A 60,948-nucleotide genomic window follows, 5' to 3' on the forward strand; every position below is an offset into this window, starting at 1 on the left:
TGCAGATTTGAGGTTACTATCAGATCAGCCATGACCTTATTAAACGGCAGAGGAGGTTTGATGGGCCAAATAACCTGCTCCTGCTCCTTGCTCATATGTTCGCAGTGGAAGTAATGCGGAGAAACAAATTACGGAGAGGTGCAAGAATTATAGAGTAATCATAATGGGGGACTTCAGTTATCCAAATATAGACTGGGATAGGAATAGCACTAAGGGGACAGGAAGGGTGAGAGTTCCTGGAATGTGTTCAAGGTAATTTTCTGCAGCAGTATGTTTCCAGGCCTACGAGAGGGAAGGTACTGATGGACCTGGTTCTGGGGAATGAGTTGGCCCAAGTGGATCAAATATCAGTGGGACAGTGACAACTGTATCATAAGGTTTAGGTCAGCCATGGAAAAAGACAAAGAACAATCCAGAGCAGGGATAATTAATTGGGGGAAAGCGAACTTCGATGGGATGAAAAATGCACCTGAGTCGAGTGAGTTGGAATCAAACGTTGACAGAAAAGACAGTGGCTGAGCAATGGGCCACCTTCAAAGAAAAAGTATTGCAATCAACATCAAGGTATTTCCCTTGAAGGGGAAAGGTAGGACAAATAAATCCAGAGCGCCCTGGATGATGAGAGTGACGGAGTGAAGATGAAAAGGAAGAAGTAGCAGTACGATAGATATCAGGTAGAAAATACAATGGAGAATCACGCTGACTACAGAAGTACTGGTGGGGAAGTGAAAAAACTAATAGAAAAGCAAGGAGAGAGCATGAAAAGAAACTGGCAACTAATATAAGAGGAAATCCCAAGGTCTTCAATAAGCAGGTAAATAATAAAAGGGTGGTAAAAGTAAAAGTAGGGTCAGTTAGGGATAAAAAAGGGGATTTGCACATGGAGGCAGGTGAAGTAGCGAAGGTATTAAATTAGTAATTTGCATCTTTGTTTATAAAGGAAGAAGATGCTCCCCAGGACAAGGTGAGAGAGGAGGTTACTGGTACACTAGGAGAATTTACAATTGAGAAGGAAGAGTTGTTAGAAAGGCTATCTTTACTTAAAATAGATAAGATACCAGGACCGGATGAGATCCATCCAAGGGTACTGAGAGAAGTGAGAATGGAAATCGTAGAGGCACTAATGATAATCTTCCAGTCTTCCTTAGACGCAGGGGAGGACACAGAGGACAAGAGAACTGCAAATGTTACATCCTTATTCAAAATGGGGTGCAAGGATAAAGCCGACAACTACAGACTAGTCAGTTTGACCTCAGTGGCAGGGAAACTTCTGGAAACTATATTTTGGGACAAAATCAATGGTCACTTAGACAAATGCAGGATAATTAAGGAAAGCCAGCATGGATTCATTAAGTGAAATTCATGTTTAATTAACTTGCTGAAGTTATTTGAAGAGGTAATAGAGAAGGGCAATGCTGCTGATGTGCCAAATATGGATTTTCAAAAGGCATTTGATGCAATGCCACACAACAGACTTGTGGGCAAAATTCTAGTTCTTGGAATAAAAGGGAGAGTAGGCAATTGGATAAGAAACTGGCTGAGTGGCAGGAAACAAAGAGTATTGATTAATGGTTGTTTTTCAGATTGGAGGAAGGATTGTAGTAAAGTTCCCCAGGGCTCAGTGTTGAGACCCTTGCTCTTCCTGATATTTATTTATGACCTTGACTGTGGTGTTCAGGGCAAAATTTCAAAAATTGCAGATGATATGAAGATTGAAAACATTGTCAACTGAGATGAGGATAGTCTTGAACTTCAAAAGGACTTAGACATATTGGTGGATTTGGCAGACAAGTGGCAGATGAAGTTCAATGCACAGAAGTGTGAGGTGATTCATTTTGGCATGAAGAATATTGAGAGACAGTATAAAATAAAGGGAGTGCCTCTAAAGGAGGTGCAGGAACAGAGGGAACTCAGTGTATATGTACACAGGTCATTGAAGATGGCAGGGCATGTTGAGAGAGCAATTAATAAAGCATAAAGAATCTCAAGTATTATTAATGGGGGCAATGAGTACAAGAGTAAGGAGGTCATGTTGAACTTGTATAAGACAGGCCTCATCTGGAATACTGCATCCAGTTCTGGGAGCCAGACTTGAGGAAGGGTGTGAAAGCATTGGAGAGAGTACAGAGGAGGTTCACAAGAATGATTCCAGGGATGATGAACTGTAACTATGAGCATAGATTGGATAGGTTGGGGTCTGGTTACCTTGGAGAGAAGGCTGAGAAGAGATTGATAGAGGTATTCAAGATCCTGAGGGATATGGACAAGGTAGATAGTGAGAAACTGTTTCCACTCAAGGAAGCATCAAGAACTGGAGGACACAGATTTAGAATAATTGGCAAAAGTGATGTGAGGAATTTTTTTTTCACCCAGAGGGTGGTTGGATTCTGGAACGAACTTCCTGAGAGGTTGGTGGAGGCAGGTTCGATCAAGGTATTCAAAAAGGATTTGGATTTCTACCTGAAAAGAAAGAATGTGCAAGGTTTTAGGAATGAGGCAGGGGAGTGGGACTAGGTAGAATGATCTTTCAGAGAGCCAGTGCAGACTCGATTGGCTGAATGGCCTCCTTCTGCACTATAACAATTATGATTCTGTGGTGATGTACTGTTATGTCACTGGACTAGTAATCTAGAGGTACACGCTCTGGGGACAAGGGTTCAAATCCCACCATGACAGCTGGTGGAATTTAAATTCAATTAATAAATCTGGAATATAAAGCTAGCCTCAGTGATGGTTATTATGAAGCTATCATCGATCGTTATGAAAACCCACCTGGTTCCTTTCCCTGAAGGATATTAGAACAATCTGTTCATTATCTGAAAACTCAACTGGCCTAGCCAAATAAATACTGTGACTACAAGAGCAGCTCAGAGGCTGGGAATTCTGTGGCCAGTAACTCATGTCCTGACTCTGCAAGGCCTATCCACCACCTACAAGGCAGGATTGTGATAGAATATTCTTCACTTGCCTGAATGAGTGCAGCTCCAGCAACGCTCAAGAAGCTCAACACCAACCAGGACAAAGAAGCCCACTTAAATGGCACCTTATTCATCACCCTAAACAACTCCCTCCACCACCAATGCACAGAGAGAGCAGTGTGTACCCTCTACAAAATGCACTGCAGCAACTAACCAAGGCTCCTCCAACAGCACCTTCCAAGCCTGCGACCTCTAACACTTAGAAGGACCTGGTCAGCAGACTCATGGGAAAACCACCACCTCCAACTTCCCCACAAAGCAACACGCCACCCTGACTTGGAAATATATCACCGTTCCTTCACTGTCACTGGGTTAAAATCCTGGAACTCCTTTCCTACCAGCATGTGGGTGTACCTATACCACATGGACTGCAGCGGTTCAAGAAGGTGGCTCACCACCATCTTCTCAAGGGCAATTAGGATTGGGCAATAAGCCAGCCAGCCACTCCTGCATTCCATAAACGAATAATTTTTTTAAAAACTACCTCCAAACGATCAGATTAAATTATATATTCACCATTTTCTGTGATGGAAAATTGAACTCAGAATGAGTACAATAACTTACTAATTATGGTTCTGGATTAGCATTATGCTGTTGTGCCCATTCTGCTGTGCCTGCCAACTATTACCATCAGCCTCAGTTCTGACTCTATATTATGTGCCTCATCACTTCTCTCTGTTTTTACACCCATTCAAAGTCTTGACTATTAACCCTTCATCTTATCTGACTAATTTGCACCATTTGCATAAAGCACTATAACTCATTCTTCTTCCTTCAGTCTAATTTAATGGCCGTACAAAGATCTGACCACATTTGCATATTCTATTTATCAATGGCTCTATTTTCAATGACTCTACTATGTTGTTAGGCATCTCTTTAATATCCCCTATTCATTGTTATTCTGTCCATTATTGGACTGTCTTAGTAAATAACCACTCTGTTCTATTTTCATGTTGTCATGGCTCACTTACAGTGTGACTTTTTTCTTTGTTATTTTGACTTTTTACAATGACATTCAATCAAATTTTTATTTATTTGTTCATGGGACGTGGACGTTGATGGCTAGACCAGCACTTATTGCGCATCGCTTGTTGCCCTTGAGAAGGTGGTGGTGAAGTAACCGTGTCTCATTATCTTAGTAAATGTATCAATTTTCTATTCCTGAATTAAACTTGTAAGTCAGTCATAAAAACAAAAAAACTGCGGATGCTGGAAATCCAAAACAAAAACAGAATTACCTGGAAGTTCTGTCGAAGGGTCATGAGGACTCGAAACGTCAACTCTTTTCTTCTCCGCCGATGCTGCCAGACCTGCTGAGTTTTTCCAGGTAATCCTGTTTTTGTTTTGTAAGTCAGTCATACTGGGCGGAATTTAATCCAGCTGACGGGCGCCTTGCCCATTGGTTGGAGAGCCGGTGAGCCAGAAATCCCACCCACCCCCACCACCCAAAAGCTGCCAGCCAATCAGAGGCTGGCAGATCTCCATTGCAGGCAGTGCCACCAGGAGCGATGGTAGCTGCCAGTAATGCACCCGCCTGAGACTCAGGATCAAGGAGGGACCGAGGCTACAGGTAAGTGAGAGCAAGATGGGGGTCGCAAGATGGTCATTGCGGGAGGGCGGGTTGGAGGCAGTTGGGAGGTAAGGGCAGGGGGTAGCTTCCAGTGTCCGCTTAAAGGCCTAAATTGGCGGTGGGTGGGAAGGCCATCCATGAGCCTTCCTGCCCTGGACTTAATCTGGCAGAGGTCCTAAGGTGGTGGGGTCCCCACATCACACCCTCCCATCTGATTAAATACCCCCTCACCTCCAAACTCACCACCTGGCCCTAAATTCCACCCACTGTCTTTCCTGCTTCAATACTTTGCTGGGAATCTCTAGTGCTACGCATTCAATAAAAACCTTTCTATAAGTTCTCCAATCTCTAATCAAACATTATTAATGTCATTCCTGCATCCCACAGCTCTACACTCACAATCCAATGTAATGGGTATGTTCAACCTTTCTTCATAGGATAATCCCCTCATACCTGGAATGAGTCCAGTGAACCTTCTCTGAACTGCTTCTAATGTAATATTTTCAAATAACCAAAACTGTACGCAGTTCTCCAGATGTGGTCTCACTAAGATACTGTATAGCTGCAGTAAAACGTCCCTACTTTTATATTCTACTCCTCTTGCAATAAACAATATCCCATTTGGTTTCCTAATCACTTGCTGCAGCTGCATGCTAACATTTTGTGAATCATAAAGGTGGAGGCTCAGGCAGCTGAATGAACGGCTATTAATGGTGGAGCGATTAAAATCAGGGCTGCAGAGGAGGCCAAAGTTGGAGGAAGCACAGATCATTGAGGGTTGTGGGGCTGGAGCAGGTTTCTGAGGTAGGGAAGGACGGGGCTATGGAAGGCCAAGAAAAGCAGCAAACTTATACCAGATAGTTAAGGTAAGTTTCCAACTCATTAAAACATCATTGTGTACATTAGGCACAAAAGGTTTAGGGAATTGCGATGGGTGAAGTCTTCCCCGGTTTAACCTCACTTATAATGATGCCATAAAAATCCATTCAAAGAAACAGAAAATACAGAGCAGGGGCTGGATTTTCCCAGCTCGCTAGAGATGGCTGGGAGGCAGGGAAAATGGTGGCAGAAGACAATGGGAGCGTTAGAGGGAGGGAAGCCCAAAATCTTCCTGTCGCCACGGCATCTTAACAGTGGTGGAAACCTCGGCAACATGACTGTTCACCAGGCGACCAATTGAGACAACAAAGTACCCAATTAAATGCCAACTTGCCAATCAAGAGGGACTGCCACCATGTGAGAATACTTTCCAGGTAACCCTGGCAACCCCCCAGTGAGTTGCCATGGGCTGGGGAGGTCTTCATTTACGGTCACTCGTTGGCTCGGAGGGGTGACTAGGGCAATGGCCCTGCTGTGGCTATGGTGTCAGCACTGGAAGGTGCCCTCACCAACTCACCAGCCCCTCTGATTACTGGGGCTGCCTGCCCGGCCTAGGCACAAACATAAACAGGCTTGACTTCTCTTCACGGGCATTGAGACACCATTTCCTTCGTCCTGCAGTTCTGGCACTGGCCTCCTCTAACAGTGGCAGCGCAAGAGCTGCTGAGCTGCAGGCCCACTGATTGGGCAGACAGCTCTTGGAGGTGGACCACTTTCCTCAATTGGACAGCCGTCACTGTGGTGGCCTCTTAATTGGCTGGCACCGGTAAAATGCCATCCCAGGGTCCACACTGAATATAGAAAGTTCAGAGGGGAAGTAAAGAAAGAAAATGAGCAAAGCAAAGAGAAAGTATGAGAAGAGACTGGCAGCTAACATAGGATTACGTAGGATATATGGCACAGAAAAAGGCCATTCAACCCAACCAGTCCAAGGCAGTGATAATGCTCCATTCAAACTTCCTCCCACCCTTCCTCATCGAAACCTAATCTCTTCTCCTTCATATGCTTGTCTAGCTTCCCTTTCAGTGCATCGATCTTACTTACTTTGAGCATAACCATTGGTAGCGAGTTCCACATTTTTACTACCCTTTGGGTAAAGTGGTTTCTTCTTAATTCCTTATTGGATTTCTTATATTGATGGCCTCTAATTATTCTGTTCCCCACAAGGGGAAACATTCTCTTTCTATATCCACGCTAACAAAACCTTTCAGAATTTTAAAGACCTCTATTATTTCACTAGTTGGCATACTTTTTTGAAGAGAAAATAGACCTAGACTATCAATCCTTTCCTGACGTGTATATGTTCACATTTCTGGTATCATCCTTGCAAATCTTCTTTGCACCTTCTCCGGTGCTTCTATATCCTTTTTATAATATGATGACCAGAATTCTAAATGTGGTCCAACTAAGGTTCAACACAGGTTTAACATAACCTCCCTGCTTTTCAATTCTATTCCTCTAGAAAAGTGTTGCTTTTAATGATTGTTGTACTTGTACTCCGAGATCCCTTTGTTCCTCAACCCCCATAGACTTGCACCTTCTGAGTAATAAGTGACCTCCCTATTTTTCCTATCAAAATGTACTAGCTCACATTTACCTCTGTTGAACTTCATAAAATGAGCAAAGCAAAGAGAGAGTATGAGAAGAGACTGACAGCTAACATAGGATTATGTAGGATATGCGGCACAGAAGCAGGCCATTCAGCCCAACCAGTTCTACAGGCATATAAGTAGTAAAAGGGATGTAAGAGGAAGAGTGGGGCCAATTATAGACCGAAAAGGCGATGTATGCATGTAGACAGGGGGGTTGACTGAGGTATTAAATGAGTATCTGTCTTCACATCTGTCTTTACCAAGGAAGAAGGTGCTACCATAGTCATAGTGAAGAAGGAGCTAAGTAAGATAGTGAATGGGCTAAAATTTGATATTGGAGGAGGTACTAGAAAGGCTGCCTGTACTTAAAGTTGATAAGTCACCAGGACCAGATAGGGTGCATCCGATGATTCTGAGGGGAATTGCAGGGGCACTGATCATAATCTACCAACCCTGCTTAGATAAAGAGATGGTGCCAGAGGACCTTGTTCAAAAAAAGGGTGTAAGGTTAACACTAACAACCACAGGCCAGTCACTTTAACCTCTTTGGTGGGGAAGGTTTTAGAAATGATAATTCAGGACAAAAATAATAGTTCCTTCGACAAGGTCAGATTAATTAAAGAAAGCCAGCAAGGATTTGTTCAAAGAAAATTGTATTTTAGTAACTTGATTGAGTTTTTTTGATGGAGTAACAGAAAGAGTTGACGAAGGTAATACAATTGATGCTGTGTACATGAACTTACAAACGGTGCAAAGTTGAGGCCTATGGAATAAGAGGGACAATGGCAGCATGAATATGAAGTTGACTGAGTGACAAGAAACAGAGAGTAGTGTAAACAGTTGTTTTTTGGACTGAACGAAGGTATACAGCGGTGCTCCCCAGAGGTCAGGATTAGGACCCCTGCTCTTCTTGATACATGACTTAGACTTGGGTGTGTGGTCCACAATTTCAAAATATCCAGGTGACACAAAATTTGAAATATTGTGAATTGTGAGGGGGTATAGTAATAAACTTCAAGAGGACATAGCCAAGCTGGCAGAATGGGCGGACATGTGGCAGATGAATTTAATGCAGGGAATGTGAAGTGATTCAATTTGGCAGGAAGAATACAGAGAGGCAATATAAAATAAAGGGTGCAATTCTAAAGGGGTTGCAGGAGCAGAGAGACCCGGGGGTGGTACATGTGCGCAAATCATTGAAGGTGGGCAGAGCAGGACATGAAAGTGTTTAATAAAGTATATGGGATCCAGGGCTTTATAAATAGGGGCATAGAGTGCAAAAGCATGGAAGCTGTGTTAAACCCATATAAAAAACTGTTTCAGCCTCTGCTGGAGTATTGCGTTCAGTTCTAGACACCACATTCTCAAAAAGAACAGGAGAGAATTCAGAAAATATTTACTAGAATGATTCCAAGGATGAGGAACAAAGACAAAAATTGCTGGAAAAACTCAGCAGGTCTCACAGCATCTGTGGAGAGGAAGACAGAGCTAACATTTTTTTTAATTTTTTTTCCTTTTTTCTAATAATTATTATATTTTTTACATATATATTCTTTTCCCACCTATTTCTACTATTATTTTTTAAATTAATTTCCATCCATTGTTTTATCTCCACCTTTTAGCCTATTTTGATCCCTTCACCCCACCCCACCCTCACTAGGGCCATCTGTCACTTGCTCATCCTGCTTTCCACCCTTAATGTCACCATTAACACATCCTTTAGCTAATATCACTGCTGTCAACACCCCTTTGACCTTTTGTTTATGACATCTTTGGCAATCTCTCCTTTGCCTCCACCTATCACTGGCCCTCTTCCTACTCCACCTGTCCCCGCACCCCCCCCCCCCCCGCCCTTAAACAGCTTATATCTCACCACATTGTTAATCCTCTTTAGTTCTGATGAAGAGTCATATGAACTTATAACGTTAACTCTGTCTTCCTCTCCACAGATGCTGTCAGACCTACTGAGTTTTTCCAGTATTTTGCTTTTATCCAAAGATGTGGAACTTTGGTTATGAGGATAGGTTTGAGAAGCTGGGGCTGTTCTTCTTAAAGAGAAGGTTGAAAGGAGATTTGATAGACATATTCAAAATCATCAGGGGTCTGGATAGGCTAGATAGGGAGAAACCATTCCCATTGGTGGAAGGATTGAGAACTAGTGGACACAGATGTCAGGTGATTGGCAAAAGCACCAAAGGCAACATGAGAAAACACTTTACACAGCGAGTGGCTAGGATCTGAATGCACTGTTGGAGAGTGTGGTGGGGGTAGGGTCAACATGCCTTTCAAAAGGGTACTGGATGAGCATCAGAAGATAAGAAATGTGCAGGGCCATGGATAAAGAGCAGTGGGAGCAGCTGAGTTGTGTTTGCAGAGAGCTGGTATGGACTCAATGGGCTGAAGGGCCTCATTTTGTGCTGTAACTATTCAATGATTACAGATGAACAGTGGCATTGAGAGGTAATATTCTAAATTCAGGGCTCTCTGTTCTGAAGCAATGCCTCGTCCTGGTTGTATAACGTCTATAGTGTTTACTGTACGATTACTCACCAGACCTCATAAATCTTTTACTGCAAATGTTATAGAACTATAATCAGTAAACACAATCTAACTTTTACAACAAAATCATACGACTGTTAAAATTTAGTATTTGATTTAAAGAGCCATTTTATATTGTTCTAATGTTCCCTTGCCAAAATTGAGGATATCTGATGCTTAGGTGTGTAATTTTAAAAAAAAAAAGACTTGCATTTATATATCACCTTTCTTGACCTCAGGATGTCTCAAAGTGTTTTACAGCCAACAAAGTGCTTTTTGAAGTGCAGTCCCTGCTGTAATGTAAGAAACATCGCAGCCAATTTGCGCACAGCAAGCTCCCACAAACAGCAATGTGATAATGACCAGATAATCTGTTTATAGTGATGTTGGCTGAGGGATAGATATTAGCCAGGACACTGGGGAGAACTCCCCTGCTCGTCTTCCAGATAGTGACTGGGATCTCTTGCATGCAGCCCAGAGAGAGGACTTGATTTCACCTCCCAGGCAAAAGATGGCATCTCCCTCGGTACTGCACTGGAGTGAGAAATGATTCCCCATCTTCCAGCTGGAGGGAGGGCGACCAAATGGAGGAGTAGCGATCACCTAAAGCTGAGAACAATATGCTGGAGAGTTCACAAGGGGCATGTGTTCCTATCGCAGTGAGAGAGAGGGGGGGCTTCAGGATTGACTTGTAGTTAATGGCTCGTGTGAAACCAACTGGTGGGAATCTGCCGACATCCAGCTTCACTGCGTGCCTCAGTCTTACATGTTGCTGCATTACTAATCGCGTTATATCATAGATTTTACAAAGCTGAGCTCCCTTCTGTCTTATCCAGGCCGATACAGTGCGAAGGCAGTGCCACACAGCACACATACACACCATCACAGCACACACTACACACAGGGGCAGCTCCGAGGCTGTCCTTTGGAATATCGATGGTGTGGTTTGTTTGCTTCTTGAAAAGTTAATTGGGTCCGTTCATGGCTTCTCCCTCGACTGTGATGAATGAGATTGTTCCCATTCCCCATGTAGGCAGACACCTGCCTCCCAGGCAAGGCAACCCGGCTTGGTCAACCTCAGAGCCTGCAATGAATTATTGACGCGCGAAAATGAACAACCGGTCCGTTGGCAACAGAGCACTGCGGCTTAATGCAGATCGTTAACGTGGCTTTTGGGCACTTAATCATCATGGACACAACCTTACCCGCCGTACACGGGGCTCGGGTTCATCTTGTACCAATGTTAACGCGAAGTTTGAATGTGCCTCGGTCCCTGGTTCCCGACACCAACTCTCCCCCGCCACCACCCCCCCCCCCCCCCCCCCCCACCTACCCCGGCACATTCGCCCGAAACAGACCCACAGCCACTTCCCAGAGAGAAAAAAAAATCGTGTTTAACTGCAAGATTCCACCATTCTTAGGATTGATTCAGGCTGTCAGAGTCCGGAGAGATTTATCAAGGTTTACCTGAACGACGCCCAAAATGGTGTGAGACCGAAAAGAGAGCGAAACGCTTCTGCTTAAGGCGTTGGAATGGGTAAATATTAAAAAAAGACCATTGACACATTAAAAAAAATTGCCCGGGGAGGAAAGTTTCTGTTCAATTCAGACCATTTTCATCCCCTCCCTCCTCGTTTTAAACTTTGCATGCATCTGGTGAATTTCAAGTGCTTTGGGAGAGGTTTATTTGGAAAAGGAGAGTAGTAAATACGTCCTGGTCAGTGGAAAATCTACAACAGGCAAACCAAGCAGAACACTTTATTCCCTCCCCCTCCCCGCCCCCCCCCCCCCCCCCCCCCAAGAAGTATTGTGACTTGAGATAAACAAGGGTTGTTTCTGGATTTTAAGAAAAGCTCTAGATAGCTTGCTCTGGGGCAGTTTCTGTAAGAGCTAGAGTTATATACACAGGCACCCCAACACTACCGCCCAGCTTTATCCCCTCTTACCTGATAGGCATCTAGTTGTTCATCAGTAAATATCGTCTGCTTATTACCCATCTTAAACCACTGATATTCCTCTTGTGTAGATGCATCACATTGGCAGTCCCGGGCGTCCCTTCTACCGTATGCATTTAGGGCAGTTACACGGCGTGATCCCACACATGAGATTCCCAAGCTCGCATTGAATTTCAAAAGCAGCAACAGACATCAGTCGTATGGGTATTTTTTTTTTTAATTTTCTCTCTCTCTCTCTGTAAAGGTTCTGCCGCTGCGACCAGCAAGGAGGGAAGGGTTACATTTTCCCCCACTTTTGGTCCGAACTCCCTTGCATTTTTCTTAATTTCCCCACCCCTGTTTCAGCACCGTTCCGGCAGAGACAGCTCCCTGGGATCCGCTCGGAGCTTCGCTTCCAATTGGCTCAGGGTTCCCTGGAGGGGGCCATAGGGGGCGCTTTCTGAGATGTGTCGGAAAGTGGTTTAAACTTCCAAGACACTGCCTGTTATAATTTGCAGACAGTGTAGACTGCAGCATTCAAAGCTGTGCTCCCATTGCTATCCCTATTGTCTCTCGACCCCCACCGCCCCGTTTTTCGTGTAAGGGACTGAAGGCACTGCTGAGGGAGTGCTGCACAGTTGGAGTCCTTTGAATGAGGCATTAAACTGTATGAGCGTCATTTGAAGAAGAGCACAGCATTTTCTCTCTTTGGAGTTCTAGCGTGTACCATCTACAAGATGCACTGCAGCAACTCACCAAGGTCCTTAGACAGCACCTTCCAAACCCACGATCACTACCACCTAGAAGGACAAGGGCAGCAGATAGATGGGAACACCACCACCTTGAAGTTCCCCTCCAAGACACACACCATCCTGACTTGGAAATATATCGCTGTTCCTTCACTGTCGCTGGGTCAAAATCCTGGAACTTCCTCCCTAACAGCACTATGAGTGTACTTACACACATGGACTGCAGCAGTTCAAGGAGAAAGCTCATCACCACCTTCTCAAGGGCAATTAGGGATGGACAATAAATGCTGGCCTAGCCAGCTATGCTTATATTCCATAGAAGAATATATACTAAAAAGTCCTAGACAATATTTGCTCCTCAACCAACATCACTAAAACAGATGATCTGTTCATTGTCATATTGCTGTTTGTGGGATCTTGCTATGTACAAATTGGCTGTGGGTTATTGCCTGCATTACTACAGTGTCTACACTTCATTAAAGTGTTTCATTAGCTGTGAATCACTTTGGAACATCCTGAGGACTTGATATATGCCATATAAATGCATATCTCTATTTTTATTTGCAGTCCTCCTTTATTGTGTTCACTGGGAGTTTCGATATTCAATTGGAAAACTGAGCAAGTTTTAAAAAAAACACTGTGAAATAGGAACACCGTAAAATCTACTTATCATTTACTAATATGAAACAGCTGTATGTGGAGAACCTTAGATCAACATCAACATTTTGTAACATTCCTCAAATGAAACTTAGCAACAATGTGCATTTATATAGCACCTTAAATGGTAAAGCATTCCAAAAATCTGCAAAGTCTGACACTGATCCACATAAAGAGATATTAAGGCAGGTGATTAAAGATTGACTCCTTCCTTCTGGCAACTATTTTAGATTAAAAAGTCTGTTCACAACCTTAGCATCATATTTGATCCTGAGATGAGCTCACGATCACACCGTCACTAAGACTGCCTATTTCCACCACCGTAACTTTGCCTGACTTAGCCCCGTCTCAGCTCATCTGCTGCTGAAACCCTCATTCATGCTTCTATTACCTCCAGACTTAACTATTCCAACACACTCCTCATTAGACTCTTATCTTCTACCCTCCGTAAACTGGAAGTCATCCAAAACTCTGCTGCCCAGGTCTCCTGATCCAGCAATGCCTCAATTTTACAATTCTCATCCTTGAATTTACGATCTGCTGTCCAGCCCTTCACTATCTCTGTATTCTCCTGCAGCCCCAACTCCTCTGAGATCTCTGCTCTTGTCTAATTATGGCTTCTTGTTCATCACATTTTAATCACTCTGCCATTAGTGCCTTCAGTTGCCTATGTCCCAAACTCTGGAATTCCCTCCCTACATCTCTCTGCCTCTCTACCATGCTTTCCTGCTTAAAGACACTCATTAAAACCTACCTCTTGATCAAGCTTTTGGCCATCTCACCTAGTAGCTCCTTATTTGTACCACCCAAGTGACAGGCAATGACCATCTCCCAACTAGAGAGAATCCAGTCATTTTCACGTTGACATTCAATGACATTACCATCAGTGTATGCCCCACTATTAACATCCTGGGGATTACCATTAACTTGAAATTGAGTGGACCAGCCATATAAATACTGTGGCTACAAGAGCAAGTCAGAGGCTGGGAATTCTGTGGAGAGTAACTCACCTCCTGAGTCCTCAAAGCCTGTCCGCCATCTACAAGGCACAAGGCAGGAGTGTGATAAAATACTCTTCACTTGCCTGGATGAGTGCAGCTCTGACAACACTCAAGAAGCTTGACACCATCCAGGACAAAGCAGTCTGCTTAGTTCGCACACCATCTGCCACCTTCAAAATTCACTGACACACAGTGGCAGCAGAGTCTACTATTTACAAGAGGCACTGCAGCAATTCACCAAGGCTCCTTTGACAGCACCTTCCAAACCTGTGACCCATAACTAGGGAAGTTAAAAAGGGTTTTAAACTACATCGTGGGGCAAGGAATCAAATGCAGGAAGATGTGGTATACTGAAGAGCAGAGACAAGGTAAGAGAGGAAGGTATTAATATGGGAAATGATAAACAGACCATGACAGGAAGGGACAGAGAGTATAAGTCTTGGACTAAACCAACAGATAAGGTTGGAGGTTACAAAAAAAGGACAAAACTTAAGGCTCTGTATCTGAATGCACATGGCATTTGAAACAAAACAGATGAACTGATAGTGCAAATAGAAATAAATAAATATGATCTGATACCATTACAGAGACATGGCTACAGGACGGGATAGATTGGGACCTGAACATTGAAGGGCATGTGACATTTAGGAAGGATGGGATGTTAGGAAAAGGTGGAGGCGTGGCTCTGGTAATTAAAGATGACATTAACACAATAGAGAGGGATGGCCTAAGTTCAGGAAACAAGGATATATAAGGAACTTGGGTGGAGATAAGGAATGATAAAGGCAAGAAATCGCTTGTGAGAGTGGTTTGCAGGCCCCCTATGAGTAAGCACAGTAGGATGGGGTATCAAAGAAGAAATAGTGGGAGCTTGTCAGAAAGGTATGCCGAATATCATGGGGGATTTTAACCTACATATACACTGGAATAACCAGATGGGTGAAGGTAGCATAGATGACAAATTCACATAATGGTTTTCGGGATAATCTCTTGGATAAGCACATTCTGGAACCAACCAGGGAGCAGGCTACATGAGACCTGGTATTGTGCAAAGAGATAAGATTAATTAATAACCTCGTAGTGAAGATGCCCCTAGGTAGCAGCGATCATAATATGATCGAATTTTACATTCAATTTGAAGTAGAGAAGGCTGGATCTAAGGCTAGTAATTTAAACTTAAATAAGGGCAATTATGAGGGCATGAAAGCAGAGCTAATGAAAGTGAACTGGCTAATGAGGTCAGGGATAGGTCAATAGAGATGTGTTGGCAGATAAAGGGATATTTCAGAATACATTCCAACAAGAAAGAAAAATTCCAAGGGGAGGGTCCACGGTCCATGGTTAACTGAAAAGTTAAAGGTAGTATCAAACTTAAAGAAAAAGCATATAATTGTGCAAAGATGGGTGGCAGGTCGGACAATTGAACAGAATATAAAGAACAGCAAAGAATGACCAAAAGATTGATAAGAGGGAAAAATTAGAGTATGAGAGAAAGCTAGCTAGAAATATAAAGTCATATAGTACGAGTTTCTATAGATATTTTAAAAAGAAAATAGTTAACAAAGTGAATGTGGGTCCAATAGAAAGTAAGTTTGGGGAATTAATGATGGAAAATAAGGAGATGGCAGATTAATTGAACAGGTATTTTGCATCAGTCTTCACTATAGAGGGTACAAGTAACATCCCAGAAATAGATGTATATCAGGAATTAGAAGGAGAGAGGAACTTAACAAAATTACAATCACCAGGGAAGCGGTACTTAGCAAATTGTTGGAACTGTGGGTTGATAAGTCCCAGGGTCCTGACGGATTTCATCTTAGGGTCTTAAAAGAAGTGGCTAGTGAGATAGTTGATGCATTGGTTTTAATTTTCCAAAATGCACTAGATTCGGGGAAGGTTCCATTAGATTGGCAAATACTAATGTAACTCCTTTACTCAAAAAGAGAGGGAGACAGAAAGCAGGAAACTGCTTAACATCTGTCATAGGTGAAGTATTAGAAGCTATTATTAAAGACATTATAACAGGGCACTTAGATAAATTAAAAGTAATCAGGCAGAGTCAACATGGTTGTGTGAAAGGGAAATCATGTTTAACCAATTTATTGGAGTTCTTTGAAGAAGTTACAGGTGTTGTGGATAAGGGGAACTGGTGGATGTTCTGTACTTAGATTTTCAGAAGGCATTTGATAAAGTGCCACATCAAAGGTTATTGCAGAAAATAAAAGCTCGTGATGTAGGGGGTAACATATTGGCATGGATAGAAGGTTAGTTATCTAACAAGAAACAGAGGGTAGGCATAAATGGCTCATTTCCTGGTTGGCAGAATGTGATGAGTGGTGTGCCACAGGGATCAGTGCTGGGCCTTAACTCTTTACAATTTATATAAATGATATGGATGAAAGGACCAATGGTATGCTTGCTAAATTTGCTGATGACACAAAGATAGGTAGGAAAATAGGTTGTGAAGAGGACATAAGGAGGCTACAAAAGGATACAGATAGTTTAAGTGAGTGGGCAAAGATCTGGCAAAAGGAGTATAATGTAGCAAAATGTGAGGTTGTTCATTTTGGCAGGACGAATAAAAAAAAGGCATATTGTTCAATGATGAGACTGTTGAGATGTAGAGGGATCTGGGTGTCCTAGTGCATGAATCACCAAAGGTTAGTATGCAGGTGCAGCAAGTAATTAGCAAAGCTGATAGTGCATTTATTGCAAGGGTAATTGAATACAAGAGTAGGGAAATTATGCCACAGTTATACAGGGCATTGGTGAGACCACATCTATGAACATATGCAAAAGGACCATAAGTAGACCATTCGGCCCATCAAATCTGCTCCGCTATTCAATAAAATCATGGCTGATCTGTTTGCGTTAGTAATTCCACATTCCTATCTATCCTCGATAATCTTTGATCTCCTTGCCTAACAAGAATCTATCTACCTCTGCCTTAAAAATATTTAATGACCCCACCTTCTGAGGCAGAGAATTCCAAAGCCGCACAACCCTCCAAGAGAAAAAACTTCTCCTCATCTGTGTCCTAAAAGTCACCCCCTAATTTTAAAACAGTGCTCATCACCACATTCTCAAGGGCAATTAAGGATGGGCAATAAATTCTGGCCTAGCCAGTGGCAACCACATTCCATGAAACAATAAAAAAGTGGCTCCGTGTCACTTTGATAACACTTCTGCGAAGTCCCTTGGGATGTTTTCTTACATTGAAGGTGCTATATAAATGAAAATCGTTTTTGTTGTTGAGTCAAAGATGCAGATATTGAAGGAGAGAAAAACAAATAAAGGTTTGAGAGTTTAGGGAGGGAAATTCAGAGCTTGGAGCCTAGGCAACTGAAGGCACGGCCAATGGGGGAGCGATGTAAATCAGCGTTGCACTAGAGACCAGAGTTGGAGGAACACACAGCTCAAAACATAAGCTCAAAGGTCAGGATGGGGTGAAACCATAAAACCATACATGCAGCATATTCTCCCTTTGAGGTATTAGGAATGAACAATCAGGAAGCCTGTTCCTAGTTGTTATTTGTGTGTATCTATGATAACTGTTGGCCTTCTTCATTTTTATGAAAACTCTGTGAATTCCGCGTATTTGCAGAATTATTTTCTCTTTTATAAAACAAACTCAATAAAGCATATATCCACCTGAGTTGACAAAGGGACAGCTGCAGTTTGCTACAAGTGGCCTTGGTGTTCCCAGACAAAAGGGGGGAAATTATCAGCCCAGTTCGTGCTCCCAGTTACCAGCCAGTGACCACTGCTGGTGAAAGTTTGTGTGGCAGGATGTGGGACCAAGCTGTCTGCACATCTGTAGTAGAAACATCACCTTCTGAAGAGCTTTCCCAAGACTATGAAACTCTGATACAACGGCCAAAAAAGAATACCTGGATTTCTATTTGACCTCAGGATGTCCCAAAGTGGTTTACAGCCAATGAATTGCTTCTGAAGTGTAGAATTGCAAGGGGATTAGAGTACAGAAATAAAGAAGTCCTGCTACAATTGTATAGGGTTTAGGCGAGGCCACATCTGGAGCACTGTGTGCAGTTCTGGTCTCCACATTTAAGAAAAGATATACTTGCATTGGAGGAGATACAGTGAAGGTTCACTAACCTGGGATGAGGGGGTTGTCCTATGATGAGAGGCTGAGTAAATTGGGCCTGCATTCTCTGGTGTTTAGAAGAATGAAAGGCGATCTCATTGAAACATTCAAGATTCTGCAGAGGCTTGATCGAGTGGATACTGGGTGATTGTTTCCATTGGTTGGGGAATCTAAAACATGGGGGCACAATCTCAGGATAAGGGGCAGATCATCCAGGACTGAGATGAGGAGAAATCTCTGGAATTCTCTACCCCAGAGGGTTTTGGATGCTCCATCACTGAATGCACTTAAGGCTGGGATAGATGGATTTTTTGTCTCTCTGGGAATTAAGGGAAATGGGAAGTAGGCAGGAAAGTGGAGTTGAAACTGAAGATCGGCTATGATCGTATTGAATGGAAGACCAGGCTCAACTGGCCATGTGGTCTGCACCTGCTCCTATTTTTTGTGTGTTTTTATGTGTTCTTGTGAATCATAGTATTCAATTTGTGTACAGCAAGCTCCCACAAACAGGAATGAGATAATGACTCTATATTAGTGATGTTGGTTGAGAAATAAATATTGTGCAGGACATAAGGAGGAGGTGTAGTTCAAAAGGGTGCCATGGGATCTCTTACATCTTCCTGAGAGGGTACACAGTTTAATGACTTATCTGAGACACAGCGTCTCTGACAGTGTAGCACTCCCTCAGTACTGCAGAGTGTCAGCCTGGATTTTGGGCTCAAGTCTCTGGGGTCATGAACCCACAACCCACACTTGAACCCACACCCTTCAAACTCAGGGGCTGCTGTACGACTACATTATTACCTCACTGAGTCACAGTTCACACCGGGAGAGTCTTCTGGTACAACAGTGCAGCCAAGCATTACCCCCACCCTCAGGCATCGCCTCAGAAGAGCGTGAGGATAGGTTTAAGGTTAGCACAGAGACACCAAGCAGGAATACTTGTGGTAGCGATCTATGTGTGCAGTGAAACCACTCTGTGACATAAAATCCAATGTTGTGAAGTTAGCTTTCGTGATGAGACAATGTTAGGAGGTCAGTTTTCAATAGGAGACAAAGTTCCTATTTTTCTTCTAAGTGAATTCTTGCCTCCTCATAGACGTCTCTTCTGAGAATTCATTGAGAGAGCAGTGTAGGCTGCAATGGGAAAATACGGCCTCTTTGGTCTCATCTTGCGGGTCACCTTATCCCTTATCCTGTGGTCCTCTCTCATTCGCTCCCATTTCCTCCTGTCCTGCCTCATAATAAGATATAACGTATTACATAATGAAAAAATAAATATTATATAATAGATTATTATATATAGTATCATAAATATAATACACTAAAGGATATAATTACATTAGAAGCAGTTCAGAGAAGGTCCATTTGACTCATTCCTGGGATGAGGGGCTTATCTTATGAGGAAAAGTTTAACAGGTTGGGCCTATGCACACTGGAGTTTAGAAGAGTGAGTGGTGATCTTATTGAAACATATAAGATCCTGAGGTGACTTGATAGGGTGGATACTGGGAGGATGTTTCCACTTGTGGGAGAGACTAGAATTAGGGGACACAGTTTAAGAATAAGAGGTCTCCCTTCGAAGATGAAGATGAGGAAAACGTTTTTCTCTCAGAGGGTCATTAGTCTCTTCCCCAGAAAGCAGTGGAGGCTGGGTCACTGAATTTATTCAAGGCAGAATTAGATAGATTTTTGATCAACAAGGGAGTTGATGACTATGGGGGGCAGAGAGTTGAGACCACAACCAGATCAGCCATGATCATAATGAATGGCAGAGCAGGCTCCAAGGGGCTGAATGGCCTACTCCTGCTCCTAAGTCCTAGGATGGGAATGTCCCCCTGTTCAGGCCTGTGGGTTAGGTGGGTGGGAGGGAAAAGATTTTCCAGCTTGATGCCCTGAAAGGCCGCCTGCGGAATCCTTCCATCGCACTACAGCCGAGAAAAGACTTCTCTGATCTCTTTAACCAAAGTTTCAGCCAATGTTCGGGGACATTCAAACAGTTCCTCCAAACTCAACTACTTCGTGCTTTGACAAGTCCGGCAGGTAACAGGCCCCTCTTTTCCAGGTCTAAGTAGAATCGGGTGCCATTCTGGTGTAAAAGGTGGAATTTCTGGAGCAATAGATTTACCCTCGTTGTCCTCTCATTCTCATACTAATACCACTTAGGGGGAGGGCCACCTTCTCTCAGCGGCCTCTTCTACTGGAATTGAGCCTGTATGTTAGAACGCAGTCACATCACAAGTATTCCTACCTAGAGTCTCTATACTAATCTTAAACTTATCCTCGCACTGTTCTAAGGCGATACCTGAGGGCCAGGGTATTGCTTGGCTGCACCGTTGTACCACAAAACTCTCTCGGTGTGAGCTGTGATTTAGTGAGGTAACAATGCAGTCGTACAGCCCTTGAGTTTGAAGGGTTCAAGAGTGGGTTGTGGGTTCATTAGACTTGAGCCCAGGATCCAGGTTGACATTCAGTGCAGTGCTGAGGAGTGCTACACTGTTAGAGGTGCTGTCTCTCAGATAAGTCATTAAATTGAGGGCCTGTGTACCCTCTCAGGAAGATGTAAAAGATCCCACGGCACTCTTTTGAACCAGACCTCCCCCTTGCATCCTGCACAATATTTATTTCTCAACCAGCGTCATTAATACAGAGTCACAGCCATCGCTGGTTTACACCTGAATTCCCCCAGCCCTCTGCTCTCAACTCCAACTTTGTGCTACAAAAATCTCTGTATTTCAGATCCTGTAGCTGACTGTTTCTCGCCCCAACAACAACTCGCATTTATATAGCAACCTTAGCATAGAAAAATGTCTCAAAGTGCTTTACTGGGGCATTTTCAGGCAAGCCGTGAAAGGAGTTATTAGGACAGTTGATCAAAAGCTAGTCAAAGACGTAAAGAAGATTCTTTTGAATTCCTCTTTGGATTTATTGGATGAGTTGAGCGACTTGGGGGGTGGGGAGGGTGGTTCATTTCTGTGCAATTGCTTGGTCCTCATCCATCATCACAAGGGGACACTGCAGTGGAGCACAGTGATCAGAGATGGACATCCAATGGAGACACACCTGAGCTGATACTGGGTGTGGACACTCCTCCCATTGTGCAAGTCAATTGACAAATTTGATTGCCTTCATCTGGAGGCTGCTCATGCTGTTCTCCTTGAGACCACTGGCAACCAGAGAGCTCCCAGACCGGGGACTTGCTGGTAACCTCTGCCACATCAGAGCTGTCCCAACTCACAATAGCCCCACTCAATTTACAGTTTCCTTCTCAATCCCATGAACTTTCACCTCGGTTGTAAGTCTTTCATGAAGGACCTTGTTAAATGGTTTCTGACAGCCAAGATCAAAAGCATTGCGTCCATCAACCAGCTGGGCTAGACCCTGAAAGGATTGCAGTAAATCACTTGGGTTGGATGTTCTCTCCAGAAGCTGTTGTTGGTCCTGATTTATATTGTTTTATTTTCCCTGTTTCTTTGACCTCTCTGCCCCTCCTGTCTCTGACAGCCTTGTATTAAAACATGATGCGAGCCCTTTCATTCAGGGATGTTGACAGGAAGAATCACTCCCATGGCCTTTTTATTTAGAGCAAAGAAACCGGGCTTTGGCAACTTCAAGGCATTTATTTATCCCAGCAACCACACCCTTGAATCTTAACATTTCAATGTCAAATTGATATGTAACAGTAGATGCTGAGGTTATAAGGGTTCAATTATGAGGTGAGATTGCCATAGGTCAGGCTGAGTATAAGAGATTAATATCTAATTCAGGTACATAAGATTTTTATCCAAAAATATATCTTATTCATGAAATTTGTAAAGATACATTACCTAACAGTTCGAATTCGACATTACATAAAGTCAGGCACAGTACATGAGGTATCTCACTACACTCACCATGATAGGTTATATTCACAACGTACATTTACATTTCACGCCAAACGTTCTCTGGTTCACACAACCTGAAGGGTTTTACATGGGTTTCCAGACCCTTGGTGCACTATATGGTGAGAGGGCTTTAGAACGTGCCCTTTCTCCACTGAGCCTTTGCAGCAGCTGCCCCAAGCTTTAACACGTCTCTCCACACGGACACCAGAATGTGCCGGTCTGCAACACTTGAGGCGGAATTTTCCATTCTGGAGACAGGCCAGGAATTTTTTTCCCTCTTCGGGAAGGCTCGACAGGGGGTGGGCGGGAGCAGGTGGGAAGCCGACCACTGCCTGCGATCAGGGCCGGACCACGATTTCGCGCTGGCGAGCCAAGTAAGGCCCACCCAGCGTGAAAGGCGCACGTCAGCGCTCAGTGGGGGAGGAGGAAGGCGAGTGCAAACTCCTCGCGGGTACGCGCTGGAAAACCCTCCCTGAGGCACAGAGCCGCCTCAGGGAGATGAACAGGTTTGAAAATAAAAAAAATAAAGAATTTTAAGGTGTTAAAAAGACAAGTCTCCTCATGTGACTCTGTCATGTTCTTAATGAAATGTTGAAATTTATATCTCATTTTTAATCGCTGTTGGAAACCTCATCCCGCCCTTGGAGGGGGTTTCCTAAAAGGTGGAAAGGCCGCTTGGCCTTTTTGCCTGCCCGCCAATCGGAAGGTTGGATGGGCAGCGAAAAATAGCATTTAATTCAATTTTTAATGGCCTTAGTGGGCCTTTTAATTGTCGGCGGGTGCGCTGCCGACTCGTGTGTGTGCCCGCCGACTGAAATATCAGGCGAGTGCACAGCGACTTTGGGACGCTCGCCCGGCGTCATTGTGCATCATGTTACGCTCGAGCAGATCGGGGGGGAATGCGCCTGTCCGCTCAGCAAAAGTCCTGCCCTAAGTGTGGCTATGGGCGGGAAAGCCGGTGTGATTCTGGCTAGGTGGCTGGGGCAGGTTCTCGTGTCAGGTTGTCCGCTTTTCAGATCCTTATTTATGCACCAGAGAGGAGCTCGTTGAATCTCATGGCGGAGTGGGCTAGGATTCGTCCGCCCTGCCAAAACCTCATGGGGTTGAAGGACCGTGCGCCATGTTAAATGGCACACACACACATGTTCACTCTCTGCAGCGCAAGACTTGCTGCAGCAAAGACAAGAATGGCCTCGAGAAGATCCATTAGCTCCCAGTTTCAGTGGCAGCTCCCTGGAGAGACTCCTCCTGGACGTCCAGGACCAGCGGGAGGTCCATCAAACTCACCACGCCGGCTTGGGAGGAGGTGACCAGGAAGGTCAGCGCCTGTGGATCTCAGTAAAGGACCGCCCTGCAGTGCAAGCCATAAGAGGATAAGAGCTTCACCAGTGCCCAGTCTGAAGCAAGTAGACATGGTGCAGTCCTTTCAAGCATCACACCGACATTTCACTGCCTATGTTTGCCTTCAAGAGGCAGGAACAACATTGCATGATGCAAAGCAATGGACCTAGTTTGCACTTGGCGGCTCTTGAAATGTCTGCTAGAACGAAAATGTGGAGGAGTCAACTCTTCCCACAAGCCCTCAGACCCCTTCTCTGGTGATACGTTTCCAAGGTTATTGTTCAGCTCTGCCATTCCTGTCGAGATGGTGCAGCTCCAATTCTGTTTCGAGACCGGCTTCCAACCCCCTCCTGTTACCGTCCCAAATCCCTCGTCCTCGATGCTCATCACTTTCCCTCCCTCCGACCACTCCTCTGCCTCCCCCCGGTAACCCTGGATCCCATCGCCATTGTAGTCATTACGCTTGAACCATTTTCTGTCAATATCCCCATGCCCTATGTCGACTTCAATCCTCCCTATCTTAAGGCCCTATGCACTTACTGGGACCCTCCCCATCCCATCCCCACCCCATGAGACCATCGACTACTCCCCTCTTACTTATCAGGTGCCTCCCTTGATCATGACTGTGCCATGTGCTGCCCAGTACCATGTCACCAACCCCCACGCCCTGCACACCATGTTATACATATCCGACCCAGCCGACAGGACCCCCCTTCTTCCCTGGGATGGGATGAAGACCATGTGTGCCAGGTATAGCCCTGTAGCATGGCCCACACTGTCCCAAGACTTCCTTTAAAATCTGGCCTCAACACTGTGCTGCGCACTGCCTCAGGATTGCCTCACACTTATTCCCATCTTCCTTTAAACCTCCCCCCCCACCAGTTATGTGTCTCTGTCGACCCCTTCCCTCCCCTGCTCCAGTCAACACCCACCCACCCCCAGTCAAGTATCTCTGTCCATTCCTTCCCTGTCCCAGGCTCCAGCCAACCCTCCCCACCACCAACCCCACCCCACCCTCACCATCACGGTGTGCCTTCCACCCCCTTCCCCTGAGCAGCCTTGGCAAGCAGTCAGAACAGTCATGAGAGCAGGGCAGTGAAGGCTAGGTGAAAGCTGTGTGTACAAACCCTGAAGTTGTGAGTCGGGTGCAGGTCACCAGGTTGCATGCCACTTATATCCAGTCGTGAATCAGACTGGTCTAATTATCTGTTGGTGGGGCACTTAGATTTGGAGTACGAACATGATTCTGGTAAGCTGGGTTTTTAATGAGCAGCGAGAAACTTTCCCCTCCCGACTTTCATGGAGGGCCAAGTTCCAACGTATTTCCCCACTGGCGGAAATTTGGCCATCATGCCAAATTTTGTGACCCCACCCGCCACGATTCCTGCTGCTGGTGGGAGCGGAAAATCCCACCCTTGGTCAACAACAGCTCTTTGCACTGGAAGACCAATGTATATCAGGCAGATGAAAGTTGATGGTCTTGCAGCAGTATTTGATACTTACCTCAGTGTTGACCCCTGGGAACAGCCCATAGGCTCCCCTGTGTACAGGTGCATAGGATGATTAAAGGATTTGAGAAGATAGAGAGAAACCCAATATTAAAATTAGACTGGCCTTTCAAGGTTGAGGTCAGGAAAGACTTCTTTACAAAATGGGTAGTGGGAACCTGGAAATCTGGAACTCTTACCCCTAAAAAAATGTTGAGGCTGGGCCTGGAGTGGGGGGGCAGGATCAAATGAACATTTCAATTGATTAATATTTTTGTTAGATGGAAGTATTAAAGGATATGGAACCAAGGTGAGTAAATGGATTTAGAATACAGATCAACAATGATCTAGGTGAATGGTGGGACAGGCTTGATGGGCTGAATGGTCTCCTCCTGCTCCTATGTTCCTTGGCATGAAAAGACACTTTTACCTTCTATCTCATCTTTCCTTCTATGTCCAGTGCTTGGCAGTTAACCGTCAGTCACTATCAACTGATGTATTCTCCATTGCAACACCTCTATCAATCAGAGTCCACTTGCCAACCAATCAGCACTCTCTTCTCATTTAGTATAAATTGTTGTTTCCTTTACATTTGGTATTCTTATGAATTGTCCTGATGAGTGCAAGACAAAAAGCTTCAACTAAAAATGTCTCTTTCTTTCAGCAATATTTCATTCATGCCCAAATAAATTCCACCACTTAAACAAATTACCTTTTCCAACTTCAGTTATAATGCAGTGAGGGTAATTTTATAAATTACCTGTGTTCCTGTTCAAGAGCACTCCTAGATTCCTGACATCAATTCCAGCCCACCAAGGTTCGCACACAAGCACAAATTCATAAAATCAAAGAATCGTAGCTGCTCTTGGGCTAATTGGGTTAGTGAAAGTTTCAAAGAAATGTTATTCCTTCTAGTTACCACGTGGTTTGACTGTTTTTTGTTTGTGGGCTGTGCTTCACAGCCAATAACATATTGTTAAAGGCAATGGCCCAGATGTTCCGAATGGTCATGCCCCCAAGGTACACTGGATGAGGCGCTGGGGGACCTTCGGAAGTCCCAATGCAAGCACTTGGTAGGAATTGCCCAGGAAGTTTCAACTACCTCCGAAATCCTCCGAATGAGTCTCTAACTCTGTGTTAGAGTTGAAAACTTCAGAGGGTCCTGATTCACCTACTAGAATAGTTACCCAGGAAATATTAGACAGGTAAAAACCATGTCTAATTCCTGGGTAACTATACAACTGACACCCTCCCATTGACCCTCCAACTCCCTGCTGACTCCTCACTGACCCGACTTGACCTCACCACCACCTCACCTTGCCCAGCTAACCCCCTACCCACCCTGCCACATTACCCACCCTGCCTCTCTAGCTGCCCTACCACTCTATCCAGCTGGCACCCTACCAACTTACCTCACTCACACTCATTCACTAACGCACTGAAAAGCTTTTTAAAACACCCCAAAGCTTCTCACTGTGTTAGTGAATGAAGACTTACCAGAATACGGCAGTTAGTGCTGGAAAAAGGTTGGTGTGGATTGGCTACATCCAACGATTTTGCACTTCAAAGAAGGACTCCGGGAATAGGTACTCTCCACATTTCTGAAGAGGCCCAGTTCGGAATCTGGGTGAGAAATACAGTGCTCTGACACTGTGTAAAAAAATAGGTGCGGAGTGACAATTCAATGGCCACTCTTTGGAAGATTCAGCCCACTATTGCTTCGTAGCTAAATACTGGAGCCAATTTGTACAAGTGCAACGAGATAAATTGTTAAACTTCTGACAGCCAGTTGGTAAAGGAGGGGACCAGAAGTCAATCTTTACTCAGTTTTAGATTTATTCACAAAGTGAGACATTGCAGAAGTATAGCCCCTGACTCTGCAACCCAACACCCAGCGTCAATAAGTGTCTCTTTATTTTTTTTTGAGCACTAAGGACAATTTAATTTTAATTACTAAAATGGAGCGTCACAGAAGTTTGCTTCTTCCAGGTGAAGACAGTAGGCAGTTGACATATGCTGCATTCCCATTTTATACTGCATTAGAACGTACCCATGCTCCTTTTGTAATTTAGTCCAGTTTGACGAAGCCGATATCCTTAGCCTATTGTCTGAAGCACTGGCGGCACATCTTGAGCCCATATTTCTGGATCAGCCTGTGTTGGTTCGCACAGACCCAGCATGAGTGGCAGCCCTGCTGAATTTCCCAGGGCAGCACCAATAAAGCTACTGATGACCCATGGCAGCCAGACACAAAAAGCTTAAATAATTATCCAATGAGTACACCCGCACCTGTATACACTTAACTTTAATTTATATAATTAACATAAATGACCGTATCATCTGTTCTGGTGGTGTTGGTCAAAGGTGAATTATTACAGTGCTGAGGTCAAAGCTGCTGTCTTCCAAGTGAGATGTTAATCCAATGTCCTGACCGCCTTCTCAAGTGGATGTAGAAAATCCTGTAGCACTATTCAAAGAAGAGCACAAGAGTTCTCCTCATGTCCCAGCCAACATTTATTCCTCAACCAGCACCTAAAACAGATTATCTGGTTCATTATCGGAGTGCTGCTTGTTGGAGCAGCTTGCTGTGATCAGATTGGCAGTTGTGTTTCCTACACAGTGACCTCACTTCAAAAGTGCTTCATTGGATGTAAAACAATATTCAGTGCCCTGCCTTGCTGAAAGGCTCTATACAATTACAAGCTTCTCCTTATCTTTCCTTATTTCAACCTACATATTGGTATCACAAAGCTCACAGTTGGATGTCAATCCCTTCGCACCGTCTCGCAGGGAGCCCTGTTCTCTGGGAGCCTGTCTCTGAATCTTAGTATTTGGAGATTTTTACACATCATCAGCTCTGCAGCAGTGTGTTTAGACAAAAGGACATGGCGGGTGGTGGGGGGGCGGTGTGTGGGTACAGTTTCAGAATAAGGAGCTGATAGCTTAGCACTGGGATGAGGAGAAATTTCTTCACACGAAGGATTGTGAATCTTTGGAATTCTCTACCCCAGAGGATTGTGGATGCTCCATTGTTGAACGTATTTGAGGTGGACAGAAAGATAGACAGATTTTTGGTCTCTTGGGGAATCAAGGGACAACGGGATGGTGGAGCTGAAGCCGAACATTAGCCATGATCGTATTGAATGGCGAGCAGGCTTGCCAAGCTGTACAGTCCACTCCTGCTCCTTTTTCTTTTGTTAAACGACATGCAATCCTTTTGATGTGTAATTTTAATATATGATATCCAAAATAATAGTTTTGCTAGTTCTAAAATCATATTAAACTATTAAAGCTAGTGGCAACATCAAAATCTAGAGTTGTCAACTTTGATTGGTCAGATTCCTGAAGGTTTTATCACATAACCTCCTGCCTCATCTTGTCAAACAGCCCTTTTAACCATCTTTTTTTTTAAACAAGGAATAAACGTCCTTAAAGAAAACAGGTGGAGGACCCCTCACCATTTTATTGTAATGCTCCAGGTGGTTAATCTCTGGAGACCCCAGGCCAATCCTGGAGTGTTGACAACAGCAGCAGCCCCCGATTTACGGTCATGAAGTTTCGCTTTGCGACAGAATGTCAGCGGCTGGCGTCGGTTGACGGCAGAGGCCTGGGGAGCGGTTACCCCGGTAACAGGGGGTCCGCCTTCAAACTGACCGGATCCCGGGGTGATCGGGCGGCTCGGTCCCGGGGGCCGGGGATGGAGGCGAATGGCCGAGCGGGGAGTGAGTGGACACCGGCGGTGGCGAGAGAACTTTTAACCCCTGACCCTGATTCCCCACCGTTAACCCCTGGCCCTGCCGCCCTACACCCCTGACTCCCCTTCCCCTCCCCCTCTCGGGCCACCTGACCCTTGACCCTTCCCATCTGACCCTTGTCATCCCCCCACCTTTGCCCAACTGATCCTTGACCACCGCCTTTAGCTGCCTGACCTTTGACCACCCCCATCTTGCCCCCTGACCCTTGAACCCCCTTCCAAACCACCCCACTTGCCACCTGACTCTTGAACCCCCCCCCTCCCAAACCACCCCACCTTTGGCCACCTGATCCTTGACCCCCCCGATCCTTGACCCCCCCCGATCCTTGACACCCCCAATCGTTGACCATCCCCCCACCTGATCCTTGACCACCCACCCACCTGATCCTTGACCACCCCCATCTTGTCTCCTTAACCCCTCCAACCACTTGACCTTTGACTCCCCTCTAAACATATGACCCTTGAACGCCCCCTCTGGTCACCTGACCCTTCATACACACCACTGACGACTTGACCCTTGTACCTCCACTTGACCCCCAATACACAAACTTTGAACCTCTCTTGGCCACCTGACCCTTGAACACACCCCCAGCCATCTGATCCTTAACCCACCCCACCTCTCTGGCCACATAATCCTTGAGCCCCCTCTGACCACCTAACCCTTGACCCCAGCCTTGCTGACCACCTGACACATGACACCCAGCCCCAGTCACCTCCCCCAACCTCGCCAGCTATCTAACCCTGACACTGCCTCCCTCCATCCCCAATCACCTCACCCAAACCCGACATCCCCTCCCCCCATCATCTGACTCTGACAAACCCCTCTGGCCTGCTGATCCTAACCCTCAGCCCTGTCCCCTGCACGCTCCATTTCACCCTGACCCCCTCTTTGACCAGTTGACCTGGACTCCTACCCACCCCTGCCATCTGACTTTGACCCCCCCCGCCACCAACATCTTAGCACCTCTGACAATTGCCTCCCCTACTCCAACACCGAGCCTGCACTTGCCTCATGTCTCTTTTCTATTTTTTTTTGCTTTCAGATGAAAATGTAAAAATCACAGCTCAGCTGCTCAAGTCAAAAACTGGACAGTTTGACCTGGAGTCAATTCTGTTCCTGAAGCTGAAGAATATTGGTGAGTAGAGGGGTCATTGGCGCACTGGTGTGGAGAAGTTTTCTCAATTTCTGTCAAATTGATGAATATTCCAGTCTGCACCAGCTTGTTTTGAAGACGCTGGGTTAACCTGATGCAGTAAAGTTAGTTTCAGTACAGCATTAATATGTTGCTTATTCTAATAACCTAGTCACTGTTATATACTTTAGTGCCTTGTATTTCAATTACTTCCCAAAGAATTTTACAACCAATGGCTTACTGTTTGAAATACAGTGGTGTGTTGTTGCAAAACAGTAACTAAATTTTCACCCACCCAGCAGATGAACAGCCAGATAATATCTGTTTTGAGATGATGGTTGGGAGTTAATCATTGCCCGTAACACCGAGAAATCTTTTTTCCCTTTGTTTGAATAATACCACGTGATCTTTTATGTCCCTGTGAGCTGACAGATGTGGCTTGCATTTTTCACAGCCAACAGTCTAATTAGTACTGTAATTATCAGGTTGTTAATCATGGACGTGTGCGCTCTATCTGTTTAATATATAAATTGACATTATTCTCTCTCGCTGCTGATTAAGTGTGTAGCTGAATAAATCTGAAGATAAACCAATTTATCTGTGGTAACATAGCGAATGTTTAAATTTATGTAACCCCATAACTAACAACACAGTCTGTACCGTGCTAAAATTATGTTAATAAACTGCTCACTTCTTATCTCCAGCATTTCAGTGTGGGAACAAGAATCACCCCCTCAACCTCTTACTTGATCCCTTGCAGAGTACTCTGCAGCTTGTTTCTATGCTTATATTTTTAAAAAGCGCACTCTTTTCTCTCCCCCTTCTCCCTTAAGCTCGTCTCTTTTCTGCTCCCCTGTCTTTTTTCTTGACTCTCCCCATGTTGTGTCACTTCTTCCCTTGGGGAGAGAGCGTAGCAGCATGTTTCCACACTGTGCTTTGAAATCTGCGAAGTGTTGTGCGTAACCCTCTGCCTTTTGTGTTCCTCAGGGTGGGGGGAAGCACCATAATTTCAGCATAGAAGGAGACCATTCAGCCCTCCATGTCAGTGCTAGTCACATGACTAAACCGCACAGCATGACAAGATGCACACCAGGAACTTGTGTTATCAAACTGCCACGACACAGCCCACCACTGCCTAATGCAACATGCTCAGCTTCCTGTGTCTCATTTTGCAGCCATTTTATTTTCAAAAAAATGATCAATACTAGGTTCATTTTGCAGCTTTCAATAGTACATGACTGAATTTTTGTTGTCAAGCACTATTGGAAAAATATGACTCTCTTTCGGTTTGCAAAATCAAAAATTAGAAAGTAAAACCAAAAGAAAAAGCCAAAACAGAAGACTGTTTCTTCAATTTAAGGATTTGCCAAGAATAAGTACAAAAAAGGATTATTATTTGTGGTAAAACAAAAATAAAAATATTTGGAAAAACTCAGTAGGTCTGGCAGTATCTGCGGAGAGGAGCACAGTTAACGTTTCGAGTCCGTATGACTCTTCAACAGAACTAAGGAAAAATATAAAAGAGATGAAATGTAAGCTGATTTAAGGCTGGGTGGGACAGGTAGAGCTGGATAGAGGGCCAGTGATAGGTGGAGATAGCCAAAAGATGTCATAGACAAAAGGACAAAGAGGTGTTGAAGGTGATGATATTATCTAAGGAATGTGCTAATTAAGGGTAGAAAGCAGGACAAGCAAGGTACAGATAGCCCTAGTGGGGGTGGGGTGGGGGGAAGGGATCGAAATAGGCTAAAAGATAGAGATAAAACAATGGATGGAAATACATTTAAAAATAATGGAAATAGGTGGGAGAAGAAAAATCTATATAAATTATTGGAAAAAAGGGGATTGGAAAGGGGGTGGGGAGGGAGGAGAGAGTTCATGATCCAAAATTGTTGAACTCAATATTCAGTCCGGAAGGCTGTAAAGTGCCTAGTTGGAAGATGAGGTGCTGTTCCTCCAGTTTGCGTTGAGCTTAACTAAAACATTGCAGTAAGCCAAGGACGGACATGTGGGCATGAGAGCAGGGTGGAATGTTGAAATGGCAAGCAACAGGGAGGTCTGGGTCATGCTTGCAGACAGACCATAGGTGTTCTGCAAAGCAGTCACCCAGTCTGCGTTTGGCCTCTCCAATGTAGAGGAAACTGCATTGGGAGCAACGAATGCAGTAGACTAAATTGAGGGAAATGCAAGTGAAATGCTGCTTCACTTGAAAGGAGTGTTTGGGCCCTTGGACGGTGAGGAGAGGGGAAATAATGGGGCAGGTGTTGCATCTTCTGCGGTTGCATGGAAAGGTGCCGTGGAAGGGGGTTGAGGTGAAGGGGGCGATGGAGAAGTGGACCAGGGTGTCCCGGAGGGAACAATCCCTGCAGAATGCCGCCAGGATGGTGAAGGGAAGATGTGTTTGGTGGTGGCATCATGCTGGAGTTGGCGGAAATGGCGGAGGATGATCCTTTGAATGCAGAGGCTGGTAGGGTGATAAGTGAGAACAACGGGGTCCCTATCATGATTCTGGGAGGGAGATATATAGATTTTTCTTTTCCCACCTATTTCCATTATTTTTAAATGTATTTCTGTCCGTTGTTTTATCCCTGCCTTTTAGCCTATTTTGATCCCTTCCCCCCACCCCACCCCCACTAGGGCTATCTGTACCTTGTTCGTCCTGCTTTCTACCCTTAATGTCACCTATTAGCACATTCCTTAGATAATATCACCACCTTCAACACCTCTTTGTCCTTTTGTCTATGACATCTTTTGGTTATCTCCACCTATCTCTGGCCCTCTCTCCAGTTCTACCTGTTCCCGCCCCCCACCCCCGCCCTTAAACCAGCTTATATTTCACCTCTTCTATTTTTCCTTAGTTGTGTTGAAGAGTCATACGGGACTTGAAACGTTAACTGTGTTCTTCTCCGCAGATGCTGTCAGACCTGATGAGTTTTTCTAGGTATTTTTATTTTTGTTTTGGATTTCCAGCATCTGCAGTTTTTTGCTTTTATCTTACTTTTTGTGGTGTTGCTTACTGCAGGGATTTGCAATCTTGGCTGCATTGGAGACTGTGTAAACCTGGAGAGACTGGATTTATCAGGAAATGACATCTCAAACCTCACGCCGCTCGCATCACTCAAACTTCTTACAGTGCTTAACTTGTCAGCCAATAGGATCTCCAATCTTGGTAAGCTGGCTTTCTTGATCCATGAACAGTGTGATAAGCTTTATAAGAACTAGGATGTTATATCTGTTTGGCGATTATTTTTTCCCACTTTTAAGTGATTAATATTGGTTTGGACTCAGAAAACTTGGTCTTTCGAACATGCCTTGTTCTCGCATACACTGTAACGCGCCCCAGCAGCCTGTTGTACTTGCTTGTGGAATGAGATAAGTACTCATAACTACTTTTTGCCTTATCTCTCCCTTGTTAGCGCTTCATCTGAGCTTCCTGGGCTATTAGCTGTCCAGAAGAAAACTGCACAACAAATTTTATACAAACACCACTTCAGTAGTCAGAGGCAAGTGCCCTGCTTGTCCTAATAGCTGGCGCAGTTGTACTGTCACTGAGTTCTTTGGCCCAAATTGGCCACCAGTAACATCATGAGTAACAGAATGAACCCTGGCATAAAAAAATTGAAAGACTTGCATTTATATACCGCTTTACCTGACCATTGGATGTCTCGGCATTTTACAGCCAACGAAGTACTTTTTGAAGTGTAACCCCAGTTTTAATCTAAGCAACGCAGTAACCAATTTGCACAAAGCAAACTCCCACAAACAGATAATGACCAGATAATATGCTTTCTTTTGTGATGTTGATAGAGGGATAAATATTGACCAGGACACTGGGGATAGTTCTGCAGCTCTTGTTCAAAATAGTGCCATGGGATCTTTTACATCCACCAGAACTGGCAGATGGAGCCTCAGTCTCATCCGAAAGATGGCACCTCCGACAGTGCAGCACTCCCTCAGGGCTGCACTGGCGTGTCAGTCAAGATTTTGTATGCAAGCCTGTCAGGCATAGGTCATATCCCAAGTGATCTTTGACCTGTTATGACCAATACAGTTGGTAAAGCTGAGTTATTTAAAAATCCCGAGGAAACCTTTAAACAACTGTCATAACTTATAATTTTAAATGTTATGTTTGAGGTGCAACTCTAAGAATCAGACCACCAGTTCTCGAGGTTTTACATCAAACTAAATGAAATATTTATTAATTTACAAAGGTTAAAATGTGCATACACATGGCTTCAAATTACTATCATAACTTTTAACAAATTCCCATACTAATCTCCATTAAGGCAACAACGACCCATAGACTTAACCAAACACCAGGCAACGCACTTTCACTTTACGAATTCAAAATGAGGCTCTTTTCACTTTGGTTCCTGTGGAGACAGTTGGAGGCTTACAGCTGCCTTTTGATCTCTCATTGCCTCTGCTCTGCACACCCGAAAACTGCTGAAGTTATACCTACCACCGCCCATTGAATGTAAATTCTCATTGTCCTCTTCTAACAAAACCCCTTTCATAGTACTGATTTTATTAGTAATATAAACATATTGCTTGGTATCGCTAGATAGGTGTCAGTTTTCACACCACTTCTTGAATGCTCTATTCAAAAAATGCGAATGCACGCTAGCTCTCTTACATATCAAAAATAGTACACATCAAAGCACTCAGACTAGCTGGCTTTAATCCAATTAAGACACACCCACAGACTAAACCTCTATTTTAAAAGAAAAATGTTTTCCAATAATATTATATACATTAATAGCTTCATGACAGACCTCAATTCCACCTGATCTCCATATCCCTTGATTTTTCTCCTATAGACTAGGAATACCTTTGTATTCTTGCCCTGAACTGTCCAACACCAAGCTGTGCCACAGTGTGGCTAAAAGAAACCGCATGCAAAAGTTAGCAGGAAATTAAGGCCATCGAAAAGTCAACATAGGCATTGGGTAAATGGACCAAAGGTCAGGGGAGTTGAGTTCTCTGTGACATCCAATTGAGCTATAAAAACATTCTTTTGAACATATTGTCCTCTAAATAAATCTATGGCTCCTTATCGCGGATATCTTTGTTGGTTGTATCTACTTAAAATTACCTTTCACTGTGCTCGCCCAAGATGTTTTTAGATTTTTTTTTTAAACCTTGAATCATGTGTAGTTATTTATTCTTCAACCTGTGAATTACTCATACTTTTCTAGTAGGAGCGAAATAGGAAGGTGGTGGTGTTGTGTAAAAGAACAGCTAAACAGGCAGGAAAGACATCAGCAGTTGGCGGAGTTGGTGTGGGGAGTATTGGACTAAAATCACTGGAGGGCAGTGAGCCTTGACATTTCAAAGCGCTTCATAGCCAGTCAAGTGCCTTTTGAAGTCACCATTGCAGAATAGAGCATGGATGTAATTCGGAGAGATCAACTAATGAAGACCCTCAGGTGTGTATATCTGAGTGTTTTTTTTTTGTTTAAGTACAGCTGTTTCAAGCATTGAAGAACCCAGCAGGAATTAAATATTGAGACATCTATTTATTAAGGCATTGTGACTATTGTCCTTGATGAAGGTTTGGGCATTGCCAATGATTGTAACAGATGGGAAATATGACAACGCAGCAACTGATGTAACCTCAAACACATTAACCGGATTGGGAGCAGCTTGCAATAAATGACACCGGCTGCTGCCGTGGCATTTGACAGAGCAATGATTAGACCATCAGGATAGAAATATAGAAAAAGACCAAAATCCATCCCGTGTACCTTCCACCAACCCGCTAGTCACATGGTGCAACAAAATCAGATTTGTTGACTAATCCTAGCGATCAATCTTAATCTCAGTGAGTTTACAAGAGCCCAGACATGAGGTGAGGAAAACCCTCGGTGGTCGAGAGCTCTGGGAACCATAGCCCCTCTCAAGTCATGTGGCTCTTAGCACATGGCAGGTTTCAAATTAATCAACACCATCATCTCTCCCATTGTCTCTCTCAGGAGCCTGTTTTCAGATTGAAAACGTTCTCACTGGAATAATATTTCCACAGATTAGTTTTGAATTTTCCCTCCACTTTCAATTGCAGACCTTGTCCTTTCTTCTACAGCACTGGACAAGGAGAAACAGCTCAACATGGACACCATTATCTAGTCCCTTCAGCAGTCATGCCACCCCATCAAACTCTCTTCCAGTGAAAACATAATCACTCCTCTTATCCAAATCCCTCCATTTCTTCAATAATCTGGTTGTCCTCTTCACCATCCTTTCAGTAGCATTGATATCCTTATTGTGGAACATGTCCACAGTATTGTAAGTGTAGCCACACTGATGATTTGGAAAGTTACCTCACTATTTTGCTCAGTACTGACCTTTTAATGCATTCCAGCTTTGGATTTGCTTTCCTTCCTGCCATTGAATATTGTTGCTGTTAATTTATTGTCAGTCAGGAGGGCCCTCCATATTGTTTTTATTTTCATTTTCATTGTACGTTATTTGCTTTCCTTATTTTTAATTAAAACCCCTTCCTGGATTTTTATTTTAGTCTGCACCTGAAGCACTCAACATTTCTCTGGATTGGTTCTCATCTGCCACCCATCTGCCCAATTCTCAAGTCCACACTGACCTTTTCCAGCAGTGGTTACTGGGGAACATCACAGTTTTGAAACCCCCCCAGCACCCCCACTTCTCCGTCAGCTGGTGTAACCAAGGTGGCCATACTACAGATCACCCACCCGCCAGTTCTTGCAGCTTCTGTGCAGCCTTCCTGTTGTTCAGATCCTCCCATTCAGTCCCAGATCCTCAGCTCTGGCCTTTCGCAGGGCCTTTTCCTGGTTGGAACTTACTCGGCCACTGTCTGAGGGTGGCTTTTTTCAAGGCTGTGGTATAAATTCCTTTCACCTCAATTCCATCATTCTAAACATGCTATGTTACAGCATACAGGTTTTCCTTCTCATTACTTAAGCACCAGTTATCCAGTCCTCCCAGTTAATAACCAATATCCAGAATTTTTCAGAATTGCACACAAATTAACAACACAAAACCAGACCATTCAGCTCAGCTGGTTTTATGCCCACACCCGACATCACCTAACCCTTTCAGTATTTTTCAGAAATATTTAGCTTCATCTCTGTCCTCATCAGAGTCTAGCTCTCTTCAGCAGGCTCAACTGTGCTCGCCTTTTCATGTCACTTAACATGTTTCAACTGATTCAGAGTTTTTTTTATTCTCACATGGGATGTAGGCATCATTGGCATGGTCAGCATATATTGCCCAACCCTAATTGCCCTTCAGAAGGTGGTGGTGAGCTGCCTTCTCGAACCGTTGCAGTTCATGTGGTGTAGGTACGCCCACAGTGCTGTTAGGGAGGGAGTTCCAGTACCTTGACCCAGTGACAGTGAAGGAACGGCGATATATTTCCAAGTCAGGATGGTGTGTGGCTTGGAGGGGAACTTCCAGGTGGTGGTGCTCCTATGCATCTGCTGCCCTTATCCTAGGTGGCAGAAGTTGCAGGTTTGGAAGGTGCTGTCAAGGAAGCTTTGGCGAGTTGTTGTGCATGTTGTAAATGGTACACACTGCTGCCTCTATGTGTCAGTGGTGGAGGAAATGAATGTTAATTAGTGAGTGGGGTGCTGAACAAGTTGGCTGCTTTTCCTGGATGGTGTCAAGCTTCTTGAATGTTTTTGGAGCCACAATCATTCAGGCAAGTGGAGAGTATTCCATCGCACTCTTAACTTGTGCCTTGGACAGTGGACAGGGAGTCAGGAGGTGAGTTACTCACTGTAGAATTCCCAGTGTTTGCACTGCTTTTCCAGCCATGGTATTTATATGGCTAGTCCAGTTCACTTTCTGCTCAATGGTTACCCCCCCCACCACCCCCCAAACCCAGGATGTTGAAAATGGAGGATTCTATGATGTTAATGTGGTTAAATATCAAGGGGAATTGGTTAGATTCTCTCTTGTTTGGGAATGGTCATTGCTTGGCATTTGTGTGAGGCAAATGTTACATGTCACTTATCAGCCCAAGGCTGAATATTGTCCAGGTCTTGCTTCATATGGACACAGACTGCTTCAGTATCTGAGGAATTGCAAATGAATGTTGTGTAATCATCAGCTCACATCCCCATTTCTGACCTTCTAATGGAGGAAAGCTCACTGATGAAGCAGCTGAAGATGGTTGGGCCTCGGACACTACCCCGAGAAACTCCTACAGCAATGTCCTGAAACTCAGGTGATTGATCTCCAACATCCACAACCATCTTTCTTTGTGCTAGGTATGACTCCAGCCAGCAGAGAGTTTTCCTCCTGATTCCCATTCTTCAAATTTGCTCGAGCTCCTTGGTGCCACACTGTCAAATGCTGCCTTAATGTCAAGGGCAGTCACTCACATCTCACCTCTCACATCTCACCTCTGAGTCCAGCTCTTTTGCCCACGTTTGAACTAAGGCTGTAAGAAGCTCAAGAGTGGCCCTGGATGAACCCAAACTGAACATTAGTAGATGTGTGGGTGCCACTTGATAGCACTGTCAATGACATCTTCCATCACTTTGCTGATCATCAAGAGGAGGCTGATGGGGCAGTAATTAGCCGGATTGGATTTGTCCTACTTCTTGTGGAATTTTTGTGGCAATTTTCCAAATTTCTGGGTAGGTGCCAGTGTTGTAGCTGTACTGGAACAGCTTGGCTAGGGGTGTGGCTAGTTCTGGAGCACGTCTTCAGTACCATTGCTGGGATGTTGTCAGGGCCCATAGCCTTGGCAGTATCCAATGCCTTCAGCCATTTCTGATATCACGTGGAGTGAATCGAACTGGCTGAAGATTGGTATCTGTGATGTTGAAATGGATCATCCACTCAGCACTTCTTGCTGAAGATGGTTACAAATGCTTCACCCTTGTCTTTTGCACTGATGCACTGGGCTCCCCCATCATTGAAGATTTGTGGAGCCACCTCCTGTTACTGGTTTAGTTGTCCACCACCATTCACGACTGAATGTGGCAGGATTGCAGAGCTAAGATCTGATCCGTTGGTTATGGGATTGCTTAGCTCTGCTTATTGCACACTACTATTTGGCACGCAAGTAGCTTCACCAGGTTCACCACCTGGTTTTTAGGTATGCCTGGTGCTTCCCCTGGCACGCCCTCCTGCACTCTTTATTGAACCAAAGTTGATCCCTGGCTTGATGGTAATGGTAGGGAGGTGCATATGCTGGGTTATGAGGTTACAGATTGTGGTTGAATACAATTCTGCTGTTACTGATGGCCCACAGCGCCTCATGGGTGCCTAGGTTTGAGCTGCTAGATCTGTTCTGGATCTATCCCACTTAACTTGACAGTAGTGCCACACAACACAATGAAGGGTATGCTCAGTGTAAAGACGAGACTTTGTCTTCGCAAGGGCTGGGCTGTGGTCACTCCTACTGATACTGTCATGGACGAATGCATCTGTGACAGGTAGATCAGTGAGGACAAGATCTAGCAGGTTTTTCCCTCTTGTTGGTTTCCTCAGCATCTGCCGCAGGCCCTTTCTGGCAGATATGTCTTTCGGGACACGGCCAACTCGGTGGAGGTGTTACCAAGCCACTTTTGGTGATGGACATTGAAGTCCCCCACCCAGAGTACATTCTGTGCCCTTGCCACCCTCAGTGCTTCCTCCAAGTGGTGTTCAACATGTTGGTGTTCATCAGTTGAGGTAGGGCAGTGTGTGGTAATCAGCAGGAGGTTCCCTTGCTCATGTTTGACCTGATACCATGAGACTTCATGGGATCCGGAGTTGATGCTGAGACTGCAGCTCTGATAGACTTTTGTCTTTGTTTGAGCCATTCTGACACTTTCCCTTTGCCCGGACACAAACACAAGCAAAATAGCTTCCATGTTTGCCTACATATCAGCAGTCCAGCTTTTTTTTTGTCTAATGTGAAGCAGTTTAGAACTTGCTGATGAACTGCGATGTAAATGTAAGTCAGTCTTTCCTCCTGTATCTCTTGTAAACATTCAGGTGATATTTTCAGTTAACTCCACAGAGCTCACCAACTCCCAGAGGCCGTCTCTACAGGGTGGGTACGGCGGCCCTTATTATAGAATCATAGAATAATACATTACAGAAGGAGGCCATTTGGCCCACCATGTCTGTGCTAGCTCATTGAAAAAGCTATGCAATTTTGGTTTATTTCTTTCTCCTCCCCATCTTGGGTACTAATTGTATTGCCCCTGTACTATATTGGCTGAGATTTGCTATCTCAATATAAGGGATCAAAAATCTGATGTTCCTAGACTACTACAAACGTTATGAAGTGTGTTTGTTTCTGGAGCCTTCAGGACCGTATTTGTTAGATGATTGTAGTCTATGGCCACAAAATAAAATGTTGAATGTGGTGAATGTACAATTATGTCATGGGAGTACTTTCTTGTAGAATCTAATCTGGAGTCAGTGTACCTCTGCAATGGCTTCGCGTTCAGTTGCAGCTCATGAGATTTAATTATCTGTAGTAACGTATCCTGTCTTCACAGCTGAGCAGTGATCAGAAAAATAAATGAATTGTTTTTAAATTACCGAAATTTGGTTTCAATACTTCATTCCTCAATAAAGTAGTTGTGTCCTGCTCAATTAGCTGCACACTGGTGCAGACCTGACCAGGATTAATTAGACCTTAACAGCCTCTACTGTATTTTTAGACCAAGTCCTTAAAACATGAACAAAAGTGGGAAGTGCAGCAGGACAGTGAGTCACTTTGGTCTGCCAGGCAGCTTCAGCAAATCCAAGCAGAGGAGGATCCAAACACTTGCCTTTTGTTTTGTTTAAAGCACGTGTGGTTTCAACAGGTGGTTTTGCAGCAATTTCTGGTCTTCTGCACTGACAGGTTCTGCGTGTCGTTTCAGCAGAAGTAGATATTTTTTGACAAACGACCGAGTGATGGGGAAGTTATAAATACCACCTTAGACAGAGAAAATTTTACGTTCACATTGCACTTATAGCAGCCCGAGTATGTCCCAAAGTGCTGCACAGTCAATGAAGTGTAGTCACTGTTGTAATGTACAAAACATAGCAGCCAATTTGCGCACAGCAAGCTCCCACAAACAATAGTGCAATAATGTTATTGATTGAGGGATAAATGTTGGCTGGATCATAGTGTTGTGGACCTACCATGCCCACCGGACACGGATGTACATTTTCTGCTTCTTTTGGAGGATTTTTTTCCATTTCAGGAGGATGTTTTTAAGCATAAGATGTTTGGCAGCCGCAAGCATGACTCGAGTAACATGGCACTAAATACAGCCTTGTTAAAAGTACTATGTTGATTTGCAATGTTGGCATAGCTGGGGATGTTTCTCTGCCCTTTGTGTAGCAGTATATCATTCCCTCTTAGTCTGCTTTTTCTTTTTTAAAAAAAACTTGACAATGTAGTACTGCGTGTGTTTCAATCAACATTCGAGAGAGGTTTTCATTTTTGTTGCAACTGATATGGGAGGACAAACCTTTAAACATTATTGCTGTTACTGTCTAAATTGAAATGCCCAGGCCTGCCCATTGCTATTGGAATGGACATGACTCAGTCCTGTTTCCCCCAGTGTCTTGTACAAGTTCATATCTACATGGAGACATGGGTTTGAATCCAGCTGAAATGAGAATTAATGGAACTAAATTTGGAAACCCTGGAAAACAATGCCCCCTCTGGTTGGTGTTCAAATGACTCGGGCAAAAATTTGCTCCAGTTATTAGGCAGCGTTTTGAGTCTTGCTGCACTTTGTGACAAGTCTGACTCCAGTGACTTCAGTTGAAACTCCAGTGAAGTACTGATGGAGTGCTGCATAATTAGAGATACTGCCTGTTGGATGTTAAACCTGTAAGTATTGCAATTCTGTCACAATGAAGTGCATGCTCTAGTTGTAAGTGAGAGCAGCTGTTACTAATTGGGGAAAGGTTAGGGCATTATTCTTAAGTATATATATATATATATAAGAACCGGTTTCCACCAATTTGGTGGGGGTGGGGGGGGGGGGGGGTGGGTGATATGGTGGAAAAGGGGAGTCTGTACCCCCTTGGAGGAGGGGTTGGTTGGAATAAACCTATTTTAAGGAAACACTGGCTGCCTATTCCCTCTCTACCCAGTGAATGACCAACAAATTATACAAAACCCACTGCCCACTTGGGTGGATGTGAAAGGTCCCATGACACTTTTTAAGAACCACCAGATAGCTCTTTCCCTTCCCCACTGCTATTTGTGGGACTTGGCTCTGGGCAAATTAGCTGCTGCATTTTCTGCATTATAACAGTGACTGCACTTCATTGGCTATAAAGTGCTTGGGTCGTCCTACTGTGACTTAAATGAATTGAAGTCTTCACTGCCCTTTATTAGCTGTAGCTCATTACACCATGTTATTGCCCTGATAATGGATATTTAATTTTTTTTTATTCATTCATTTGATGTGGGTGTCGCTGGCTAGGCCAGCATTTATTGCCCATCTCTAAATGTCCTTGCTCAGAAGGCATTTAAGAGTCAACAACATTGCTGTGGGTCTGGAGTCACATGTAGGCCGGACCAGGTAAGGGTTTCCTTCCCTATTGGGCATTAGTGAACCAGATGGGTTTTTACAACAATCGGCAATGGTTTTGTGGTCATCATCAGACTTTTAATTCCAGCTTTTTTATTGAATTCAAATTTCACCATCTGCTGTAGTGGGACTCCAACCCAGGTCCCCAGAGCATTACCCTCAGTCTCTGGAATACTAAGCCAGTGACAACCCCACTATGCCACCACCTCCCCGTAACCTGCTTCCCAAGTCAGTATAATGAGGAAGGTAACAATGATGTTAAGCCACCGCAGTGTTGCACAGGTTCATAGCCTCTGCCACTCCTTCAATTTTAACGTTATTTCTTCCAAGAAATATTCACACAAATGTGACTGTCGGGCTTTAGTTGGGAGGTACCTATATCCTACTAGTAATCTCTCGCCTGCAAAATTTGCAAAGCTGGCTAGCTCATGGCACCTGGAAGATTGGATTGCATTTTCAGACAGGTAGCTACCTAGACTGTTTGCTGCAGTCAGCTAGTATAACACATCAGTAAGATTGGGGCTGTTCTTGTCAGGTGACCAGAGGCTAAATTGAGAGAGGCAGGAATGGGGCATGATAGCTATTGCAAGAGAGGCAAAGAGTTTAGTTAGAGGGCTGGCGATTCTCTGTCACTCCAGAGGTTGTGATGGAAAAGCATCAAATACATTGAAGTGTATTTATAAGGTAAAGGATTTGGGAGAAATTTCTTTATACAGAATGTAGTGAGACTGTGGAACTAGCAACCATAGTGGTTGAAGCAGATAGTATTGCGAGATTAAAAATGAGGTTTGATTCATATAGGGTTGAGGGAAAAGTTTGGGAGGAGGTAATTAAAGAGGGAGGAGGATCATGTGGTTTCTGTACTGTAAACTCTAACAGATTTAATCCTTTATAGCAGTTAGTCCATTTTAGCAATGTCCATCTTGTGGGCATCAGCATATTTAGGATATTGATCATCTACAACAGGTCTTTAAGGATTCACTTTTTAAAAAAAACAAATCATGTTTCTCTTTGATGGAATTAAGAAATCTAAAGTCTCATTATTGAAGTAAGTTCTGCTGTGGATTTCCAGATCCCTGTTTGTACCCAATACCTCTGAACTCTCTCTCTTTGAATCATTCAACAAAGAATTCTGAGCCCGCCGGAAATGAATTTCTTTTTGAAATGTGATTTACATGAATTCCCAGAAGGGCCTTCATGACCAAGCAGAGCATGCCTGTAAGCTCTGGTTTGCCGCTATCGAGGATTTGAATAAGGTGGGTTACCTAAAATGTGCAGTTTTGAAGTATTCCAAATCACCCCCTTGCTAGGCAGCCTATGTGCTCCATCCCATGTCTTCTGGGCAGCATCTGAGCCCCACCCCTCAACTTCCCACCAAGCAGCTTATGCTCCTGGGTATGTAGCAGCAGTGCCACCTCCAGCTTGGCAAGAGCAGGTGGCGATGTAAACCCCCTACTGTCTCCCCTGCCTTCAGAGATATACAAGTCCTAGTGGCAAAACCTGCATTCTTTAGCCTCTACCTATGGGAGATTATAATTAAAAAGAAATATGTTTTTTTTTTGCTGTTGTAGATCCCCTGAACTCCTGCGAAAATCTACAGAACCTCAATTTATCAGGAAACCTAATCAGCAGGTATATCTGCAATTGTTTTTTCCTTTATATAGTTGATATTGTGTTTATATTGTGTTCTTCACAGCTCCGTATTTAGTAAAAGTTGCTACGTTTAGGTGTTGCAGCATTAGGTGAAGTATGGCTTTTAAATACTTGCACTGTCTTCTAGTGTTGATGCTCTTCGTTCACTCTCTGAGTTGAAGAATCTGGAGACAATTCGATTGAAAGACACCATTTGCGACTTCAGTAATCCAGGTAGCTTACTTACCTCTCCGTGATGGTTTAGTTTATGGCACTCCTGCCTTTCAGTCAAAAGATTATGGGCCAAGCTCCACTTCCTGAGCACAAAATCTGACCAACATTCCCAGTGCAGTGCTTGGGGAGTGCTGCACTGTCGGAGGTTTGGTCTTTCAGATGCGACATTAAATCAAGACCCCGTCTGCCCTTTCAGGTGGATGTTAAAGATCCCATGGCACCATTTTGAAGAACAGGGAAGTTATCCCCAATGCCCTGGCCAATACTTGTCCCACAACTAAAATCAGTAAAACAGAGTATCTGGCCATTGTCACATTACTGTTTGTGGGAGCTTGCTATGCATATTTGGTTTCTGTGTTTTCAAACATTACAACAGTGACTACACTTCAAAACAAAAATTACTTCATTGACTGTAGAGCACTTTGGGATGTCCTGAGGTCATGAAAGGCTTGAGATAAATGCGAGTCTTTTTATCTTCGAAAGCAATAAAATAATTGGACAAGAATCCAGTTAATTCCTTTCCTGTTATGTTTTTTCGCCTGTGTAAGTGGCAGGATTGCATCAGTAGAGCAGCAGAAGATAAATCCTCAGCCTTCCATTATTTATGGTACCTTGGCTGCAAGAAATGATGCAAGGTTAAAGAAAGGGTGACTCATTTAAAGCTACTTAGTCACCATGTAATGGTGCCTGTAGAGGCGTGATGCAGCACATATTTTATGTGAGATATTAAAATGCTTTCAAAGGATAAAATAATTGCTGCTTCCATGTTAACACCCTATTGGCACTGTAAAGCTCTGGGTGTTCAAGTGAAATGCGAATGGCTTAGATGCAAGAACTACTGATTTTATAGAAAGATGTAACTGTGAAGTCCTTTGTTTTCAGTTTGTATGAATACTTCGTATCGGAATGCAATGCTGGAAATCTTTCCGAAAATAAAAGTGTTAGATGGTGAGTAATCTTGTCACTCTATTAGAGTTTGAAAACCAGTTGCATGTTTTTTTTGTTTCAAGGCACTAATTTTGGATTTGCAATGAAACAGTTTTATCAGTCTTCACAGGGATTAGGCCTTCTATTACACTGCTGCTTTGAATAATTTTGCACACGCAGATATGGGACTGTGGTACTGTTGTGGTTACAATAATGGATCAGCAACCTGGAGCTAGGTCACTGCCACTGTGACAACCTGAATTCATAAAAATGGATTAGATTGTTGTTAAAAACGCAACTCGTGAACTGTCCGTAGGCAACCCATTTCCACCCAAATTGGCCGTCTGTGACTATGTGATTGACTCTTATTGCTCCCTGAAGGGAACCTGCCCAAGTTCCAGGGCAAAAGAAGAATGTTTGAAGAAATATGTATCTTTTAAATGCAATTCTTTTCGGTCCTTGATGCCCTGTGCTTCCCTGATCCATCCATATTATGTTAAGAGCATGAGGGTTAATGTATTTCCAGGTTACTCCCAGGAGTTTACAGCAGTAGACTGTTCCCTCCTCAGCTGTTTGCATTTCACTGTCTCCCCCCCCCCCCAACCCCCACCCCACCCCACCCCACTCCTCCCAAGGGAAGAGGGCAGGCTGCCAGCTCTACGCAAGCAGTATAGTTGTGACTGGAATCTGGTGGATGAAAAGCTGGATCCCAATATTGTGAGCTGGGATTCCAGTGCATTCATTGAAAATAAATTCTCATTCAATAAGCACTTACAGAGAGCCTACTGGGGCTCAAGGATCTGCTGAGTCTACTTTCCCCTGCTACTGGTCCTCTCATCCCAGGGAGACAAACTGGTTGTGGCTCTGCTCACAGCTCAACTTTCCACCAAGACCATCCAGCTAAAATCTGCACAAGGTGAGCCTGATTCTCTGACCTAGAGGGGCAAAACTCAATTAAAACATCTGTTTTAAGCCCTCAACGGTGGGACGGGTGGATAAATGAGACACGTGCACATCAATGGCTATGAAAACTGCAATGGGATTGGCACTCTTCCAATCATCATGGCTTGCCATGCCATTGGGTAAAGATTGCCGGCCCATCAAGATTGTGAAGTTGTTGACTGCGCGTGAATTCCTCACGTTAAATGATGACACACGCAGTCCTCTACCCAAGCCCTAAGGCGATGGACAAGTGGTGTCGAACCTAGAGATCTGCAGTCACAAATCTGCTTGTAGGCAGTGGATGCCTGATAGTTGTTGAACTCTTGGATTCAGACAGAATTAGCTCCCTGGCAGCAGCACCCGCAGCTGAGCAGCTCTTTTTAGGGTCCCCTCTGCTCACCTCGCTTGAGGAAGGGCTAGAAAAGGTGCCCCAAAGGCAGACCGTCCCAAACTGTCCTGACCGAGAAACCGCACCCAATGGGATCACCACCCTTGTGGCCGCAAACGCACACAAGCAATAAAACACATGAATTTCTGTTCATGAAATGTACGCACCCTTATGGACAATCAAAACATTGAATGCGCTGAAAGGAGAAGCGCCATTGTTTCTTGAAAGCTTGTGAGATATAACATTGATGTTGCTGCTGTCAGTAAAACCCAACTCCCTATGGGAGGCCAGCAGTGTGAACCTACCTTTACCATTGATTGAATCTGTAGAGTTAGGGAGTGATCATTTTTCTCAAAGTAATTGCTTGGAAATAGAATAGAAAGTAAACGAGACAGAAAAGTTCCATCTTAATTGGAGAGCTGTTTCTGGTAAAACATATCAGTTTTCTCTGTGCCGTCATAGTTATCATTTGTTATGGCAATACTCAAAGATCCGTTTTCTATTCTTGATATAAAATAATTCAAACTGCATTGAATTCAAACTGCATTGAATTCATTTGATTCTTTCCATTTAGTTAAAAATGAAAGCATCGAGATACTTGGCAGCTGTGGCTTAAACAGTACAGCTTTTTTTCTGTTTTGTTCACAGGGGAGAGGATATCAGGCAGGGGTAGCGATTTGTACCGGCTCTGCAAAGATATGGATGCTTCTCTGAAAGGTTTTGATGCTTTTTCATTGTAATATGGCTTGAAATTGTAAGTGAATGCCTGTTTTCACTGTATACCAAAGTGAGTGCCTGGAGAGACATGGCTGAATCCTTAAGTACTTTTTGATGCTGGAGTCCCGATCTGGCTTTTATATCTGGTGCCCTGCTGTTACACTTTTTCTATATTTTCAGAACTATGATTTTGTTTTGTGATTTTAAAATAGCATTACTGCCAACTGAAGAAACCATTTGTTTTAATCCTTTGAGGGATAAATGACCATTCCTGATCCTTTTCCAATCAATGTTTTGATTTTATTTTCCCTCTCCTTCCACAATTCCAATATAGAACATTCTATGGCATTGCTGCCAGCATGTCAACAAACAGACTTTTTAAGAACATGAGGAGTGTTATTAATAAAGTGTTACAGGGAGCGAGTGTAACATTTACAGGAAGTACTTGCCCCATGCAAGGCTGTCCGATTAATCAACTTGATATAGAAGAGCTTCTTATAAAGTGATACAGCACAGAAGGTGGCCATTCAGCCCATCAGGCCTATGCTTTGTTTGTAACTTTCTATAGTTCATGTGTTTAAGTCAGATCCTGTTCACGACACTGGAATTTATTCTCAGGTGATTATCATACAACAAGCTCACCCATTTCTCCCCGTGTTTTGTCACACTATTGCAACACTGTTGTCTATCTTTCCACATCTAACTGAGCATCAGCTGTTTTTTGTTTAAAGTTAATTATTTGTCCTGGTGCATTTGAAATAAAGCCCTTATATTCCTCGTATTTCTATCTTCTCCCCCCCCCCAACTATCCTCTGTTATTAAACAGTAGGCACATTGAGTCTCACCATATTTGTGGGCAGGTTTTCTCCAGTGTTATTGATTATCCTCCTTTGCCTGCAGTGACAATTCTTTCAGTGTTTTGACAACACTGCAGAAGCAGCACTGCACCAAAACACACCGAGACACTTACAACTCTCCAGTACTGAAGGAATGGAAAGAGCAAGAATGTAATAGTTTCTGCTGGTTGTTCAAGTGCCAGTGACTGTGTGACATTGTCCAATCACCCTGTGAATTTAAATTGTGAACACTCAGATTTGTCCTTTGCACATGTCGTTTTATAAATTTTACAATCACAGTGAATAATTTGGTAACGTTAGACATTGGTTTTAATTATAAAGTAAAACTTGCAAAAACAAACCACTCAAATGTATAATGTAGCAATTAACCCATTTGGAAAAGCTGAAGGGATCTTATTTCTGGAGCTAAACATACCGACCTTACAATTTAGACTTCACCATCTTGTGCCTATCGACATTTTGGTAATCTGGAGGTAACAGCCCAACGTCTGGAAGGGCAATCAATACTGAGAATATTGTAAGGTTCTGCAGTGTGTCTTTGGGTCGTCTCTGAATAAGACACGTGTGAAGTACCACAGAAAGTACAGAATGGTTTTGGGGGATCTGAGGAACGTACAATGTAAAGTATGGCTTCCCAGTGGATTTACAAATAAATATTAAAAAAGCCCCTGCCTTGTTGGAGAAATTGTTGCAGTAAATGTTTCACTTATGTACCCACACCATAGAACAACGTTTTAGAACGTTGGACACGGGTGTTAGTGGCCGGCAACCTGCCTTATTTTCTGACAGTTTAAATCATTAAATGTAAAATCAAGTGCTACAGATGGCCAGATTGCCGTATGCACTGTAGTCGTGCACCTTGAGTGCCTACAGGAAATTATTCCCATTGTCCTAGAGAAATGTCGTTCCCAAATCCAGCACGAGAGGGGAGAAAACACCAGGCAGCAAATGGTTTTCAGAAACTATTTCCTAATAGGCAGGATTGTTGATCTGTGGTGTAGCATTTCTTTTTCTGTTCTTCTCTCACAGGTTTCCTTGCTTCAGTCGTCTGTATAACATCACTGATGGAAGATGCTGCCCTACTTGTTTTTCTCACTGTCTTTTAATTTGTTCTTTTCTTCCATCCTACACTGTACCTCCACCTCTTGATCCCCACTCGTATATATCTGTCTCTGTATTTTATAGCTACTTGTCAGTAAGGGAATACAACTGGGAGTGCGGCTCTCTCAACTGCCAGAGTACATGTTAGTGTGGTCATTTTATTGGGGTCAAAGAAAGGAGGAAGTAGACCATGTAAAGACTGGAGGCATTCTCCAGAGAAATTTAGAGTAGAAGAAGAGACCATCCAGCCCATTGAGTCTGTATTATCTTGGTACAGGCAGTCTTCATCTTTCCGACATTTGAGTTGTGATGAATGACATTTACGACGTTTATAAGTTGACACCCTGTTTTGAATTTCCATGTCGGTTTCAACTCTGAGTGGCAGGCGGTGACTGGTGGGGTACCGCAGGGATCAATGCTTGGGCCCTAGCTATTCATAATATATATCAATGATTTAGATGAGGGAACCATATGTAATATTTACAAGTTTGCTGATGACATGAAACTTGGTGGTAATGTGAGTGATGAGGAGGATGTTAAGAGGCTTCAAGGCGATTTAGGCAAGTTGAGTGAGTGGGCAAATACATGGCAAGTGCAGTATAATGTGGATAAGCTTGAAGTTATCCACTTAGGCAGAATATTATTTAAATGGTGATAGATTGGGAAATGTACAAAGGGACAATCACTGAAAGCAAGCATGCAAGTGCAACAAGCAATTAAGAAGGCAAATGGTATGTTGGCCTTCATTGCGAGAGGACTTGAGTACAGGAGCAGGGATGTCTTACTGCAGCTGTACAGGGCCTTGGTGAGACCACACCTGGAGTATTGTGTGCAGATTTGGTCTTCTTACCCAAGAGGAAGCACAGCGAAGGTTCACCAGACTGATTCCACTAGGCCTGTATTCACTGGAGTTGAGAAGAATAAGAGTGGATCTCATTAAAATGTATGAATTCTGACAGTGCTGGACAGGCTGGATGCATGGCTGATGTTTTCTCTAGCTGGGGATCTAGAACGAGGGCTCACAGCTTCAGGATACAGAGTAGATCATTTTGGACTGAGATGAGGAGAAACATCTTCACTCAGAGGGTCCTGAACCTGTGGAATTCTCTACCACAGAGGGCTGTGGAGGCCAAGTCACTGATTATATTTAAGAAGGAAATAGATAGATTTCTGAACCCAAAAGGGGTCAAGGGGTATGGGGAGAGAGCGGGAGCATGCTGTTGAGATGGAAGATCAGCCATGATCATATTGAATGGTGGAGCAGGCTCGAAGGGCCAAATGACCTACTTCTGCTACTTTTCTCTGTGTTTCTATGCTGACGATGCCATGCCTGTGAACAAATCCAAACATTCATACATGCACATAGATGTTTTGCACCGCCTATCTCCCTGACTCAAGATGCTCAATTGCTATTCCAGTGCCATTAGTACATTACTGTACTATATTTCTATATATATTTTTAGCTTTTGTGACATTTTTAATCTCAATCTGATTGCTATTTACAACATAAATACATTAATGCTGCTATATCACTTGTCTATAATCGATTGAGCACAAAATTCTTGGTTATTTTGGTGAAAATAGGGCATTTATAACATTGTTCTTACAGGAGAATCAGTTCCAAGTTATGACTTTTTGACAAGATGCGGTTTTCAGGAACCAATTGTGTCGTAAGTCCGAGTACTGCCTGTATTCCATTAAATACTGATGACACGCTTGACTGCTGAAGGATAACTGTATTACTGGGTGTCTGTGGTCATATACAACCTTTTACTTACTTTACTTGACATTAGTTGAGTGGAAACCCCTTCCTATCCATGAATGCCACGGCAGTGTTGAAAGGAGCTCCCATGTAGCCAGGAGTTCCATCTGTGAGGCCTCAAACATAAGAATTCAGGGCCATCGACTTATAATGTGGGGCCCTTTCCTGCTGCCGGTTTATTTCTCTCAAGGGGCTGATGATCAATTTCTTGGCTGATGAACCATCAGTGACTTAACATGTGCTGTGGAGCAGCTAATTTGCTGATGTCAGCCAGGGTAGCCTGAAAGAAACCAGTTGTTTAGTTAAAGCCTTTGACTGCCACAGGTGACATTTGCAGGTCAGAGTGCATGTTTCTGTACAACGTGAGGACAGATCACCTTGGACATACATAAGCGGTGGGATCTATAAACCTACTTCCTTGGGGGTTTTTCCTTACTCTTTCATGGGATGTGGATGTCGCTGGCAAGGCCAGCAATTGCCCATCCTTAGTTGTCTTCGAAATGAGTCACTAGCTGGGCCATTTTAGAGGAGTCGACAACATTGCTGTGGGCCTGGAGTCACATGTAGGCCAGACCAGGTAGGGATAGCAGATGGGTTTTTACAACAATCAATCATTTTATTGTTACCATTACTGTGATAATTGTCACCATTACTGTGATTTGTTAATTGAATTTTAAATTCCACCAGCTGCCATGGTGGATTTTAACTTATGTACTCCAGAACATTAGCCTGGGCCTCGGGATTACTAGTCCAGTGACATCACCATTACGTCACCGTCCCCCTCTTAAAGTGAGGGCACATCAATTCATGTTGCCTCCGATTTCTTTTGCTCCTAACCATAGTTATAAAGAGAGGAATGAAACTATCATCATGAGCTTTACATAACTTTATAAATTTATGCACAAGGGTATAACTCATGTTACAACATCATAACATGCTCTTCACAGTGGAACTGCTTGTGAAAATGCAGTAGATCCTAATCACAAAGTGGCAACCTCTTTGTCCATACTTTTGCCACTTAGGATGGTTTGCAAACAATTTGAGTGTCCTTCGTCATTTTCTTCCTTAAAACTTAGAAGAAGCTTAGCTTGAACATTTTTTGCTTATAGAATTCAGCCTGGCTGGTCACTAATCAGTCTCACAATTACCAATTTATTTTTATGACAGTACTGCTTCTCCTTATTGCCTCGTTGTAGGAGCCCATTTGCTTTGCTGTATCCAGTGCTCTCAGTCACTTCTTGATATCACTTGGAGTGAATCAAATTAGCTGAAGGCTGACTTCTGTGATGGGCACTTTTGGTCGAAGATGTTTGCAAACGCTTTAGCCTTTACTTTTGCCTGTCATCATTGAAGATGGGAATGTTCGTGGTCCCTCCTCCTTTTGTTAAATTGTCCACCACCATTTACAACTGGATGTGACAGGAATGTAGACCTTTGATTTGATCCATTGGTTGTGGGATCACTTAGCTCTACCGATAGCCTGCTGCTTCTGCTGTTTAACTTGCATTTAGTCATATGTTGTAGCTTCACCAGGTTGAAGCTTTATATTTAGTTATGCCTGTTGCTGCTCCTGGCATGCTCTCCTGCACTCCTCATTGAACCAGGGTTGATCCCTTGGCTTTGTAATAATGGTTGAGTGAGGGATATGCTGGGTTAGGAAGTTACAGACTGTGATTGAATACAATTCTGTTGCTGTTGCTGCTGCTGCTGATAGTGCCTCATGGATGCCCAGCTCTTAGCTGCTAGGATCTATTCTGAATCTATCCCACTTAACTCTGGTAATGCCACACAATATGATGGAGGGTAAACTCGATATGAAGATGGGATTTGTCCACTGTGCAATGCTGACTCCTACCTATACTGTCATGGACAGATGCATCTGTGACGGATAGATTGGTGGAGGTGAGGTGAAGTAGATTTTTCCCTCTTGTCGGTTCCCTCACCGCCTATTGCAAGCCCAGTCTGGCAGATAGGTCCTTCAGGACTCGGTCAGGTCGGTCAGTAGTGGAGCTTCCGAGCCACACTTGATGGACATTGACGCCCCCATCCAGAGTACATTCTGTGCTTTGCTACCTTCAGTGCTTCTTCCAAGTGGTGTTCAGCATGGAGGATCTATCAGCTGAAGGAGGGTGGTAATCAGTAGGAGGTTTCCTTGCCCACATTGGACTTGATACCATGAGACTTCATGGGGTCTAGGGTCAATGTTGAGGAGTCTCAGGACCACCCCTTCCTGACTATATATCATTGTGCCACCAGTTCTGGCTGATCTGTCCTACTAACATCCCACCAACAGGGCAATGGATCTGGGGTATTGTCTGCAAGGTATGGTTTAGTAAGCGTAACTGTGTAAAACTATCAATTAACTAGTCTGCGGGACAGCTCTCCCAATTTTGACACATCTCCGATGTTAGTAAGGGGAACTTTGCATGGTTGACTGGTCTGTATGTCTTTGTCATTTCCTAGGTTGAGGTAGGGTGGTGCCAGTTTTATTCTTATTATTCTACTTTTCTGTAGCAGTTTGACACAACTGAGTGGTTTACTAGGCCCTTTCAGAGGGCATAAGAGTCAACCACATTACTGTGGGTCTGGAGTCACGTATTGGCCAGACCTGGTAAGGACAGCAAATTTCAGTTTTTACAGCAATCCGATAGTTTGGTGATCATTTAATAATGAGACTAGATTTTTATTTCAGATTCGTTTAATGAGTTTAAACTTCCGCAGCTGCCGTGGTGGGATTGGAACTCGGGGGCAGGATTTTCAGGGTGGTGAGTGGCTGCCTCAGGGAACTGAAGAATTTTAAAAAAACAAAAATAAAGATTATGAAATTCTGGAAAAAAATGTCCCCACGTCAGACTCACTCACCTGAACATATAGATAACAAAAATTCTATCAGAACATCTTTTTAAATTAATCTCAGAAAGCTCATCCCGCCCGTGGATGAGGTCCCCTCAAAAATCCGAAGGCTGCCTGGCCAATTCGCCCGCCTGCCAACCTTAAGGTTGGACGGGCAGCGAAAAATGGCTCTTAATAAATACCATTAATGGCCTTAATAGGTCTCGTAATATTTCACGAGTGCACGATGACATCCGGATGCTCCGCCCATCGTCATCGCACACAATTTTATACTCGGGCAAAAAATCTTGCACCGGGTCTCCGGAGCATGAGACCCAGCCTCTGGGTTACCAGCCCGTTAACATTATTGAAACTTACAGAATACTGAAAGGCCTGGATAGAGTGGGCATGGGGAAGATGTTTCCATTAGTAGGAGAGACTAGGACCCGAGGGCACAGCCTCAGAGTAAAGGGAAGACCTTTTAGAACAGAGATGAGGAGAAACTTCTTTAGCCCAGAGAGTGGTGAATCTATGGAATTCATTGCCATAGAAGGCTGTGGAGGCCAGGTCATTGAGTGTATTTAAGACCGAGATAGATAGGTTCTTGATTGGTAAGGGGATCAAAGGTTACGGGGAGAAGACGGGAGAATGGAGTTGAGAAACTTATCAGCCATGATTGAATGACGGAGCAGACTCGATGGGCCGAATGGCCTAATTTCTGCTCCTATGTCTTATGGTTTTATTACCACGATGCTACTGTTCCCTCAAATCTTCTTCAGCCTCATGCCAATGCCATCACGTTTCCTTTACTGTCAACTTATGCCAGCACCAGCCTCAAATCTTTTTGTGGGTTCTTATGCCCAGCATGTTGCCATTTGCCTCTTGCTTATTTTCATGTTAAGCTTTAATTGCTTGGTTTGGTCTTTAGGTATTATTTGCTCCTCCTTCTGCCAGAAATTATTTCAGTTTGAGCTCCCTACCATACAACACTTTTCATCAAATTGACGACTATTTCCATAATCAGCCACATATCCTATGAACTGAATCCTCTGCTGAGTTTGGATTACAGTAGAACACCTTTCATGTGGTCCTATGACCCAGGTTTTGGTGATTAAGATTTAGAGTGAAGCCAAAGTCCCAAATCTAGGAATCCTGCAATAACCAAAGTTAATTGCAGAAGAATAATTTTGGGAGAATGCTTGGGACTAGAATTCAAGGAGGTACGATACCATATTCCTAACAGAGAACTGTAGTTATCTATGTAACTGTTAAAAAATCTTATGTCTGCAGTAACATCCCACAGTGCCATTTCTTGTTGAAAGAGCATAACTGTGGTGTGACAAGTTTACAAAGCATTTCCTATTATAAATATAAATATAGAAAATTCTCATGGAAATATAATTCAGTCATCGTTTCTATCTGTTTTATGTCAACACACTCTGGTTCATTTGCCCTCCAACCTGTAACCCTGCTTCACCTGAACAATATATTTGGGTTGCGATTCCGAGTCTTTTTATTCTTTCATGGGGTGTGGCTAGGCCAGCATTTGTTGCCCATCCCTAATTGCCCCGAGAAGGTGGTGGTGAGCTGCCTTCTTGAACCGCTGCAGTCCATGTGCTGCAGGTACACCCACAGTGCTGTTAGGGAGGGAGTTCCAGGATTTTGACCCAGTGACAGTGAAGGAACAGGGATATAGCTCTAAGACAGGATGGCGTGCAGCTTGGAGGGGAACTTGCAGGCGGTGGTGTTCCTGTGCATCTGCTGCCCTTGTCCTTCTAGGTGGAAGAGGACACGGGTTTGGAAGGTGTTGAAGGAGCATTGGCGAGTTACTGCAGTGCATCTTGTAGATGGTACACACTGCTGCCATGGTGTGTCGGTGGTGGAGGGAGTGAAGGTCGGAGGTGGTGGATGTGTTACCGATCGAGTGGGCTGCTTTGTCTTGGACTGTATTGAGCTTCTTGAGTGTTGTTGGAGCTGCACTCATCTAGGCAAGTGGAGATTATTCCATGACACTCATGTCTGCCTGGATGTAATACCGCAGAAGATGGACTAACGTTGTACTAAAAGTCTTTTTTGATAGCTCTCTTGTGAAGAGTCTTGGGATGTTTACTACATTAAAGGTGCTATATAAATGCAAATTGCTAATGTTGTGTGAGCACACTTTCTGCCCACAAACCTCAGTTACTGTTGTGATGAGTTTTGGTAACACATTTTACATGAGTGTTTATCATTGAAAATGCCTTCACAAGCTGGTAGAATGGGAATTCCCTATGTAAAGTTGATCCCAGTAATTTCTATAGTTGAAATCTGTAACCACCAGTTGGCGTTGTAGCTCCACAGTATCACGTATCATTTAATCCTCCAAACAAACCCCGAGCAATTCCAAAGGGTTAACCAAATAGAAAAGGAATCATTTAGCCATAATACATTTAAACAAAAATAAAAACAAAAAAACTGCGGATGCTGGAAATCCAAAACAAAAACAGAATTACCTGGAAAAACTCAGCAGGTCTGGCAGCATCGGCGGAGAAGAAAAGAGTTGACGTTTTGAGTCCTCATGACCCTTCGACAGAACTTGAGTTTGAGTCCAAGAAAGAGTTGAAATATAAGCTGGTTTAAGGTGTGTGTGTGGGGGGCGGAGAGATAGAGAGAGAGAGTATCAGCTGTGGCTCAATGAGTAGTACTCTCACTTCTCAGTCACAAAATCTCCACAGCTTCAACCACAAGATCCAGGCTGATGCCTCAGCGCAGTGTCGGAGATGCCGTCTTTCGGATGTGACCTTAAATCAGAGCCCTCAGGAGTGGTGTAAAAATCTCTCAATGTCATATGAGGAAGCGCAGGGCAGTTCACCAATATTAATCCCCTGTTGTGGTATCTTTGACAAACAAACCACAGGAGGCTCAGGTACTGGTTACGATCATTTATTCGAGCAATTGCAAGGAGAGAACCACCTCAAAGCAGCTTGAGGTAGCACTGTACCGAATTACAAGTACACAGCTTATTTATACATCACTGACAAGAGCATTGTTCAGCCTGTAGCCAGGCAGAGCCTTCTCCCCCTATCTAAGCTGGGACCATCTGTCCTCTCCTTATCAGTTGACGAGCACACTTAATCTAACCTGTTTTTATCCTCTGTCTCCAGTCTAGTTCCCAGGGTCTTTCTGGCGATTGCAGACCCTAAGGGTGTGCAAAGTTCATCTGGTAACCCTTGACTGTTAATTTACTTGATGGCACTGTCTGCCTGGAGATTCTAAGTAATTCTCTTTCAATAAATTCTTACTGTATTCCCCCTAATAAGGAATAGCAGGGGAGTTCACCAATATTAATCCCCCAGCCAACATTTGCTGTTTGTGGGAGCTTGCTGTAGGCAAATTGGCTGCCGTGTTTCCTACATCACAGCAGTGACGACACACTGTGGTTGACTGAAGTAGTCTGTGACATCCTGAGGTTGTGAAAGGTGCTATATAAATTAAAGTTTGTTCTTATTTTCAGAAATGTGCAGCTGTGGTCCTGTTGGTGAACTACCTGGTCCTAAGAAATGGGTTGAGGACAGTTACTGGGAGCTCAAACCAATTTGGAAAACTCAGTCTGATGAAGCTGTTGAGCAGTTTTATAGTAAGGATTCTCACCAGTTGTTTGAGCTACAGTGCAATTTTTGGTGTTGGAGTACCTGTTTCCATTTTTACATGTAGCTCAGCACAGTATTCTTTTTAAAAGTTCAGTTATTGTGTTGAATAGTTCTGACTGGTCTTTTCCTTATTTTTGATACACAGATATTTTGAAGGAATGCAGAGAGCTCAACAATAAGGCTGCTGATGTCATTGCAAAAGCAGAAAGGACGCTTGTACTAAAGTAGCTGAGCACCACAGACAATAAGCAGATACTTACAGAAACTCGAGGAATGCTGAAACTGAAGCAACTGATCACACTGCTGTCTTCTCAGCCAAACTGGATTTTTATTAAGGACTCCCTATTGAAACCAAAGAAAAGGATGGTCCCTTTAACTGTTGGTTGTTTTCTGTACAAATCTTTAAGTGCGATAGTTCACAGATGCCTGCCTCCTCACCTTGCCCATGCTTGTGGAGTGGTGCCCCTCGAGCTATATATATATATATATATATATATATATATATAAAACCCATTGTCCATCTCTACTGGAGAGGGATGCCTCTGGTTGGTTAATTACATTTTAGGTGGGATATTTACTTCCCAAAGACTGGAAAATATCAGAAGCATGTGAACCAAGAAAGGCATCTAACCTGCATGGAATGAAATCCATTTGTCTACCTCACTTTTTCTACAGACAGGATTGTGCATTTGTCAGTTTTACACTTCCTAGACTCTTGTCCTGTTACTTCACCTTTTTTTAAGCCATTGAGTCCTGTAAAACTAAAAATGCTTTTTATTATGCCTGATAATTTGAAGTTTGACAATTAGCTGGAATAAATCACTCATGTTTATACCTGTTGTGACTAAATAAACTGATTTCCAGCTATTAGCCTCTGTTGTGGTATATTTTGAAATACTGCACCCATGTTAAACTACACTGTGTCTCCTGTCAACACAAGATGATCGCCGATACCCGTCTGCTCATGCACACATGCAGAAATCCAATGATGTCACTCTGCTAGAAAGCTTTTTCGTCCTTGTGGCAATATTTTCTTCAATTGTCCTGATATGTTCCTGAGGAATAATTTCCCATGGTAAAAATAGGCTGAATATTTTTTTGAAAGTATAATTAGAAGCTAAAAAATGAGGATTTTTTTTTTCTGTTACAATTTCATTGTTCTTTTAAGGCCTTAATAATTAAAGACTCGTGAACTTTGCTGTCACAGTTTAGCACCTCAAATCCTCAGTATGGATTATCCCACTTGTTAAATGTTTGCCAGGCTGCTAATCAGAATTTTTCATTTTCTTTAGAAGCTGAGGTGTCACTGTTGTGTTGGCAAACAGGCATCCGATTTTCTGCATGACAATATTGAACATCGTTTTTTTTTTTTGTCATGGGTCAATTTTCAATTTTGCTTCCTTGATTTTTTTTTTTGTTTTTGGAAGCTTTTCTTTCAATACCTTATAAGAAGAAGAAGTTCTTAAATACTGCCCTGCAACTCCAATAACTGTTTGATAAGCATCTCTGCTCCTGACCGCTGCCTGTTCTGTCACTCACAATGACGTAGCAGAGAAAAACATTACAACTGTGCATGCACAGCTTTAGCAACAACCATAACCATCAAACGATGTATCCGTGCTCAGGTGCCTCACCATTTAAAATGCACGTTTGTTTCCTGAATGACACTGTGGAAAATAAATCTCCACAATGAGATTTTTAAATTTAATCCAGCTATACAAAAGCAAAGATGCTGAAGTCTGATATAAAAACAAAAGATGCTGGAAATAGGCAGCTGGTCAGGCAGCCTCTGTATATAGAGAGAGAGAGAGAAACAGAGTTAACGTTTCAAGTTGATGACATTTCTGACAACTGCTATAATCATAGTTTGAGCAAAAACCAACAATGCCAAAAAAAGCTGATGAGCTTCCCAAATTCCGCTTTACAATTCAGGGCTAATATAAGGCAGTTGTTTCACCGGGGGATCAAATGGTGTCCTAAATCACAAGGGCAAGGTTTTGTTGGCTTTATAACCGTTACCTGATCTCCAAGATGAGATCTTTTGGGCCTTTTGTAAATTTTTGACTCAGAATTATTTTGACCCTCCGTCATTCTCGTGCATTGGTCCCAGCTCTCCCCACATGCAGAGGAGGGTCAATTCTTGCTTTGAGATCCAGCTAAGCATTCGATTGAGTACTTGCAGTAGGTTGGGTGGCGGGGGGCGGGGGTCAAAGAGTAAATGCCAAACCCTCTTTGGCAACTGCTTTTAGGTATTGTGAGTGCACCCCTCTAAGATCTCTGAAAGCACTGGAGCTTCATGTCTGGCTGTGTTTGAAAAATGTTTATTTAACTTTTTTAACCACTGTCAAGAGTGTAGTTAGATTGTTTCTTGGAAATTCATAATGATTTTTTTTCTTCTAGAGTTTCAAAGCATTGATTCTTTGCAAACTGACTTCTCAAATAGAATCTTATCGTTTTGACTCTGTACAACTGAAGCATTGCTTCCTCTCCTTTGTATCCAGCTTGCTTGAGATAAAGGCCAACATTTCATTAGCCTTCCTGATTACTTTTTGGCTGTGACCTCTAAATAATTTGTGTACGTGGACACCCAAATCACTTTGCTCCTCTCATTCTGGCTTTGCCGTCTTGAACGCGAAGTGTGGATGACTTCACACTTCCCCACGTTGAACTCCATCTGCTATAGCTCAACCCACTCATTAAATCTGCCTCTGTCCCTTTGTAACTTCATTGTTCCATCTGCACAACTTACGTCTTACAGCCTACCGTCTTAGTTCAACTACAATTAATTGAATTAGAATGATTTACACTAAAGATGGAGGCCATTCAGCCCATCATGTCAAGGCCAGAGTATATAAACTGATGCCTTTATAATTAAATGCTTTTTTAAAAAGAAATCTGTATTGCCCACTTTGTTCGAATTAGAACGGTATTTTTCTGGCGATTGTGCTTCCTGTTTCTATTTTTTGGGAGTTTTAAATGTCAGATATTTCCCTTGGATTCAATGTCACTGAGTGCCCCATATGTAGACCTTGCACCTCAAAAAGTGTCCTTTGCTGCCTAATATCTTGGTAAATGTGATGAGCCCAGAAATCAAACAGGGAACCCTTTACCAGTACACTGCAGCTTACTGTACTATATCACATTTCGCCACATGATCTCCTTGACTTCAGAAGGTGGAAGGTCTATGATACTATGGCTCCACCTCCAGACCAGCAAACAAATTTATTTAACATTAAACATGTACATAAACAGCACTCAGTACAAACAGGATATTTATAGTCATAACCTTTTCTATTCTCCTTGAAATATCAGAACAACAAAGGCATTCTTTGTGTTATAAACTGACATTAAACTGACCTTTTAAAAATTAAAAAAACCTCCTCACCGTCCAACCCAGAAGGGAAAAAAACAGTAAACACTGGTGAAATAAGAAAACTGGTCCAGTATACCTTAAAATGGAACTCCAGTAAAATTGGGAAATAAGTGTACTGGTCCGAACTGTTTTCCTTCTGGGAAGGCGCCAAACACTCCTTCTGGTTGAATTGGTAATTCACTTGTACTTCTTTCAATTTAGTACACTGTATTCGCTGCTCACCATGTGGTCTCCTCTACGTAGACTGGGTGATCACTTTGCATAACCCAAAGCCTCTGGTTGCTTGCCATTTGAATTAACCACTTTTCCTGTCTCTCACACATTTCTGTCCTCGGCCTGCTGCAGTGTTCCAGTGAAGCTTAATGCATACTCAAGGAACAGCACTTCATCTTCCTATTAGGCACTTTTTGCTTTCGGAATTATTCTGCTAT

At 43.5% G+C, this 60,948-nt stretch overlaps 1 protein-coding gene and 1 pseudogene across 1 annotated transcript; one reads left to right on the forward strand and one right to left on the reverse strand.

Moving 5' to 3' along the window:
• Positions 1 to 26,783: 26,783 nt before the first annotated feature.
• LOC121272139 lies at positions 26,784 to 26,953 on the reverse strand (annotated as a pseudogene).
• A 1,342-nt stretch (positions 26,954 to 28,295) lies between these two features.
• Positions 28,296 to 58,002, forward strand: lrrc61 (leucine rich repeat containing 61). Its single transcript, XM_041178492.1, has 9 exons — positions 28,296 to 28,437; positions 29,513 to 29,605; positions 32,625 to 32,771; positions 43,695 to 43,755; positions 43,904 to 43,989; positions 44,872 to 44,937; positions 46,895 to 46,963; positions 57,009 to 57,131; positions 57,290 to 58,002. Exons 1-9 carry the CDS (start codon positions 28,413 to 28,415, stop codon positions 57,370 to 57,372), a joined length of 753 nt encoding a protein of 250 aa, XP_041034426.1. The 5' UTR covers positions 28,296 to 28,412; the 3' UTR covers positions 57,373 to 58,002.
• The last annotated feature ends 2,946 nt before the right edge of the window (positions 58,003 to 60,948 follow it).

The sequence above is a fragment of the Carcharodon carcharias genome, chromosome 32 (assembly GCF_017639515.1).
Source record: "Carcharodon carcharias isolate sCarCar2 chromosome 32, sCarCar2.pri, whole genome shotgun sequence".
Lineage (NCBI taxonomy): Eukaryota > Metazoa > Chordata > Chondrichthyes > Lamniformes > Lamnidae > Carcharodon > Carcharodon carcharias.

Coding starts and splice junctions, on each gene's coding strand:
- lrrc61 (XM_041178492.1), top strand. CDS start 28,413: ATGGAGGCGAATGGCCGAGCGGGGA. Junction 28,438..29,512: donor GGCGAATGGCCGAGCGGGGA/GTGAGTGGACAC, acceptor TTTTGCTTTCAG/ATGAAAATGTAAAAATCACA. Junction 32,772..43,694: donor CAATAGGATCTCCAATCTTG/GTAAGCTGGCTT, acceptor TTGCTGTTGTAG/ATCCCCTGAACTCCTGCGAA.